This window comes from Cannabis sativa, chromosome X (assembly GCF_029168945.1).
Source record: "Cannabis sativa cultivar Pink pepper isolate KNU-18-1 chromosome X, ASM2916894v1, whole genome shotgun sequence".
Taxonomy (NCBI): Eukaryota; Viridiplantae; Streptophyta; class Magnoliopsida; order Rosales; family Cannabaceae; genus Cannabis; species Cannabis sativa.
In genome coordinates this window covers 79,357,301-79,428,600 of record NC_083610.1, presented here as the reverse complement: position 1 = coordinate 79,428,600, position 71,300 = coordinate 79,357,301, and the positions used below count along the sequence as shown (strand labels likewise).

At 33.8% G+C, this 71,300-nt stretch overlaps 6 protein-coding genes and 2 non-coding genes across 13 annotated transcripts; 6 read left to right on the top strand and 2 right to left on the bottom strand.

Moving 5' to 3' along the window:
* The first annotated feature begins 1,667 nt into the window (after positions 1-1,667).
* LOC115699073 (E3 ubiquitin-protein ligase At1g63170) lies at positions 1,668-5,788 on the top strand. Of its 5 annotated transcripts, none has more exons than XM_030626304.2 (6): positions 1,712-1,967; positions 2,235-2,364; positions 3,010-3,764; positions 4,584-4,709; positions 4,801-5,092; positions 5,248-5,788. In XM_030626304.2, the coding sequence occupies exons 3-6, from the start codon at positions 3,127-3,129 to the stop codon at positions 5,449-5,451; spliced, it is 1,260 nt and encodes a 419-aa protein (XP_030482164.1). In that variant the 5' UTR covers positions 1,712-1,967; positions 2,235-2,364; positions 3,010-3,126; the 3' UTR covers positions 5,452-5,788. The 5 variants fall into 5 exon arrangements, with proteins under 5 accessions (XP_030482175.1, XP_030482157.1, XP_030482164.1 ...); XM_030626289.2 differs by having other exon boundaries at positions 1,744-1,967; positions 3,005-3,764; XM_061106530.1 differs by having other exon boundaries at positions 1,744-1,967; positions 2,235-2,392; positions 3,005-3,764.
* A 1,264-nt stretch (positions 5,789-7,052) lies between these two features.
* On the top strand, positions 7,053-13,050 carry LOC115699059 (uncharacterized). The gene is made up of 5 exons (XM_030626269.2): positions 7,053-7,379; positions 7,899-10,008; positions 10,733-10,853; positions 11,605-11,664; positions 11,745-13,050. Exons 2-5 carry the CDS (start codon positions 7,958-7,960, stop codon positions 12,768-12,770), a joined length of 3,258 nt encoding a protein of 1,085 aa, XP_030482129.2. The 5' UTR covers positions 7,053-7,379; positions 7,899-7,957; the 3' UTR covers positions 12,771-13,050.
* A 7,997-nt stretch (positions 13,051-21,047) lies between these two features.
* Positions 21,048-24,336, top strand: LOC115699047 (psbP domain-containing protein 5, chloroplastic). The gene is made up of 11 exons (XM_030626259.2): positions 21,048-21,206; positions 21,333-21,475; positions 21,575-21,683; positions 22,049-22,098; positions 22,322-22,389; positions 22,476-22,574; positions 22,956-23,015; positions 23,117-23,176; positions 23,265-23,319; positions 23,542-23,591; positions 23,691-24,336. The coding sequence occupies exons 1-11, from the start codon at positions 21,136-21,138 to the stop codon at positions 23,787-23,789; spliced, it is 864 nt and encodes a 287-aa protein (XP_030482119.2). The 5' UTR covers positions 21,048-21,135; the 3' UTR covers positions 23,790-24,336.
* LOC115703281 (U1 spliceosomal RNA) lies at positions 24,176-24,336 on the top strand. The gene has a single exon (XR_004009058.1). It is a non-coding gene; the product is annotated as a U1 spliceosomal RNA (small nuclear RNA).
* Positions 24,337-26,492: 2,156 nt separating this feature from the next.
* LOC115699031 (syntaxin-32) lies at positions 26,493-30,068 on the bottom strand. 2 transcript variants are annotated; one of them, XM_030626240.2, is made up of 6 exons: positions 29,809-30,068; positions 29,379-29,669; positions 28,739-28,989; positions 28,422-28,597; positions 27,674-27,880; positions 26,493-26,952 (listed from the first exon to the last, which is right to left on the bottom strand). In XM_030626240.2, the coding sequence occupies exons 2-6, from the start codon at positions 29,623-29,625 to the stop codon at positions 26,793-26,795; spliced, it is 1,041 nt and encodes a 346-aa protein (XP_030482100.1). In that variant the 5' UTR covers positions 29,626-29,669; positions 29,809-30,068; the 3' UTR covers positions 26,493-26,792. The 2 variants fall into 2 exon arrangements, with proteins under 2 accessions (XP_030482100.1, XP_030482107.1); XM_030626247.2 differs by having other exon boundaries at positions 29,379-29,651; positions 29,809-30,044.
* Positions 30,069-40,804: 10,736 nt separating this feature from the next.
* LOC133032384 (uncharacterized) lies at positions 40,805-42,862 on the bottom strand. Its single transcript, XM_061106313.1, has one exon. It carries the CDS (start codon positions 42,860-42,862, stop codon positions 40,805-40,807), a length of 2,058 nt encoding a protein of 685 aa, XP_060962296.1.
* LOC115715438 (small nucleolar RNA R71) lies at positions 42,273-42,379 on the top strand. Its single transcript, XR_004011309.2, has one exon. It is a non-coding gene; the product is annotated as a small nucleolar RNA R71 (small nucleolar RNA).
* Positions 42,863-54,646: 11,784 nt separating the features above from the next.
* On the top strand, positions 54,647-61,372 carry LOC115699021 (uncharacterized). Its single transcript, XM_030626234.2, has 5 exons — positions 54,647-54,865; positions 55,054-57,593; positions 57,840-59,570; positions 59,895-60,147; positions 60,241-61,372. Exons 2-5 carry the CDS (start codon positions 55,137-55,139, stop codon positions 60,810-60,812), a joined length of 5,013 nt encoding a protein of 1,670 aa, XP_030482094.2. The 5' UTR covers positions 54,647-54,865; positions 55,054-55,136; the 3' UTR covers positions 60,813-61,372.
* The last annotated feature ends 9,928 nt before the right edge of the window (positions 61,373-71,300 follow it).

Genomic DNA, 71,300 nt, shown 5'->3' with positions numbered 1-71,300 from the left:
AATTACGTAATATTCTATATATGGTCAGATTTCTATATTCATTACCTGATTTGATTTCCTGAATTAATTGTCAAAATATTCTGACAATTAATGTGGCACAGATACTGATGGAGTATCTCACCTATAAATATAGGGTCTCGGTCCCCGAGCTCCTCACTCATTCTGTTCATAACAGTAAAATTCCATCTAATGAGAGTTGAGAGAGCGAGGAAGCCCGATTACCCACATCAATCGGTTTCTTTTGCAGATCAAGCTTATGTAGGACTAAAGCTCAAAGATTCAATGGCTGGAGGTATTTCGATCCTTAAGTTATATAGTGTATATATTTGTTTATTCCGCATTTTATATATATATACATATATTTCAGTTTATACATTTAGACGTCTAACAATACCTGCATAATTCCACAAATATAATATAAGTATTATTACTGTCAAATATTAAACTTATATATTTATCAACAACTGAAAAGACAAACTTAAATATTTATGTCGCAAATTACTCTTTTGCATTTAAAAATTACTAGCAAAATAAAAATAGGGATAATTACATAAGACACTATTTTTTTTTAAAAAAAATTATATTTTTACGTTTAAAGATTTTTTTTTTTACATTTTTACAATTTTCTATAAAAATAACACGAAAATAACAAAAAAACTACATAAAAATAACATGAAAATAATATATTAATAACAACAAAAAAGAACATATAGATAACATAAAATTAATAAGAGTATAATATAAAAAAAAACTGTATTTTATGTAAATAAAATTAAAAAAATTATAAAAATATTTAAAATTCTATAATTTTTTTATTTATTATTTTGATGTATTTATAAAATAATTCCATTAAAAATAATAGATTAGACCGCAATTCATACTACAACAAAATATTGAAATATGTCATTATACAAAATTTACTAGAGACGTACGTGTCTTTATAGAGAATGTACCTAAAAATAGTGTACTCTACTAGAGACGTCACCTAATTTTGTACTTTTCCTATATCAAATAAGCATTTCAAAATTCTTACATTTCTTTTCAAAAAAAAAAAAAAAAACTTTTATTCTTACATTTATACTTCGAGATTCTAATCCGTAAAAATCCAATTTATATTTCTAGAATAAGTTATTTAAAGTTTTTTTTTTTATTTTATAGCAAACTTTTATAATATATTATACATGATTTTTTTTAAGTAAATCATTAAAAATTTTATTTTTTTAAAATTTTAATATATTTTATTCTCAAATATATAATATTAATATATTCTTCTATAAAAAATTATTCAAATAAAAAATAATTAATAAAATATATTTACAATGAATAATAGAATATAAACATAGAGCATAAATAGTAAATTTAATATAATGTGTCTTTATTTTGATTATTTAAATATTTTTAAGTACTTTTATTTTAGAGCATCTAATGTGAGTGTTCTTACAAATTTTAAAAAAATAAAATTATTTATTCAAAAGTTAAAATAAATACTTATTAGATTACTTTTGAGAAATTTCTGTAGTAGATTGCTTAAAATATTATTTTGCCATTCTAAACTATTTGAATTTTTTTAAAAAATTTAAGTAGTGATAATAAGTACAAAGTAAGCATAAAAAAATTGAATAATAAGCTATTTCTTATGCGGAAATAGATAAAAAATTTACAGAAAAAAGATTTTAAGAATGTACTGCAGTGTACATTTTATATCCATCTCAAAAAAAAAAAAGTTTTTTTTATTCTAGCAAAAAAAATATATTGTTTTTTGTTTTGGTGTCGAATATAATTACAATAAATGTTTAACAAGTATTTTAAAAAGAAAATTGAAAGAAAGAAAAAAAGAAAAAGAAAAAGAAGGTTGAGGCCGAATATATTATTTCAAATTCAATCTCAGCCAAATCCTAGCATGCATCTTGTTGATCTTGAGGCCGTATGAACCAATTAACTCTGATCTGAATCAACGAACGGAATAGGTAATCTTTTCTTCGCCATTATTATTGTGTTTCTGTAGTCCTATCGAAAAACCCTAGCTAGCTTCTGCAACGACGGTAATGGCGTTCGTTATTCTTTTTTAGTTTGATTGTTTGTCCCTTCTTTTTTTGGTTAAAGAAGTAAAAAAAAAAAAAAAGGTTTTTCAACGCGGAGGGGCAAAATTGATATTTTCACAGAAACTTTAGAGAGCGGAAAAAAAAAGATTTTTCTAAGTCTAATATTGTGTGTATATATACATATATTCTCAGACCAAAGCTGTCAAGCAAACCCAGATACCGACTCCATCTCCATCTCCATCTCCATCTCCTTCTTCTTCTTCTTTCTCCTTTTTCAATGGTGACTTCGATTGCTTAAACCCTTCCTCTCCAACTCTATCTGGTATTTTTCTTATTTCTCCTTTCAATTTGTAAGAATTCTATCTGGAAATTCAACCTGTTCCTTTCTTTCTTTATTTTAATGTTTGCACGCGGATTCGATTTTTTTTTCTTCCGGAAATGATTAGGTTTTCAAGACTTGAAGAGCTGAATCTTTGGTAGAGTTTAGTGTGATATTTTCAGCATTCTTTGATACTTTTTTTTTTTTTTTTTTTGAATAAAGCGTTCTTTGATACTTGTATCTTGATGTTTAATTAATTTTTAATTTTTTGGCTTTTGATGATTTATTTGGAGGGCTGAATCATTATTTAAGCAGTTGGAAATTCTTTATCTTCACTTTACTTTATATTTATCTGTGTGCGAAGAAAACTGGGCATGCGTATATTTGTTGCTTAGTTAGTTGTCCAGAAAATCCAGAAGAAGAGGAGAGAAAACTCATTTTTGGGTCTTAAGGGTATCATCTTTAACAGTTACTTATTTATTTAATTTTTTTGTCGTTTTTAGGAAGTGCATAAAAAACTTGCAATTCCTCTTCTGTCAGTACGAATTTAGTTCTATTAGTTTCGTCATGTGTTCTTTTTATCAGTCCGCACCATTTCATTCTGAACTTATTTATTTTGTTTAATAAATTTGCTTCTGAACAGAACAGAGTGGAGTTTTGTTAAGGTTCTCATCTCCATGCTTGTGGTGAAACATGATTTATGTCCATCAGTACAACACACATGTCATTTAGCTTAACGGATCTCTATTGTGCTGGTTGATTTGGATGGACATTACCACACCGAGACTTGACCTTGAAATTCAAACAGACTCTTTGCTTTTGTTAATGGAGCAGCTGGAAAATATCAACGCCAACGAGCATGTTATTGATGTAGCTGGGAATGGTGAAGGGTCCCCATCTACCTCATCTCATGGACCTTCCAATGAATTAAATTTATCACAACAAGGAGACATAACTGCCAGTGCTGCACGAATTCTCGCCACTCTTGCTCCAATTTCTTCCTCAAATGGATCAAACTCTAGAAATCGGAGAGGGGATACTCACCGTCGTAGAAGTCCATTAAATTCTGGATTATGGATCTCAATTGAACTGGCTCTTACAGTTGGCCAAATTATTGCTTCTATAGTTGTTTTATGTTTGTCAAGGGATGAGCATCCGAGAACACCATTATTTGCATGGATTGTAGGTTATGCATCTGGATGTGTTGCTATCGTACCTCTTCTTTATTGGCGTTACCGACATAACAATCCGCCCTCTGAGCAAGATGCAGCTCAATCGCGTCAAAATTCTCAGATTACCGTATCTGCTATGCCATTTTCACTTTCAGTTGGTGGGTCACCTGAAGGAGAAGATCGTCGAGGTGGTGCTTCATCTCTCCGAAGCTCAGAAATAACGAGTGCAAGGTATGTGTTCATTTGTCTTTGGCACATCAGAGTTGTATAAGTTTGGAGGACTCATCACTTGTATTGTATGTTTTCTTAATCTTCACACTTAGGAAGGTTGCATGCGCAGTCATTGGCAAATAGTTCAGTTGCTGACACAAGATTGTTGTTTATTTGCTAAACTATTATTGTTCTTTAGCAATGAACTGAGGCCTAAAAGATCCTTTAAAATTTGGCTATGCAACTTCTTTTTTTTAAAAAAGATACAATTTTGCAGACACGATCCTGAATTGCATTAGACTATGCCCTTTTTCCTTGCATGTTTCTGGAGGCACTGGACTCCTTCCGAATAAGTATTCTTCATGGTCACTTGTTGAGTTTGTTGGCAATTTTTGAATTTTTAATTTTAGCTTAGTGGAAGCTCTTAAGATTTCAATCATGTCTAGAGAGGCTAAAGAGACATATTATAAGATTAATAAGTGGTGTTTAAAATTCTTCTGGTTTTGGCATTGTTGCCGCTGCTGTGTTTGGTCTGTATTTACAGCCCATTTTGTTTGAGCTTATGTGTTATTAAATTTATCTCAAGTGTTTTGAGGACCTTCAAATTTTTTTAAAGAATAAGGATTGGTTATGGTAATAGCTTTTCCATATTCATTTGGAAACTCAATGTTAAACCCATAGATATGTTGCCACCCCTTCCATCAGTAACGTCTGCAAACTTCTTGTTTAAATCAAAACCATCTTGACCAGTTAAAAGTCTAAACTAGTGTCACCTACCTCCATATATTTATTGTTGACATCGTGTGAAAATTACATGTGGATTCACTTGTTTCTCATCAGGATCAAGGCCCTTGTGGAATACTTCAAAATGGGATTGGACTGCTTCTTTGCGATTTGGTTTGTGGTCGGTAATGTTTGGATCTTTGGAGGACATTCTTCTGCCAATGTTGCTCCGAACATGTATAGGTATTGATTTCTCTCTGGCATTTCTTGAATCTAATCTTCAATTTCTACAGCTGTGGGAGTTAGTAGCTCATCAGGATATTTTACTTTGCAGGTTATGTATAGTATTCCTTACCTTTAGTTGTATTGGGTATGCCATGCCTTTCATTCTCTGTGCAACAATCTGTTGCTGTCTTCCTTGTATAATATCCGCCCTTGGGTTTAGAGAGGATTTGACACATAACCGAGGAGCCACTTCTGCATCAATTGATGCTCTACCAACATACAAGTTCAAGTTGAAGAAAAATAGAAGCGGAAATTATAGAGACAGTAACTCGGGTATTTCAGAAGGGGGAATCATTGCTGCAGGAACAGAGAAAGAGCGTGTGATTTCTGGAGAAGATGCGGTAAGTATAACTGGGTGTGCTGAGATCCTTCTACAATTTTGAAGTTGTTGGGATTAAAGACTGCAACGCAATTTTGATTTATTCTTAAACTTTACTGATTCTCCACAGAAGTGATATGAATTTCATTGTGTTTCATATATTTGTTACTTCTGCAGGTGTGCTGCATTTGCTTGGCTAAGTATGCGAACAATGATGAGCTGAGAGAGTTGCCGTGTTCCCATTTTTTCCACAAGGAGTGTTTGGATAAGTGGTTAAAGATCAATGCAACTTGCCCTCTTTGCAAGAATGCTGTTGGTGATGGCCCGTTTTGGTCATCGATCTCAGGAGGGAATGTAGGCCATGCAAACAGTGATAGCTAAGGAAGGGCAATGGCTTTGGGGCTATGTTGTCTAAGTAAGTAGTACTTTCAGGGAGGAATGCCAGGCAGAGTTCCATTAAAACAGGTTAAAGTTAGCTCATCTTGGTCTGAGTTTATCGATCTTAGTCTTATCATTTTCTCTGTTTTCCCCTCTTGGGGTGAGGCAATAGCTAGGGTAGGTAGTACTAGTAGGCAATTGCTTTTTAGTGGCATAAAATGGCATTGTATAGCTCTTTCTTCTTATTTTTTGTGTGTTTTTAGAAGCGTGAGTTGAAATGATATGTAGTATTTACACAATTCAGAAATGTAAAGAAATAAGATGTCTATCTTTTTTCTCATATAATTAGTATTACTTGATGTTCCTAGTCCAACATGGAATAATATTTTAAAAATGGAGTAACAGTACGTGGAGATATAAATTACACGTTTATGTGTTAATTCATTTTGATATGTATTTGTCTAAGTCATTTTTATCAAGATGGGATCTATGAATATATACGACGAAACTGTAATTTATGTACACAGAAATCATTATTCTTTGTTAAAAAAAATATATATATATAGGGATATGATTTTGTTCTGTTATTGTACTTTCACGGATTATCTGTGATGTATGACAGCTGTCAGATGAGGGAGTCATTTGATCTGACGGCTGAGATTGATTTAGAGGTAATTAGAGTTAAAAAGTAGAAACGTACTTTGACACTCATTTAATGTACTTGAGATTCATCTAATGTACCACGGAATACATTTCGTGAAAAAAATCATATCACAATATATATATATATTTGTATGATTTTGTTTTAAAATTTTTACATAAATTTATCCAATTATAACAATTATATAGTTTTTAGTTTTTACTTGTACAGCTCCTTTCCGTAGAGATAGAGAATCAAAAAAAGTATGCAAAGAAAGTGTAGAAATGGTTTGTATGAGAGAAAGAGAAGAGATGTTGTTGATAAATTAATGAGTCATGTTTCGATTTTCCGCTGGACACTTGTTACCAATCAGCAATGACGTGGCGCCAAAATAGTGATGTGGCGTGAGCCACAGGATGTGCACACAAAGGAAGACTAAAATTATTTTTTAGTGTGAATTTGGAATATAATTATATTTTTTGCTAACCAATCAAACAATGTAGTACAAATATATTACATATTAAATTTTAAAATAATATAATAATGTAGAAGAAAAATTAATTAATGAGTCATCTCAAAGCATAAATGCTTAGTAACTCAAAAATGTTCTCTTTAGTAACTAAAAAAAACTCAAAAACAGCTTAAATTTGAAAAAAAATTATGATATAAATATTTATGTTTAACTCCTAATGCAATTAATAATTTACTTAACAATTTACAATTAAATACCTAGAAAAGTTACAGAAATGTATTATTACATAATTTACTAAACAAATTTTATAATTTATTTTTACATTATCTACTAAAAAAAGAATCTACTAGAAATTCAGAATTTGTTTTCTATCAAAAAAAAAATCAGAATTAACTTTTTATGTATCTATTTGGTTATTTTTTTTCAAAAAAAAAAAAAGAAAATCAGTGAAGAGTGTTCGTAAAAAAAATCACTGAAGAATGTAGAACGGGAATCAACGGTCCAGATCATCTCATCAAGAAAAAAAACATAATAATTGAAGAGTATAGAACACGTGTGCACTTATCACTTCTTTCTTTCTTTCATTCTTCATTGTTTAGAAGAAGATTAGGTTTATATCTTCATCCACCCACCCTTTCTTCCAAATTCTTGATCTTTGTAATCCCCAAATCGATTTACTTTTCCAGTCCCAAACCCTAGCCTTTTCTGTGTCCTCTTACTTTACGACTCGTCTTCGGATCAGTTACCTCTGATCTCCGAACATAACAGCTACTCTCCACCACCGCTTCCCTTACTGGGTCGTTTCTACTGATTCTATTTGTAAGTATGCTTAGACTTAATGATTTTGATTTTGATTTGGGTTTATATTTTTTTTAGTTACGTGTTTTGCTATTTTGTTCTTTGAGCTGTTGCTTTCATATCTGATGTCTATGGGATTTAGGGTTTTGGTTTTTGATTGGTGATAAAAATTGTCTTTATACTTTTCGTGAAAGTGATTGGTCTTCTCTTAATGTGCTCATGGTTAGGGATGCATTTTTGCCTCTCTTTGATATAGGTTGACGAGTTCTGATTTGTTCTTATGTTTCTCAAATACTTTGTAATTTTTTTGCTTGTTTGCAATTTGAAAAACTTCGCTTAGGAGAACGATAGATCTGTTTAAGATTTGTTATTTCGAAGGGTCATGATAATATATTATTTTTTAAGTCATGAGAATTTCTTAGAAATGATAAGTTATGGGAGTTGAAACTTTTTATTTCTTCAATTTTATATATGTAAATATATTTATATCTTTTCTTACAATAACAAATTAAGAATCTAGTCAACAATCTTGTCTCACAGGCACAGCAGTTTACAGGACCAAGATCCAAGGTACTCAGCTGGAACCCATTACGAATAATATGGAGTCATCCGTCTCTGAAATGCAAATGGGACTTGTTGGCTCTGTAGGATATATATCAAGTCATCCTGTATCGCACCAACTAATTTCAGATAATCCCATACCCCAGAGATTAGAATCAATAGAAATGCAAATGGGAAAGAATGAAACCAGAGCTAATGAAACTCTGCAATCAGATCAATTTTTAACATCCAATAATCAAATAGGACATATGGGATCTATGCTGAATATGGATCAAATGTCTGCATCCTTTAAGCGCAAGGCACCTATGGAACCTATTTCCATTAACTCTTCATCAGAGCAGCTGTCACATAAGCGAATGGCACAACCCCAACATAGACCATGGTTGCAGCAGATGCCTGCACCGAATAAGAGAACTGTGCAATTGGAAACCATGCCAAATTCTCCAGGCTCACTTAATTCTCCGACTTTTAACAAGAAAATGGTAAAGATGGATTCTTTTTCCAATAAATCTGGTTCACAGCGAACACCGAGTCAAAAAGGTCAAAGTGCACGGGTACAACCACCATCAAAAGTTTCAATAGAATCGTCTGAATCTGTAAGATCCAAGATGAGAGAACAGTTAGCTGCTGCATTCTCTTTGGTTAATCAACAAGAGACCAAACCTTCACATAATCTAAATGATTGCTCGAGTCACGATCAACCTGGTGATCATGTTGACCCTGAAACTAAAGCATCTCATGAAATTATGTACGCTGGGAATAAATTGTCTGAGCAGAAAAATGAGGACGAGCAAGGTGACTCTCACAATATTCTGGCTAATGCAGAAAATGGTGATTCAGCACTAACCTCAATTGGTGATGGCAGCGAATTCCAATCGGGTAACCTTATGTCGTATAATGATGTGTCTTTTAGTGAGAATTTCTTTGTCAAAGATGAGCTCTTGCAGGGAAATGGGCTTTCCTGGGTATTGGAATCTGATATAGAGATGGTTGGGAGAAAGAAAATGCAAAACACTGAAAAAGAGGAGTCAAACCATGAAGAAGTGGCTGATAAGCTGGAACAAACATTTCAATCTCCCGAAAATTTGGCATTAAAAATTGAAGCAGAATTATTCAAATTATTTGGAGGCGTGAATAAAAAGTACAAAGAGAAGGGAAGGTCTCTTCTATTCAACTTAAAAGATCGCAATAACCCGGAGCTGAGAGAAAGAGTTATGAGAGGGGAAATATCGCCCGAGCGGCTCTGTTCAATGACTGCAGAGGAGCTTGCTTCCAAGGAGCTTTCTGAGTGGCGGATGGCGAAGGCAGAAGAGCTTGCACAAATGGTTGTTTTGCCAGATTCGGATGTTGATATTAGACGTTTAGTGAGAAAGACACACAAGGGTGAGTTTCAAGTTGAGGTTGAACAAGACGATAGCCTTCCTATGGATATTTCTGGTGGTTCAAGTTCAGTTGCTCAAAGTTGGCCAAAAGGGAAGGAGAAGGAAATCCCTACTTCAAAAGCTGATGGAGATAAAGGTGATCTGAATACTTTGAGCGATCGTAGTGCGTCATGCACATTTACTATTATTCCTTCTTGTGAAGCAAATGATTTAATTGAAGGGCTCATGGTTGATGATGGATTGAAAGATGCAGAGTTTCTTCCTCCAATTGTCTCGTTGGATGAGTTCATGGAATCCCTTGATTCAGAGCCACCATTCGACAATTTACCATTGGATGATTCAGAGAGGACACCTGTATCAGAGAAGGATGACTCTGAGGTTGGCTCTGGATCCAAGTCATTGGACCTAAGTCCCAAAGATGTTGTTGCTTCCTCTGAAAAATGCGACAATACAAACACAGATGATGTTTCGAAACCTATTGACAGTGAAGTTGATTTAAAATCTAGTGGTTATCGTGTCGATGCAGAGTCCAGAGAAAGTCTTGTTGATGCTAAATCCAAAGAATGTCATGTTAGTGTGAAATCTCGTGACAGTCTCGTGAAAACGGAAAAATCATTGTCACCCAAACCCAAGGGTGAGCATGTATGGGGAGGTTTGGTTCAGTTGAACATCTCAACAACAGCAACTGTTATTGCCCTCTTTAAAAGGTACATTTTCTTAATACACTAAATGTCAAAGTTATAATGTTTAAAATATTTTCTTGACGCTAATGATTGTCTTTAGATTTATGTTTTCACTTAGCAACGGCATACTTAACTTTTGAGCTTGCACTTTGTGACTGCATGTCGTGTCTTTTCAAAATACATATTAATTATTAGTATGTAGTCTTTATGGGCATCTTTCTCTTTTGTGGTGCTGTGATCGTCCCTCTCATTGTCTTTAACAGATATGAGGAAGCTGATACTATTTAGCCAGGTAGTTTATATCTACTTCCTACATTGACCACTTTGACTGGTGCCTCCTGTGTAACATGTAATTTTTACCATATGGCTCTTTGAATCTGCTTTAACACGACACCCACAGCCCCTCCCACCATGTTTAACATTGTTTTGAATTGAAGATTTTGTATAACGCCAGCACCCAACAGGTTCCATTGTTTAATGTAAATGAATTTGACTTGTATTTAATGACTGGTAAAAAAAAAAGAGATTATATGTCGAGGGTTTTGTGAATCATCTTCCGATATAAAACTAGGAGAGATTAGTAGATAAATTTTAATTCGACTTTGTTATGCATTGGACCGAACTTGTGGGAACAAAGTGAATGTGGCATAGTGATTACTATTGTTGGTGATTGATACGTGGTATAAACGTGAATCTTAATATTTTGTTTTTTTTCCCCTTCTTGCTGATCTGATCTTTGCTGTTGCAGTGGTGAGAAAACCTCTGCTACTGAGTGGCCTGGGTTTCTTGAAATCAAAGGGAGAGTAAGACTAGATGCATTTGAGAAGTTTCTTCAGGAGCTTCCACTATCCCGTAGTCGTGCTGTCATGGTATTGAAAGTTTATTTCTGTTGTACAATAAAATTTGAGTACCATTATGTCATTTTGTTGGTTAGAGTGAGTTTTTTTATCTCAGCTTTGATGTTCACTAACTTCTCTTTGATACCCAAAGCTTGTTTGCCGATGGTGGAAGTGATTCTTTTTGGACTTTGTCTAATGAGACATTCATTGAGCTTGGCAATATACAAATTTTATAATCAACCAATTCCAGTTCTAGCAGGATGTGTATACAGCGTTATTGTCTCAAGTGATTCCAAAGATTTAAAGTTAATTATATCATTGAATATGGCACTCAACAAGATTTTACATTTTCTTTTCTTTCACTTAAGTACTCTTTGGAGAACACTGTAAACGGTTTCTTGATTTTTATTCCTCGCAACTCATACATAATTTTTCTGGGAAACCTGAATAATGTAAACCACATTAAAAATCTGTACAACATTAAAAGGGCACTGTTAATTGTAACAAGGCTATAGTTTAAATCGTTTCAACCGTAGAAAGAAAAGAAAAGAAAAGAAAAAAAAAGTAGAAGAAAAGAAAGGGATTTAATTGTGAAGGGATTTAAGGATGTATGTATATTGAAAGTATATTTTGTATAAAATGAACTTTAGAAAAAACGAAGAAAATAAATTCGGGTTCCTGTCATAAATAATTAATTGTAATTTAAGCAAATACATTTAGAGTGTTTGTCTTGTGTTTTATTTTATACATATTGTAATTGATAGTATACCAATTTATGCAGGTCGTTCATTTCTTAGTCAAGGACCAGTCATCTGAAAATGAGATTGCAGCAGTTAAGGAGGTAACGTTTGATCTTCCAATGCTGAATTTTCTGCACTGTTCGTAATAAAAAAAATTAAGATGTTGTTTTAATCTTTACAGGTGGCAGATTCATATATTGTTGATGAGAGAGTGGGTTTTGCCGAGCCTGCTTCAGGAGTAGAACTTTATTTTTGTCCACCACATAATAAGACTGTTGAAAAGCTGGGCAAAATCGTCCAGAAGGAACACATTGAAGCACTTAATGCAATAGATAATGGCTTAATTGGTGTCATTGTATGGAGAAAATTAAGTACCACTTCTCCCAAATCATCGTCTCACCACAAACATACATCTAAAAAGCAACATGTCACATCTAGGAGACATCAAGATTCAAGTTTAAATTCCAATTTCACACACAAACAGGCCTTGTCTCGGGACGTAGCTACCCCTAACTCTAGGCGCTTACCTACGGACGACAACGACGACGACGAGGATGATGTTCCTCCTGGGTTTGGTCCTCCGACTGCCAGGGGTGATGAAGATGACCTTCCTGAATTCAATTTTTCTGGTGGTTCAAACCAACCACGGCCAAATATTTCTGCCCGTAATCCCTCTAGGGGGTTGGTGCCAGTGCCATATCATCCACTTAATACTTGTCCGGTTGAGCAAGTGAGAGAACTTATACACAAATATGGAAAAAACAGCGCCTCAGCGATTCCACCAGGAAATTGGAAGGAGAAAGGTGTAAGTGGGGTTAGCGTTCAGCACTGGAATGATGATGATGATGATATCCCAGAATGGCAGCCACAAGGACCAACCCAACAAGTGCAAAACTTTCAACAGCCAATGCTCCGACCTCACATTCCAAATCAGCCACATTTTGGGTTAGTGCCTCTGCAGCCTGCCCATCAAGCAATGCAGCCTCCAATGAATGGTTCAGAAAATATGGCTTTGTGGCAACAGCAGCAGCAGCCGCAGCAGCAAGGCACTTGGTGGGTTCCTCCATCTCCGGGCAGTGGCATACGGCCAAGTAATATAGGTTGTCAGCCTGATGTAGGGCAAATGTATGGGGCCACTGGGCGTGGGATAGTTAATCAACCAGGCATGGTCTGGCAACAAAATACCCCTAAAAGTAGAGGATTTTGATCACCACATGTAGAGTTCAAATGTTATTTTCTTCATTGAGTAGATGAAAATTTAAGAAAGTAGTGATTTTTTTCGCTTAGTTGTGAACATGTTTTCGCCATTGTAACAATGTCAAATCATACATCAATGCTATATGCTTTATAGCATTCTAGGCTAGGAACGTTTTAGAAAGCAATGTGTTGCTTTTCCTAGGGATATTCGATTGTTGTTGTTGGTTGTTATTTTCTTCAAATTTCCAAGACCAAAACTCATGAACTAAAATAACGGACACATTCTCTCATATACTTTTTTTCCTACCCCATTCTAAGCTCATATTTTGGCTAATTTATTTTACAAATAGTTTTGACTTTTTTATTGCAACTAATTATTGGAAAAGGGTCCGTGCCTAAGACGATATTTTATTCACTTTTTTTTACTTACATTTTTTTTTAAAAACAACGTTATTTTCATGTTGCAGATACGTAACATAATATAATATAACATCAATGTAAAATAACGTTTTTTTATAACAATCGTAAAACAATGTTCCGATTTTTGGAAAAAAATTTCCGTAAAAAAATTTAAAAACATTGTAGATCTCTAATAAAGTAAAAATAAATTATCATTTTGTATTTATGAAATGATCCTTATTTTTTTCCCTCACATATCATATTTTACGTCTCTTTTCAATAAAATAAATTGACTTCACTCTTATCATTTTACTTTCAGTACCTAATTAATTCACTTATCATTAATATCTCTATTCACTTTATTTTTTTCAATTCAATCTTTTTTAAATTTCTACTTTTACTCACTCACCTCGCTTTCACTTTCTCCATCTACCATTTTCTAGTTCTTCAACTTTTTCATGATCTAATATTTTCTATGTTATCCCTTAATTTAATTCTCTCTCATTTATTTGTTTTCTCTCATAAAACACAAACTAATACGAAGCTAATTATTACATTATGGGTTATTCTCTTATATTATTTGTGCCATTTGAATTCGCATGCCCAACACATTGAATTTAGATGTAATTCTAATAGAGTTATATGGCCTTTATTATTTATGTATAAGATTAATTTGTTCACTCTACACTACAACAAATACCTTTTTTTTTACTATATGAACGCGTCATCTTACGAAATATCTTTTTATCATGTCACGCGTTATGATCATAAAACACATCTTTTTATAATATCGTGTGTTACAAATAAAATCATAAAACATGATATCCTTTGATGATATCTCATTTCATAATAAAATTTTAGAACATATTGCGTAGCACATTTACTACGACATTTTGTGTTGCACATTTACTACGGCATGTTGTGCTTCACATTTTCCCCAGAAGTTATTACACAGCACATAATTAATTACACCTCTTAATCGTCTTATATTCAATATTCATATTGTTAAATTTTTTGTTTTCACAAAGGAAAATCAAACACCTGAAACCCAGATATATGATATTACACAAATCCTTTGTATACTAACTACACATACATATTGCAAAAAAAAACAAAAAGAAAACTATACATACACATACACGAAATTTTTTTCAAAAGAAAAAGAGAACGAGACAACAAAATATGTTGAGCAGTATGATAAAATGAGATGATTCGTTAAAATAAAACAATAAATCCAGGTGTGATTGAAGTTAACCAATATCAAGTTTCTTCTTATAGAAATCATAAAAATATAGTAGTTGTTTGGCTACATAACTCTTAAAGTCAGCTCTTAGAATAGAAAACAACTTTGACAAACTAATAGGAAGTGTTTGGCTAATTTTTTTTTAAAAAAAAAATACTTGAGTTTTAAAAAAAAAACTAAAATCAGAAAACATCAATATGTTATTTTTTATTTTCAAAATCAACTTTTATTTTTTGTCTAACATATTTGTTTTTTTATAGTTTCTCTCACATACTCAAGTCTAGGTCGGAGTTCGGGTCTGGGTTCCGAGTCTGGGTCAGGTCTAAGTCTGGAGTCCAAGTCAAGATCTGTGGTCTGAGTCCGGGTTCGGGGTTTAGGTCTCAGTTTGGGGTTCGGGTCCGGGTATGAGGCTTGAGTCCCAGGTAAGGATGCACATAAACTCCATGGGAACGGGGACCCGCCCCATTAGGGGTGGGGATTCCCCAACTTAGCGGGGATTAGGGCCGGGGACAGGGCTTAATTCATGTCCCGAGTTGGAGGCAGGACGGGATCGGGAAATGTACTATCCACCCCTGTATATCTCGATTATATAAAATTATATATATAGAACCTCTTCTTAAGAATAGTTTTTTTAAGAATAATTTTTAAATTATAATTAGTTATACATTTTGGGTAGAGACCTTTTAAGTTTTGTATATAGACAAATAGTAAATGAACCGAAATGAATGCATATTTTTTTCATTAATTATTTAAAATAATAAAAAATATAAGAAAATAAATAAATATTTATAAATTTATTAAAAAAATTAAAAAATAAAGAGATAATTAAAGAAAAAATAAATAGAAGAAAATGACATAATTGTTATAAAATAATATAAAATAAATGAGAAGAAAGAAGAAAAAGATGAAGAGAGAAAGAGAAAGTGAATGAGAATTTCTCAGTTGTTTATTCCAATTGGGTGAACTCCTATTTATACAAAAGTATTGACTAAAGAAATGAGAAACTAAATTAATATGTAGTAAAGAAAAATACAATCAAGCATTAATGGTAATAATTAATTTGGTGATTTGTACATCCATAAATAATATTTTATAATACTCCCCCTTGGATGTCCATAATAATTGCCTCAATAAAAACCTTGCTGAAAAACTTGGTCAAAAGAAAAAGAGTACAGTGTAAACTAACTCCCCCTCATTTAGGCATTCGCGGAGATCTTCTAATCGACGAATTTTGATCTAGTCTGCCGTCTTCTCAAATGTTGATGTTGGTGATAACTTTGTGAATAAGTTTGCAAGATTGACACTTAATTGAATTTGTTGAACACCAGTATGCATTTTCTTAAAACGTATAAAGAAGAATTTGGTGAAATGTGTTATAATTATATCTCCTTCAATGTACCCTCTTTTTAGTTGAGCGATGCAAGCAGTATTATCTTCATAAAGGACTGCTTGTGTTAATATTTTTTTATTGAGTGTAATCCATATGTTTCCTGAATATGCTATATCAATAATCTCACTACCACACATTCTCTACTTGCTTCATAAAATGCAAGTATATTAGCATGATTTGAACTTGCCTCATTAAAAACCTTGTCAGGAAAACTCAGTGGGACAAAACCTGAGCTAAAGAAAAAGAGTGCAATATATATCTTATATTGATAATTATTTACTAGTTGCCTCGTTAAAAATCTTACCAGGAAAATCCAGTGGGACAAAACCTGAGCTAAGAGAAAAAAAGTGCAACATGAATATGTCTCCCCCTCATGTACATATGATTCACAATCATTTTGGTGATAATATATCTCATAAGATTATTGTAATCACTTTTAAAATATCATCGTATATTACTATGATCATATATTCTCTATAACTCTTCCAGAGTATATGTTGACTTCTAAATTATAGATGAGGGGTTCCTGCAACATCAATATTTATCCAACTAATTGTATCATTCATGTGTGTACATAATTTTGTTCATACTAAAATTTAAAATTTCAAGTAGATATGAACATAACACATTAATGATAATATAAATTTTCGTTTGTGACAATGATGGCACTCCAAGACCATATATTTGTTCTATTCTTATTGTATGATCTTAATTTTCATATCAAATGATCATATATCTATAATTCTTGATGCATATGAAGTACTTTAGGACTTCTCTATTAATGAACAAACTTTATACATTTAATATATTTCTCGATATACAAAAGAAATAAAAGTTTGTTCTTCAATCATTTATAATATATTCAAAAACTCTTCAAGTGTCTATCACAATGTATAATTTACGAATTTATATTGCATAGACAATACGAGTTTTTCAAATAATAATTTACTTACATGTCATTATTTTATACAAAGATCTTTGTCATATAGTGCGTGCGACTTTGAATTTACATCACTTAAGACATGTATTCAATTCTTTTAGAATTTTTAAATAAGGCATATTTTGAATTCTCACTATATTAGGAGCTTCAAATAAATAACTTTTTTGTTGCAACACTTATGTGTGACGCTTATAAATTTTTATAAAATATATTCCAGGCTATAATCAAATCATGATTATATTTTCTCAATATTGAAGCCTTATTTCAATCATCTCATGTCTATGCAAACTTTGTACAATAATTCATTATGTACAAATACATATATGCAAATTTCTCATTAAAAATATTTATTTGTACACCCTACAAGTCTTAGTTCACTTTATGTGAGTAAACTTGCCTGGACTGCGACATAATATTTTGGCCAAAAATATAATGTATGTCGATGATTCTCGACAAATCTAATACCATGATTCTTGCTATCTCATGTTAGTTTATTGCATATGCAAACATTCAACTTCTATTGTCGACAAAAATTTCATTATATGATAATTTTCTCCCATATTGACATAACTTATAGAAATCTCTTTAAATTACATATTTTTGAAATATGTTTATCATTTATAGGTACCTATATAGAACCACTTCAGGGATTCAATTATGATCAAATATGTTATGTCTAACTTCTCTTGGGAGTCTCTTCTAGAGTACCGTTTTTATCACGGTTATCATTTTTAAATCATCAATACTTTATAACATTGGTATCTCCCTGAGTACCTCTAGATTTAACAACTTCAGGACGAAGTAAATGAACATTTATTAATAATTTCTACATTGTTCATTTACGCTTCAGGCGTTGTCAACTCAACTTTGAATAATATTAATTTGTAGTTGGTATATATCATTTTAACCTATATCGTTCTTATATATTTTGTGCAATGATCATTTTTTAAAAATTATCATGGATCCCAACTGCTTCTCTCCCCCTGATCCAGAAAATTTTTAAAATTGTGATATGTAATAATATTAATACACCTGTAGGGATTTCAATATATCACAATGAATCAATATTTGTTTAAACCCATATGTACGATATGACATTGAACTTCAGGTTCAATAAACTTCAGGTTCAAGTTCAATACTTATAAACTTAATGCATTTTTAAGAATGAGTCATACTTGTATAATTAGAAATACATAAATTTACAAAGTTTGTAAGTCTATGATCATATGATCTTATCACATCGATAAAAAATTATGCAATAAAAATCTAACAATGGCTCAAAAATATAATTTAAATATTCTCTTCAAAAGTAATTTAATATATATATATTTTCTAGATAAATAAATAAAATCATATATATTAAAATAAATTATATTAGCAAAATAATTATCAATAAAAATATAACTTTATCTTATAAACAAGTATAAAAGATAAATTAAATGAAATACTACATGTATATTTTTTAAAATTAAAAATATGAAAAATATTCTTTTACTTTTTCTATGTGCAAAATATATGCACATTCTTCTTTGAGCCTTATAAATTACTAATAAGAAGAATCTTCTGGTTCTTCAACAAAATTTAGTCAAATCTTTTGGCAATTTATTGCATATGATTGATTATGTCAATATAACTCAATTCATGAACTTCATGTTCACTATAATTTGTATTTCAATGAAACTTTCAAAAGGTAATGTAAAATCACTACAACATAATCATTACAAGTTTCATTTTTATATACACGAATAAAATAATTATATTATTTTTCAAAACATATACACTCTTCAGGAGTTACTTATATGTTTATCAAACTTTATATTTTTTCATCATCAATTCAATGATGTGTACATTTGAAAGGTACAAGACGTACTTCATCGTGCTGTTGTAATGGTCAAATAGATATAACCATAATATAACATTTATTTTTCCTCGTATCTTTTTAACAAGTTGTCTAATTTATTAATAGACTATTCATCAGTCTAATTATCATGACTTAATAGATTATATATTTAAATGTACAACCAGTACATATAATAAGTTATTTCTTATCACTTTCATAACTAGATGAAAGTTATACATCTAGGTACATACAAAGATATTTTACTACTCCAAGTAGCAATTGTATGTAAGACTTCTTCATAAAGTTTTTCAAATAATTATTTTGTGATTCTTTATCACTTTGATTATATTAGATTACTAACAAATATTATTAGTAAATTATATATTCACTTCTAGGAATATGCAAACTGAATTAAATAGTAAACACATATATATATACACGTATATATCTTTCACCAACAATAGTTTAAAACTATTGATTTTAAGAAATAATAAAATACGTATATATTAATTTATTTTTGGCATTACCAATATATGTAAAATCTATATTCTTTGAAATAGAATTTCATGTCTATTCATTTTCTTCAGGGAATGATATTTAAATATTCTAAATGTACAATAAATTTGTACAATTCACATTCTATTCAATAATCAAATATACTTTTATCTTGATTATTAGTGTGTTCGTACTACAGGTACGTAACTACTATTATTCAATTCCACACATGATATATAGATTTCATGCACTTTGATTGTGTGTGGTATTTCATCTTTTGATTGCTTTCAATTTTTTTTTGAAATATTTGAGTAGTAAACAATACTATTGATTATTTAAAATTATTGCATTCACTTCGGGGAATGACGTTGAACAAGTAAAATATTATTATAAATTTCTTAAAAATTTATTACTTGTTCATCCATAAAAATATAAAAAATTATTCAGCAATTTCTTTTACAATATTTCAAAAAATATATAAATATAGCAATGTATAATAACATGACTAATATATAGAATACGAACAATCTTTAAAAGTAATGGATTTCAATTCGTATCATTCTATACAAGGAATGATGAACAATAAATACACGTCTCATGTATTTAAATAATATTAGTCATGTTCATTATTATTCTTATATTTTGATGATTCAATGTAATTTTCTTAACATTCTTTTTGTGTATTCAAAACTCACTATAAAATTGCATCAATAATAATTATTTTTAATGATTCTTTAGTTGTATTCACATAAATACAATATTTTTTATTGACAAATATAAAATATTTACTTCATGAAATGTTTGTCAAAATTTATATCGATATTAGATTACTTTTCATTGTTCTCAAAGAATACAAGAACATATACATGAATATATATTCATATCTTTTATTATATATTTCAGTTAATTATATGATGAATATTATATTTGCATAATCTTCAGGATTTATGCAATATTTTATTGATGATACATAATCTTCAGAATATATGTATAATTTATATAGATATTCTCTATTATATCATAGATAAACAATAAAAGCTTATATATATGAATTCAATAATAAACATATAAGAATAAGAACATATAAATATACATCTATAATATGTAGATATATAAATAAAAAAAATTCTTAAAATTATTTCAGATAAGTATATATATAAATATATATTTAGTGTATTCAGGGGCGGACCCACATTGTAGCGAGGGGGGGCAGTCGCCCCCCCTGAAAAAAAAATCGAGAAAAAAATGTATATGTATTTTACTTAGTTACAACATATATTTGTATTAAAAGATGATACTTATAAACATAATAGTAACCTTGGTGTAATGGTTAAGGTAGTTGGTAAATAAGTTAGAGGGTAAAGGTTCAAATCCCACTAACTACATTTTATATTTTCTTTTTAAATTTATTTATGCCCCCCTCACTTTAAATTCTGGGTCCGCCACTGAGTGTATTGTGATTATAAACTAATATAAAATAGATTAGAAGAAAATGAACATAGAGAAAAAGTGAATAAGAATTTTTAAATTATTTATTCAAATGAGGTGAACCCTTATTTATACAAAAGTATTGACTAAAAGAATGAGAAACTAAATTAATATATGATAAAAGAAAATACAAGTGATAATTAATTTAATAATTTGGACATCATAAATAATATTTCATAATAATAATAATATTTTTAATTAATTATATTTATTTATTTAAATTATGATAAAGTATTTAAGAAAACAGTAATCTTTTTTTTTTTTTTGAGAATAATACAAATTATATTAAATCAAGAGTTAATACAACAAGCATTAAAAACAGTAATCCTTTTTCGTTGTGCATAAAAATTTGGAGTCACGTATAATTTCTGATACAATTTAATTTAATTTAACGAGTGATACAGGAGGTTAAGCACCTTAGATTTCCTGATGATGACGTGGCAGAATATTATTGGTGATGTTCATGAAAACAGAATCATGCAATCCATAGAGAATCTAAACTTATAATATATTTTCATGAAAAGCAGAGAGAGAGAGTTTGGATGAGGTAGTATACTACTGGAAGAAGAGAGCAGCAAACATGGTTCTTCTCTCCTTCTCTCACCTCACGCCTACTCATCATTGCTTTCACTCAAATCCTCTCTTCTTTAGGTTTTTCTTTTTCTTTATTCAATTTTATTTTAGTTTTTATTATTCGTTTTTGTGTTGTGTTGGGGTCTTATCCTATTTTTCCGAATTCTGAATTCTGAAATAATGAAACTTTGTTTGGTATGTAAGAAACCAGAGCAGGATTATGAGTATGATGCACCATAAGAATGGTGGGTCTGCTTCGGAACCCACTTCTCAAATTGGCTTTTGGAGACGGGACTTTCTTCTCTTTGGTCTTTCTTCTTCACTTTTCTCAGTTTTCCCATCTTCAGGTCAGCAGCTTTTCCAAACCCATTTACATTTTTGTTTTTGTTTTTTTTTTTTTTTTTAAATTTGCTTTATCATAACAATCAAGCTTGCTGTGGTTTCAGGTTCTTTTGCAGAAGAGGATTCGAAGATGGTTCCGTTTGTTGATGAATTAAATGCTTATTCGTATCTCTATCCAGTGGAATTGCCTTCCAAGAAACTCCTTTTCAAATGGTATGCTTTTTCTCAAGTTTATAAATTTTAAGATTTCTTAGGCATAAATGTTGGTTTCATTCAAATGAGGGATGATTTAGTATAGAACTTGTGTATGTTTACTGAAATTTGATTGGAATAACTAATACCACCACCTCTGAGCAAAGCTTTCCATTGTAATTACCACTTTCAATCTCTGAAGTTAAATTTTGTCAAAGCATTTGTTGTTTGTGTCTTTGTTCAAAATTCTATGATTTTCAATGTTGAACTGTCTTCAATTTTCAACTCTTTGCCAACAGGAAATGTTGTAGATGATTATTGTCTATCTCTATTAAAACTATTTATTCCACCTTAACTTGTAAAAACTTGTCTCTTTTCTTTTGAAGGGTGGAATCCAGAAAGCCAGAACGATACTCATCTGCAGCACCGCTATCTCGTAAGCACACTAATCCTATCCAGCTTTGCAGTAGGAATAATTCAAGTCTTTCAGAAGTTTGAAAGATTTCGTAGTTAACAAGTTTTGCATTCTGGTTATTCTATAAAAATATTTGTTGAATATACTAAAGATTCATTTCCTAACCTGTTTATTGTTTCTGGCAGTGATTACAGAAACTATCTATGCATAATACTCACTGGATACTGTTTTGCATTTGTTACAGCCGATGCACGCCTACGGATTGTGTCTGAGCGTGTTGACTTTATTGACAATCTGATCATTTCTGTATCGGTAACTTTCAATAAAACCATTCTACTAAGGTAATTTTGTTTGGTTATTTGTTCACCAGTTTATGATATCAGTTTAATTTCATTCAGATAGGTCCTCCAAATTTAGGGCTTCTAAAATCAAAAGACAAAAGTACATGGGCAGCTAAAGATGTTGCTGATTCTGTTTTGTCTGATAAGTCTGCGCTGGTAAATTTCTACCCTGTGTTTTTCTTGATCTTAAGTTGCGGTTTCACTAAGAGTCTTGATGAATATTGTACTATCTATCCTTTGTGCCAATGTAACATTTTGATATTTACTATCTAAGACAATTTCATAAATCTTACATGCACCAAATACTAAACTGAAACCGGAGGTTTTGGTCAAAGACTCTCAGGCCTGAAGTTTTGAGAAATCTAGTGTCTTTTGGGATCATGTACATCGTATACCATATGTGCAAAGCCAGCTATCTGTAGAGCCTAGGCCATAGTTCATATTTGGGCCTCTTGAATTACAGCTCTTCTAAAAATCTCAACAGCTAGATTTCAAATATTCATTGCTAGTTAAAATTGATGTGTGTGTGTGTTGCAGCGAGTCACCTCAAGTCAGCGGATGAGTGAAAGTTCAGTTCTCGATGCACATTCTAGTGAAGTGCGATTCCAAACCTTCCTTATTGGTCTATGTAGTTTTGACATTTACATGATAATCCAATCTTTTTTTGTGTGGTAAATGTGTGCATAAATGTTTCTCAGATTGATGGTCAGCCTTACTGGTTTTATGAGTATCTGGTTCGCAAGTCACCTACAAAAACAGTAAGCATATCCTTGTTTATCAGATTCAGTAAAAATATATCATTGCATACTGTTCTTTCTAGTTTCTTGACTCTTTACAACTACGCAGGCTCAAGAATCAAATATTTTCCGGCATTATGTTGCTTCAACAGCTGAACGAGATGGTAGGATTCTAATACGATCTGCTGTTTTTGACTGTGCAATACGGGAATCTTTAGATTCTTGTACATGCTTTTCATTTCTTAATTTATCAGTGAATACTACCAGTTTCATTTCAATCATTGTGTTTAAAAGTTTCTTAGGGTCATTGGCCTTATTAAAGTACTCTCCTGGATATTCAGCTAGTCTTATTCTTAGTAAGTGACCTTACAGAAACTTAAATGCAGGTTATTTGTACTCTCTGAATGCCTCCACCCTTAACAAGCAGTGGGACAAAGTAAATATCTCTCTCCCTCTCTAGTTCTGAATATATATATATATATATATACTTTCTGGTATTTCCAATATTGAGTGTGTGATCTTTTATGTGGTGCAGATGGGGCCTCTGTTGCAAAAAACTGTGGAGTCTTTTCGACTTCTTCCCGCAACTGAAGAATATGTCCCTCCATTCAAGGACCCCTGGAGATTTTGGTGATAGAGAATTAGAAGATCTTAATATATATATATATATATATTTATATATATATATTTGCCCTCTTGACACCAATATGTGAAATTAAAAGGGTTAAGAATCTTTGCTGTTTTCTTTGTACGAGTTTGATGACTTGAATAATATTCTGTAGAGACCTAGTTCTATTGAAGTTTTTTCCCACCTAACCAACCCAATTTTGGTGAAAATTTTCAGCAATGAATGAAGGAGACAAGCCTTATTAAACTAAGAATTCTAGTTTGTAAACACATTTGTGAACGGGTGGTGGGTGATAAATAGTTGGTATTTCTCCTTTTGTCCCACATCGAAAGCAAACAAATAGTTAAAAGTGGGGAAGGTGTATATAACTGGGTTTAGGGGTGTAAAGTAACATACTTACCTGGACGGGGTCTATGGGCGATCAAGAAGGTCCATGGCCTAGGCTGGTGACCTCCATTGCACTTAGGAGGGGTGTCAGCTTATGGTCTCCCCAAGTGGGAGAGCCAACGTCATAATTTGTGGTAGTTGGGGCCTGCGTTCGCGCGGCCCCTTTCCAATTATTAGTTTTAAAGATTTCTTTGGCCTTCATTCTTTTAGCTTTGATTTTTAAATAAAGCAAGCAATTTTACAATAATTTAACCCCAAAGAGTGGTAATAAGTAGTATTATTTTTTGTCTTATATCAAAAACATGATTCAATTAAGTTTTTCAAATATAAGCGTTAGAAAAAGAAGAAAAATGCATATAGGAGTGCTTAAGAGCAAAAGAGAGTGGGATTGAGTGAAAATAAGAATCATGAGCTTGGGAATTCTGAACCTAACAACTTAAAAGAGTATTTTATTAATCTTACATTATAAAATTAGATCCTTGTGTGATATGAAAGAGAATTATTTAGATATGTGTTTGATCACATAATAGTATGTACTTATTTTCCTTTATATTGTTCAAAATAATAAAAAATAGAGGAAGCATATAATTAATGATTTAAAAAGGATTTATTGTTTCATTATTAATTAATGATGAATAATCAGATTTGAAATTTAATTAGGAGTTAGAAAATATTAAAGCACATAAACCTTTAAACAATAATAAAGTGTATAAACTAAATGACAATAATAAAAATTAAGGTCTCATTTTGTAACACTTAGTTTTTAAATTTTTTAATCACAAAAATAAAAGTAAAATTATTATTTTTGAAAAATAAAAATGTGTTCTATAACTATTTTTGTTTTTCAATTTTAAAAACAAACAAAAAAGGTATTCTGTAAATTTCATTTTCATTTGTCGATTGGGTTCAACGCAAGGGTTCGGGTCAAGGTCCAGATCCATGTCCGGACCCAATTGAAAAGTAAAAATAATTTTATAAAACATAATTTGAATTTTATTATTATTTTTTTAATTTTAAAAATAAAAAACAGATTAAAAAATCGTTATTAAATGCATCCTAAATCTATCAAATCATGATTTCTTCCAACCCCAACAATACAGACATTAATAGTTGAAAAATGCTAAAAAAAAACATTCACTAAGAGCATTCTTATTGGGTTTCAGTGGTGCCCAACACTTTTCATAGTGGCACCTCACAATTAGTTAGCGATATTACCTAAAAGTTATTTTTCTTAAGTTATATGGGACCCGATACTTAATTACATTAATAGCAATATGATACCGAGGAAAGTGCTACACACCATTAGTGCCTTTTAGCGATTCTCATTCACTAAGACGTTCGACATGCATGGACCTTACTATATATGGTGGTCCAACTTCTGTCTTTTTTTCATTTTTTAGTTTCGCTAAATCAAAATATTAATTAAAGTACAGATAACAACAAACAATATTTTTTCGTGCTTTTTAAAATATGAGTCGTGTTGTTTCGTACTTATATTTTTAAAGGGATTTGGTACTGTCTGTAGGTCCGATATTTTTTCGTATCGTGCTTTAATCGGGCCGGTCTGTTTTTCTTAAACATGTCAGGACGTCTTCATATCTTGGCTCAAATTCATACTTTACTTTTTCACATATTTATAATTAATGTGTTAATTACTAAACTATATGTATTTTTCATAATTTTAATTATTTTTATATAATTTTCAACAATATTTTATACATAACCATATAAATAAATTACTAGAATTTAAATATTTCTTTATAAATACTCAAATTTTTAGGTCGCACTCTACAAATTAATTAATATATATAGTTTAATTATACAATTATAATATTCAGATTTAAAGATTATTATAATTTTAATTTATTTATAATTGACAAATACATATTTCTTATTATTATAATTAATTTATAAAAAATTATAATGTGTTATGTCGTATTTTTTGAGTAGTCTATTTGTGCTTACGTATCATGCCTTTCGAGCTTGTCGTAACGTATTGTGCTTAAACACATTTTTTGTGTCGTGCCAATTTATAATATCGTATTGTGTTGTATTCAAACCCATATTTTTTTGTGCCTTGTTGTACTCGTGCCTCCTGCGCTCGTAACAGTTTTGTGCCGTGTCGAAAAACTCAATTTGTATTTATAGCACTATGCATTTGTACAATTGTACCTCTCAAATTACAAAACCATAAATTTTTCCAAAAAATAATTATCTGAAAAAATGTTTTAACACATGATAAAGATGACATCATAGTATAACGAGACCACAATTTTAGTGCTTCAAGCAAATAATAATAATAATAATCATCTAGCCAAAAAATAAAAATAAAGTTTTAATATTAATATAAAATAAATTAAATTGTATGTAATATATACTCCAAGCCCAACAAATGAAAAGTTGTTGCAACATTGTGCTTAGTAGCTTTTACATGTATCAGTAGTACATACATACCATTAGACAAACTATTACTCATTGGTATGAACTTATATAACACATAATAATAAACAAAACGAGAGAACGATTTAGGATCAGAAATAACTTATCATCAGTCACAAACCACCACTAATTTTAAAAAAGATAAGTTATTTTCTTCCTTTTTCAATTGTGTGTTCCAAATGACTAGGCCACAAAAAATAGGAAAACCATGAGGAAAAAAATCAAAACAAAGAATATTTTGATCATCAGCCACCTATTAGATGATATGCTATTCAAATACTTGAGTAGTGCCCCTTGTGCTCCCTCTACGTTGGCCAATGAGTCATCCATGTTCTCATCGATCCTGAAAGAAAAAATATGCCAACCTCAATTTTTCAAATATACCCAACACAACCATATAAAAAAAATAGATCAAAATATTTCAGTATTTGTTATGCTTATTTGGATAACTAATCTACTTGTGCGGATGTCTCGATCCTTGATAACATTCTAGAGATATAGCAATATCAAACCAAGAAAAAGATAAGCAAATCAGTAGCATGAAAGAATTATCTTACAATAAGTTATAAGTCTAAATCATATATTCACACTATTTGGAAAGGCCAAAAGAAACTAAGCTTTTGATATCTATGAGTATATATACACACACATATTTTTGAAACTAGGATCCCCGCATAGCCCAATTATATTTGGGGACCAAGAAACTATAACAATTTTGCTATGTAGGTACCCATGAGGGACTCGAACCTCAGACTTTGTGGGAGCAATCCACATGCCTAACCATTTGAGCTACCCCTCTAGGGTATGAGTTTGTAGATATATTATACACACATGGGATGAATCACGATATGAACTACAGCATTTCACCCTAGTTCAAACTTCAAAGATAATGTCAAACAAGATTTACAAAACTAAAATAATATCTCTGCCCAGTTTTGATAACCCAAAGATGCAGTAAGAACAATCACGCAGGAAATAAAATAATAAAAGGATAATTATAGACTCGTGTTTTGTGTCAGTTTCATCCTAAGATTTAGTCCATATATATAGTTTGAGAGAGAAACCTGATGGCTATCTCTCCTTGCTGGGAAACCAGAGTTGCCAGTTGATTGAAGATATTGCTGAGCTCGTGAATGGTGGACTCTACATTTTGTAGTGCTTCAGCTCTGCTCTGCATGTAAGTGTCTTGCAAAGGAACAAGTTGCTGTTGTTGCTGTTGATGGTTCTGTTGCTGCTGCAGCAATGGCTGACCTTCTCCCTCTGCTTGTTTCCTGAATGTTTGGAAACCACAAATAAAGATAAATACAATGTCATTCATTAAACCAAATTATTGAGTGACATTAATTGTACAGGAAAGTTGATTCAATGATTAGACACAAGCATTCTGTAACGTGCAGGCCAAAATGTAAAAGCTCAGAAAAATACAGAAGAATAATTAAACACTGGAATACATTTTGATGAAAAAAAGAGAAAGATAAAGAAAGAGCATGAGAGTGAGCAGTAAGCAAGAATGTGGCCTCCATATTAGTTAGTGTTGTATGCAAGCTGTCCCATGGCACTACCTAATAATTACAAACAAGTTCAACAAGAACGAATATAATGGTAGGCAAAAGACTTATAGAAATCACAGTTTCAAATGCGGATTATATGTAAGAAATGGACCTATATCACATAATTCCACCTCCCATATTGTCAATTTGGTAATAACTAAAGCTATCTAGTGTCTTCAACTGTATCGGCTAAAATTAACTAAATAGCAAACTCATAAAATTGGTGCCACTCAAATAAACCAAATTCCACGTGAGCTCTTACCCAGGGAGCAACTGTGAAGAAGATGATGATCCGTTAGCCCATGGAGGAGGAGGGGCATTGGAAGTACTAGCAGCTGACCTGGAAGCTAGAGGACGTTGGCGAACAAAAGGATTTGCAGAATCCTTTGATGTTGTAGAGGAAAACAATTGTCTTCGATTTTCATGAACCTTCAAATTCTTCAAGAACGCAAAAAAGTATCATGAGTCCAGTATAAAAATCGGATCCAAATATGTGAAAGCAAAGATAATAAAACACTCTCAAACAAGATAACCAGCCTAATTATTGGACGAGAAAAGAAACATAACATTCAGCCTTACCTCTGTTCTCATAGTGAGAACTTCTTTAAACTCTTTTGTGGCGCTCATCAAACGATTCTTCAGATCATCTACTACTGTGGTGGAATGACTGGTAGTGTCGCTAGACATATTACCAGTCTCATTTCTAGAATTGCTGAGGAGCTGAAGGTCTACAACTGCAGAATTCAGAGCAGTAATATCCTGCTTGATTACAGCTGTCAGTTCCTGAATTTCCATTGTGGGATCATCAAATACTGAAGTCCTCTTCGCCACTACAATTACGAAAAAAAACAGAAAATAAATTACTAATATATCAGAAAGAAAATAAAAAACCAAATACGACTACAATTATCAAAGTGACATTGGGATAACACAGTGTTCATAAGTGTTAAAGCTTAACGGTAATGTCAGCATCAGTGAGGATATGTTTTGAGCATACAATCTTGTAAATGTGTAACATCCTTTAGCAATGAATCGCAAAAAGAAACTCTACAAAAAACTCTTTCATGCCCCTTTTCACACTTGCTCGCTAGAACCAACTTATAATTTACTGATGGCTCAATCTATTGATAATAATCTGGATCGTTATACATTAACTAAGTTGTTCAGTAGGATATAAAACACCAAAGATATAAATATATATATTGGTTCGATGTCTTACACTTGGCCAGCTTTGCAAGTTTCTGCGAAGTCTGATGTATCCCATATCCGATCTTGGAAGCTCTCCGATTAAACTCAGACTGAATTGCAATCGCAGATCGCTGTTCTTCAGATTTCGAACGGCTGCTTGGCCCACTCGCACTGGGAGCCGACAAAGAAGACGATATTGATTTCTTTAACCTATCCGCTACGCTCTGAAATTCATGCGTCCGATCCCGAAACGACGATTGAGAAGCTTTCATATGCATTTTGCAGAACCCTGAACTTCAAAATTCTACAATATCATAACAACCTGAAATCGATTAAAAAAGAAAAAAAAAATCCTCAAAAATCCTACTACAGTCTACGAATTCAAAATCCGTGACCAATGCAAGCCAATCAAAGATTTGAGCAAAAAAAACGAGACTTGAAGAACAGAAGATCCAAATTACCAGGCAGGAAGAAAACGAGATCTGAAACCCTAGAAGTGGGAATTGAACTTGGTGTTGGAATCAGCAGCGAAATTGCAGAGGTGTGAAAGGGAATCCCCAAAGGTAATCGTGATAACAATGTAATTGTAGCTACGAAGAACGATAACAAAATGGTGTCTCACGCGGAATATTGAAGAGTGGGATTTGCTATGCAACAAAGTTTCATTAAGACTTAGTTTACTTTTTCTTTTTATTTTACAACTACACTCTCTTAACATTTTATAATTATTACAGAAATATAATCCTAATAAAAATATAATAATAATAGTATTATTATTATTATTATTATTATTTTATTGCTATCATATTTTTTAGAACAATTTAGGCAAAATCTGTTTATGTTTTAAATTTTATACACTTAATCTTTTTATTTTTTTATGGTAAAAATATTTTATATTTTAGTTTTTATACACTTAATTCCCTTATTATTTTTTTTTTTGGCTAAACCCTTTTATGTTTTAATTTTTATACACTTAACCTTCTTATTTTTTTTAGTAGCAAAATCCCTTTATATTTATTTTTCTTTGCAAATTTGACATCCCAGTTAAATATTACCGTTAAATATCAACTAGATGACCACAGTATACACCTGTGTATATGTAACAGTAAAACCTCAAAGTCGATACAGTAATAATCCAGTTAGTATTTAACGGTAATATCTAATTAAAACTTTAAATTTACAAAGAAAAGTAAATTTAAGGGGGTTTTGCCACCAATATAAAAGATAAAAAGGTTAAGTGTATAAAAATTAAAACATAAGAGGGTTTTACCACAAAAAAAATAAGAGAGTTAAGGGTATAAAAACTAAAATATAAAGGAGTTTTGCCAAAAAAAAAATAAAAAGATTAAGTGTATAAAAATTAAAATATAAAGGAGTTTCGCCGCAAATTACTTTATTTTTTACTATTAATTGTTATTATTATTTTTTTTTTTTTTGAGATGGACATTAATTGTTGTCAACTAACTCATATTTCCTTTTTTCCAAAAGATATGCAACTTCATTAGACTAAGTCATCCAAAATCAAGGTTGCAAAGACTAGTAAGAATAGTCATCTCCACTATAGACACAATTAGCATAATAGATAGAAGCTCGCCCAAGAGTCATGAGCCACTTTATTCGTATACTATTTAACAAAATGTAAAGACACATTTACTAAGTTAAGAAATTAAAACTTTATAGTCCTGAACAACATTACTATACATATTGAACTATGAATATCCCAGACTAAACTGAGACAATCAAACTCCACCTCTATTGATATCTACTCTTTTTCTTTTAATCAACTCAGCAACGTTGAAAGGTCGATGAGATGCTTAAAAGGAAATTATTGGCCACACTGCCTTTGTTTGGGATAAGTTCATCTTGGAACTCGTTCGTGGGGATCCAATCCAATTCATGCCATATTGGAAGGATATAGAGTGCATATACATGGTCATCTTCTTGGACCGACAGAAACATTAGGTGGATCTAGAGGCGAATCTTGAGTTGTGGAAGGTGTTTGTTTTCAATTCGAGTATTAGAACTCTGACTACTGACCAATTGAAGACGATGATGGACACTTGGTGCAAGATATTCTCCAAATTGGTGGACCAGTCTGGTTTATTTGACACCCATTACATGGTGATGGTGTTGGAAATATTTTACCAGGATCTAGATTTACTACCAAGTATGTTTCATTAACATCCTAATATGAATTCTAAAACAATGAAATAAACAGATATAAAGTTTAAGAAACCTTACATTGGGTTCTGCGGAATATAATGACTCCTTCCGTTCAGATCTCTAGCCCTTGATTCCTTTCTGTAGCAGAGCATAATCAAGATCTGAACTTGGATCTCTTTCTCTCATTCCTTGATGCTGATTCTCCTACAGTCTTACACACTATAATTGAGATACCACTTGATGTGTGTGGGCACTACTCTATCACTCAAGGAATTTTGAAATTGAAGAGAGGAAAAGAGAGAGAGGGGCGGCATAGGCTTTTTCTGAAAGAAACAATGTGTAAGTCATAAGTTTCCTGAAGTCAATACTTTCTATTTATAGAATGCCATCTAAGTTTAGGTTATAATTGTATGACATTAAAATAATTGAAAAATAAATGGTAAATGGCTTGCATAGTGGGCGGCCATATAAGGAAATTGGGTCTCACTTTGCAACTTTCCCATTTTGTTATTTTTCATTCCCATTTTCTCAAAAATGCCAATTTTCCAATTTAACCATTGAAATGTCAATTCTAATTATTTAATAACTTAAAAATAATTATTAAATAATATTGTCATTTAATATATTTATTAATTTAGACATATAAAGTCTCTTAATTAATAAATAAACTTAGAATCTCTTTTCTTTACAATTTCGCCCTTACTTAGTGAAAATTCATAAACTAGACATAGTCTAACTTTAGAATTATAATTGATTAATCGAAATCAATTAACTGAGTCTTACAAGCAGTATGGTCTCAACTAGTATGGGGACCATGGGCCTATATTTTCGAGCTTCCAATAAGTCGAACCAAATTTACCAAGTAAATTCCCTAACTTATTAATTCCTTATTGAATCCACACTTAGAACTTGGAATTGCACTCTCAGTCATATAGAACGCTCTATATGTTCCACGATATAGATACGTCATTAGTTATCCATTGTTATAATCCTAATTTGATCAATGACCCTCTAATAGATGATCTACATTGAATAGGCACTAAGTTACCGTTACACCTTCAATGTATTTTATCCTTAAAACACTTAGCTCCATATAAATGATATTTCAAGGAAGTGAAATGAGATCTCCACCATTTATCTGTGTTTAGCCAAGCTCGAAGGATATCATCGTTTCACTTCTGAATTCCTATAGAAGTTATAGACTCCATATTTATGTTAGCGCTCCCACTCAATTATACTATCATGTTCCCAAAATGTACGTATCACCCTGACCCAAAAGTAGGCTTAACTAACAAATCAAAGAACATGTATAGTACTCTTGAGATCGAACCTAATCATATCAGGATTAAGATCATTTGATCTAGGATCAACGGGTGATATTGAATTGAATAGATATTACGGTAAATTTTAATATATCTAATCAAAGTTCAATATCGGTCCCTTCCGATGTATACTCCATACATCCGATACTGGTAAACTTTGCCAATGCCCTGGAAAGGACATAACACTTTTCCAAGGTGTAAGAATACCTATCGCTGATTATCATGTCAGTCTAAATCCAGCGAACTGACAAATCAGGGATAAACTTTCGAACATATAATTAAGATTATATTCCACTGTGCTAACAACACTATAATCTTTACAAATTCATATGTTCTGGACTTAAATAGAATTCATACATTATATATATAATCATGAAATAAATCATGTGAACCATGCAACATAAAATGTTATTTCTGATCTTTATTACAGTAGAACCTCTATTTAAGAATACTCTATTCAAGAATAACCTCTAATTTGTTATAAAAAAATCAAGTCCCGATTTGGGCCAGTTATAAATAAGAATAACCTCTAAATTGTAATTAGTTATACATTTTTTAAGTCTCGTATTAACAAAGTATACCTCTATATAAGAATAATTATATCTTAATAAAATATATACATGTATTTTGTAAATTTATTTATGTAAAATTAATTATTTTATTTTAAATTATAATACATGTATAAAATTATATTTACTCTAAAATATTTCTATTATGATATAGTATTAATGATTATTTATTGTTATTATTGTTACATTGATATTTTTTGGTTTTTTAATTTTTTTTTTCTAATGTAACTCTATTTAGTTATAACCTCCCAATTAGAATATAATTTACTTGGTCCCAAGTGTATTCTTGAATAGAGGTTCTACTGTAATAAGTAAATCTGATTATATTGAAATGAGTTTTATTTAGGGCACAAAACCCAACAGATAGTCCCTCAAATGAAAACCTCAAAACGTTGGATTGGAATCTCATGGACAATAAAGTTGTACCACAGACAAAAGTGAGGTAATTTAAGTGTATTTTTGAGAATACGTTTACTAATTAAATTAAAAAAAAAATATATTAATATGATTTACTAAATTTTAAGTTTAACTACTTATGCGGTGGCGATTGCGGAATGTACGTCATAGAACATATCGAGCATAAGCTATTGGATCTACCATTCGTTGGAGTAGATGATGATCATGTGCCGCTCTTCCGACAGAGATGGGGTATAGATTTATTCTATCAGAACTTGCCATGAACTTTGGGTGTTTCTTTTTATTATATTTGTTGAACAATCTTTACTTGGCTTTTCTTTTTGAACAATCTACTTATCACTAAAATCACTCCATTTTTAATAAAAAAAATTTGTATAACCCGATAGGTCCAATATATGGCCCGATACAAGGTCCGATACTCTTTCTAACTTTTAAATTGTAGTATGGGCTCGATAGGCCTGATGCATTGCTCGACATAGAGCTCGATAGTCTTTCAAAATTTTGAAATTTTAGTTGGGCCCGATATGCTCGATATATGGCCCTGTTTAACGCCCAAATGTGACTTCCACTAGCGGTGGTTGTAGTATAGATCAGGCAGTCGATTCCACAGGGAGGTGATTATGGACAAAAGCGTTAGTAGAAAAATAAAAACAAAAGGTTAATAATAAGTGATAATAGTAACCAATGATTTTGTGATTTTTAATTTGATAATAAATATTAAAAGAAAGCAAATAAATGTATAATCAATAGTAAAAGAGAGAAAGGCTTCAAGAATCATCCATATGCTTGTTTAGCTATTTTGTACCTTTGATTCACAAAGTTGACACAAATCATATAACATTAAAGTTCATTATATTTTGAGTATACAAGTTCTTGAAAATAAAAGAAATAATTTAATCTCATGTAGAACCTAGAAATGACATTATACATCAAGCAATAATGCAATAAAAGATTAAACATAAAACTAAACATAAATATTATTTTTACTAAATGGAAACACATAGAAAGAGCATGACTAATCCTATATATCTTTAGTAAAAATAATGACAAAGAAAATAGAAATAGAGATGGTGGTGATAGTGAAGGAAATGAACATTAATTTTACTTTTCTTAATTTGTAATCACATAGGAAGAGCATGACTAAACCTATATGTTTAGTAAAAGTAAATAAAAATGAACATAAAAGATAGAACAAGATAAATACTACTATTACTACAATCACTAAATAAAAATATATAGAAAGAGCATGACTAAGTCTATATATATATTTAGTATATAATAGCATATATAGTAGTATAGATAGATGAAGAACAAGAAAATAAAAGTGAAATAAAAACTTGCATTACTCAAATAAATATTACATGTGAATCAAAAATACAAAATAACCTCACTTTGCATATGAAATCATCCCTAACCTTCCAAGGAAGATTAGGCCATTATGCTAATCATTCTCATAAAATTTCTAAAGAGAAAAGATGAGAAGAAAAGTTGAGAGACTTTTGCTATAGTTTTTCTACACTAAAAATTACACACCAAAAATTACTAAAATGAGCTCCTATTTATAGAGCCATAAAAGGACTAAAAATAAATAAATAAAAATTTGGGATTATAAAATAAATATTAAGATTAAATTTGACATTTCAAATCAAAAATAAAATTAATATTATTTTTGTTATCATTGTGATTTTGACTTCTACTCTTTGGATGAAGGTTGAGTGTGGAAGACGAAAATAGGGTTGATGATGACCTAGACTTATCATCATTGCATCACATGCTTTGGAAGAGACAAAATTGATGATGAGCTTCATGGGCTAGGCTTAACCTTTTTGGGTTGGGTTGCTTTGGACTTCAACAAAAATGCCATTTTTTTCTTCATTTCTTTTCAACTTTGCTCCTTCCTCTTTCTTTCAACAAAAATACACTTTAATTCCTACAAGAAAGACATAAATTGAATCAAAATCAAATATTTTCATTTATAAAATATATTACAATAATTTCATGAAAATATCAATTAAAACTCAATTTATTTTATCATTTAAAATAAATAAAAGTGTATTTTTAACCACTAATCACAACCCCCAACTAGCTTATTGCTAGTCCCTAGCAATTCAAGCGGAGAAAAAGAATAATCGAGTTGAATAAACAAGTCAAATCACGCAAAAATATCCAAGCATTTTCAAAATATTAGTAGAGAGTTAAAGATTGCTATCAGTGTTATTTCAGTTGTAACAACAGAGTTGTGTGTGTATGCACCAAACTGTATTTATTTTATTTCAAGTCTTAACACAAATAGTATCGAAAAATCTCAAAAGTGTAAAGGTCTCAACTCCCATTTTTTTCACGGGTATTGAAAGTATTTATATTGGAAGGGTGACACTCTTTGGAGTTGGAAATGTAACAATTAACGCACAAATGAGAGAGGATAAACTTTTTAGGACAAGCAATTTGAACAAATATTGATCACAAGATAGACATATCAAACCAATAGAATTCAAATGACAAACAACCTTTGGGATTTACATGAAAAACTCACAAAATAAAGAGCCAACTAACTAACTAATAAATAAAGGAATATAATAACAATTTTTTTTTTCTTTAGAGAGACATGTGATGCTTCTCTTTTTTTTTTTTAATTAAAATAAACTAACATGATTTTTTTTTTTAGATATGGAAAGAATGGAGGAAAATAGAAATAAAATGATATTACTTTTGTTATTTTTATTTATTTTTTATTTTTTTCTTCTCAAAAAAAAAAGATGGAGACTACTTGAAAATCAAAATAAAATGATGTTGCTCTTGTTCTTTTTTTTTTTCATTATATATATTTTTTTGATGATTTTTTTTTTTTTTGATTTGATGATTTTTTTTTTTTTTTTACTTTTTTTTTTCTTCTTCTCCTTTTTTTTTTTTTGACAAGAGACAACATATAAAAATAAAGATATAAAGAAATACAATAAAGTTACAAAGAAATAAACACAAAGGCTCTTTTGACAATAAATTAATCCCTCTAGTAAATGTCATGTTTGAAATTTCAAAAGTTTAACTTTACCAACTCAAATGATCAATGAAAGTTTAAAAAGTTATTTTCTCAACTCTCACAACTCACCAAAAATGAAAAACTTTACACTCAAAATTTTTCTTAACTATATGTGTTTACAACCATTTTACCACATGTTTAAAAAGTGCACAAAAGAACTCTGAAAATCACAACTTGGTAACAAAATATAGCAAATATTGACTCAAACTGTAATTTTACTATCATGCTTGGATAATTTTGAAAAAAATTGACTTAAAAAATTCAACAAGACAATTACAATTCTCTAAATGAACGCTCACCAGAGCTCACCACCCCCAACTCAAAATTAGACAGTGTCCTCAATGTCACAAAAAATATGAAATGAAAAAGATAGGGAAAAGAGTACACCTGATCGACGATAATATGCACGTGGTGAGAGTGGAGATAACCTGATAACAGTAACCCAAAACAAACATAGAAAATACAAAAATACAAAAACACAAAACAAAAATAAAAATAAAATAAAATACTATAATATATAGATAGGGAAAATAAACAGTCAGAGTGTATAATCTAGGTCCTCAAGAAGGACCTCTTCAACAAGGCTCACACTCTCAATGTAATGTTTCAGTCTCTGGCCATTGACTCTAAAATTCTCCCATCGGTTGGGTCCTTGACTTCAACAGAACCGTTGGGGAATACTTGTTTCACCACATATGGACCAGTCCACCTCGATCTCAACTTACCGGGGTGGAGATGCAAACGAGAATCGTACAAATGTACTTTTTGATTCGGCTCAAAATGTTTTCTTAGGATCTGTTTATCATGAGCAACTTTCAACTTTGCTTTGTAGATCCTAGAATTATCGTAAGCATCATTTCTCAACTCCTCAATTTCAGACAATTGAAGTTTTCGGTTCATACCTGCCGCACGTAGATCGAAGTTCAAGGCCTTAATAGCCCAATAAGCTTTGTGCTCAAGTTCGACAGGTAAATGACATGCTTTCCCATAGACAAGCTGATAAGGAGACATCCCAAGAGGGGACTTGTAAGCAGTGCGATATGCCCAAAGTGCATCTTGAAGACGTGTTGACCAATCTTTGCGGTCGGGATTTACCGTCTTTTCAAGAATGTTTTTGATCTCCCTATTAGCTAGCTCAGCTTGACCATTGGTTTGTGGATGATAGGCATTTGCAACTTTGTGAAGTACACCGTACTTTCGCATAAGAGCCTCAAAAGATCGGTTGCAAAAATGAGTGCCTTGATCACTAATGATAGCGCGAGGGGTACCAAACCTCGATAACACATTTTCTTTTAAGAATTTCACAACAGTCACGTTATCATTATTTCGACAAGGTATCGCCTTGACCCATTTTGAAACATAATCCACAGCAAGAAGGATGTAAAGGTAACCAAAAGAAGGTGGAAATGGTCCCATAAAGTCTATCCCCCAACAATCAAATACTTCGATGACAAGAATTGGGTTCAAGGGCATCACGTGCCGACGGGACAAGGAGCCTAACTTTTGGCACCTTACACAAGAGCGACAAAAATCATTGGTGTCTTTGAACAAAGTGGGCCAGTAAAGACCGCATTGTAAGATTTTTGCAGCGGTTTTCTTCACAGAAAAGTGACCACCACAAGCATCATTGTGGCAAAAATTTAGCACACTAGACACCTCATCATCGGGAATGCATTTTCGCATAATCTGGTCGGGACAATACTTGAATAAGTATGGATCATCCCAAAAGAAATTTCGCACCTCGACCAAGAATTTGCGTTTGTCTTGTGAACTCCACTCAGAAGGGAGCTCACCAGTTACTAAGTAGTTAACAATGTGCGCATACCACGCTAACTTAGTAACAACGAATAATTGTTCATCAGGGAAATCATCATGAATAGGTGGGCCATCAGCGGGATCACTAAATTCAAGTCGGGACAAGTGATCCGCGACTACATTTTCAACACATTTCTTGTCTTTGATTGTTATGTCAAATTCTTGCAAGAGAAGGATCCACCTTATTAAGCGTGCCTTAGCATCCTTTTTGGAAAGGAGGTACTTAAGGGCGGAGTGATCGGTGAAGATCGTAATAGGTGATCCAATCAGGTAAGCTCGAAATTTGTCAAGAGCAAAGACAACGACAAGCAACTCTTTTTCAGTTGTGGAATAGTTCATTTGAGCACTATTAAGAGTTCTACTTGCATAATAGACAACAAAAAGTTTCCCCTCCCTTCGTTGTCCAAGAACAGCTCCAACAACAAAATTATTGGCATCACACATGATTTCAAAAGGAAGACTCCAATCGGGTGATTGAATAATGGGAGCAGAAGTGAGTAAATTCACAAGTGTTTAGAAGGACTCCTCACACTTTGGGGTCCACTCAAAAGTAGCATCTTTGGCTAGGAGGTTGCATAATGGACGAGAAATCATTAAAAAATTCTTTATGAACCTCCTATAAAAACCAGCATGGCCAAGAAATGACCGAATTTCTTTGACAGTCTTAGGGGTAGGAAGTTTAGAGATGATGTCAATTTTAGATTGATCAACCTCAATCCCTTTTTCAGAAATAATGTGGCCTAAGACAATTCCAGAAGATACCATAAAATGACACTTTTCCCAATTAAGCACAAGACCTTTCTCGATGCAACGTTTCAAAACAGCCTCAAGATTGAGAAGGCATGCGTCAAAAGATTTTCCAAAGACGATTAAGTCATCCATATAAACTTCCATGGTGTTTTCAATCATGTCACTAAAAATGCTCATCATGCATCTTTGGAAAGTAGCTGGTGCATTACACAGTCCAAATGGCATACGCCGGAAAGCATATGTTCCAAAAGGGCAAGTGAAAGTTGTCTTCTCTTGGTCCTCTAATGCAATCTCAATCTGATAGTAACCTAAATAACCATCGAGAAAGCAATAGAAAGGATGACCAGCTACGCGCTCAAGAATTTGATCAATGAATGGGAGCGGAAAATGATCTTTACGGGAGGCGGCATTCAATTTTCGATAATCAATGCACATGCGCCAACCCGTCACAGTTTTGGTGGGAACAAGGGCCCCTTTGTCATTTTGGACAACAGTAACACCTGATTTCTTAGGTACTACCTGAACTGGACTGACCCATTTGCTGTCGGCCACCGGGTAAATGATAGCAGCATCAAGAAGTTTTAACACTTCATTTTTCACCACTTCTTTCATTGGTGGGTTCAGTCTTCTTTGAGGGTCCCTTCGTGGGATAGCTTCTTCTTTTAGATTAATTCGATTGGTGCAAATTCGAGGGCTAATACCTTTGATATCAGCAAACGTCCAACCTATCGCAAGTTTGTATTTTCGCAGTAGCTCGAGTAACTGCAATTCTTGAGAAAGTTGAAGGTCGGACGAGATGATAACTGGAAAGGTTTGGCCATCTCCCAGAAAAACATGTTTCAAACCCTTTGGAAGTTGGTTCAGTTGAACATTGAGAGGTTCTTCGGCAGAAGCTTTTAGCGTTTCCCTCTCACGAGGTAATGCTTCAAAATGTGGCTTCCAAAATTTCTTCCCTCTGTTTTGTGTGTCCAATTGATCAACGGTAGCAAGAGCGGACTCAACAAAACTGGGATTTTCATTTTCAAGGCGAGAGAGGAGTTCATCAAGATTAACGAAATTTCTTTGCAATTGAATCTCTTCAGAAACAAGATTGTCAATCATGAATGTTTGATGACATTCTTCATCCTCTTGAAGTTGTTTCCCAATGTGAAAAATGTTGACCTCAAGTGTCATATTTCCAAATGATATTTTCATTAGACCATTACGACAATTGATCAAAGCATTTGCAGTGGCAAGGAATGGTCTTCCAAGGATGATGGGAATTTTGGATTCCATGTTGACAACAGATTGAGTATCTAGAACAAGGAAGTCCACGGGATAATAGAATTTCTCAATTTGAACAAGAAAATCCTCAACGATACCCCGAGGCTTTTTGATAGACCGGTCAGCAAGCTGCAGCACAACAGATGTTGGCTTCATTTCTCCAAGACCAAGTTGCGAGTACACAGAGTAAGGCATGAGATTCACACTCGCGCCAAGGTCGAGGCTTTTTGATAGACCGGTCAGCAAGCTGCAGCACAACAGATGTTGGCTTCATTTCTCCAAGACCAAGTTGCGAGTACACAGAGTAAGGCATGAGATTCACACTCGCGCCAAGGTCAAGCAAAGCTTGGCTGACTTCATGAGTCCCAATTTGGCATGAAATGGTGGGACAACCAGGATCTTTGTATTTTGGCGGTGTCTTTTGTTCGATCACCGCACTCACTTGTTCAGTCAAGAAAGCAGTCTTCTTGACATGGTGCTTTCTCTTAGCAGTGCACAAGTCCTTGATGATTTTGGCATAAGCTGGCACTTGTTTTATGATATGAAGCAAATGAAGATTAATCTTCACTTGTGTCAAGTGCTCAAGGAGTTCGGCTCGGTTTTCAGGAATTTTCCCAACAGGTCTAAGAGCCTGGGGAAATGGTACTTTTGCTTGAGCATTTATCGGTGCACTGTCAGGGGTAACTTTTGAATTTGAAGTAGTGGTTTTGATGGATGGATCTTCCAAAGCTTTACCACTTCTTGTTGTGATGGCGTTAACCCCTTTAACGATGGGATCATTAGAGGTGGAGGTTTCAGCCATATGTTGCCCTTGTGCATTGAATTGAGGTTGGGAAGGAAGTCTGCCTTTCTCAGAAATAGCTAAGGATGTGTTCAATTTTGAAAATTGACTTTTTATTTCTTGGACATCTTCCTTTAATTGGCGATTGATTTTGGTTTGTTCCTCAATGAATGCATGAATGGTATTTTCAAGGGAGTTTCCTTGTTGTTGAGCATGGTATTGAGGTGCATGATATGCCTTTGGAGGTTGAGCTTGATTCTCATTTCTCCATTGTCCTCCAGATGTTTGACCTTGGTTGGAATTATCTCTCCAACTGAAATTCGGGTGGTTTCTCCAACCAGGGTTGTACGCATGGGAGAATGGCTTGTTATATTGCCCTAAGGCATTGCATTGCTCCTCATGAACCCCCTTCATTTCCTTGTAAACTAAGCAGTCCTTAGCTAAATGGTCATTTTCTCCACAAACGAAACAAGGTTCGAGTGGTCTGGATTGTGCTTGGGCAACCATGCACCCTTTTTGGCCATCTTTAGTCGTAAGGATTTCAATTTGCTTTTTTAAAGATTCGACTTGGGCCTTTAAGCTGTCCTCTTCCCGAAGTTGGTAAATCCCAGCTGGTCTATTTCTGTTGGTGCTTTCAGCAGCACTTGGACCAGTCCATGTGTGAGATTTTTCAGCAAGCTCAATGAGAAACTCAAGAGCTTCTTCGGTTTCCTTTTGAAGGAACTCACCGTTGCACATCATTTCTACGAACTGGCGCTCACGACTTGTGAGGCCTTCATAGAAGTAGCTGACGATGCGCCAACTCTCGTACCCGTGGTGTGGACACTGACTTAAGAGATCTTTAAATCTCTCCCAGACTTGATAGAACGTTTCATTGTCTTTTTGGGAAAATGTTGAGATTTGTCTTTTCAAACTGTTGGTCTTATGGACAGGGAAATATTTAACAAAAAATGTTTTGGTCATTTCTTCCCATGTTCCGATAGACCTAGATCTCAAAGAATACAACCAACTTTTAGCTTTATCCTTCAAGGAGAAGGGAAAAAACTTTAAGCGTGCAGCATCATTGATGGTTGCTCGGTCATAAAAAGTGTCAACAACTTCCTCAAATTCCCTAATATGCACATATGGATTTTCATTTTCTATTCCATGAAAAGTTGGCAAAAGTTGAATAATGCCGGGTTTGACACCAAGACTTGGCATATTAGGTGGAAATATGAAGCATGATGGTATGGAAGTTTGGGTGGGGTGAAGGTAATCATTAAGTGTTCTCTGTTGTATTTCATTATTATTATTCATTGCGAAAGGATTACCGATTATCGTGTGAATGGGAGAAGGAGTAGTGGATGGATTGGACGAAGTTTCACTAGAAGTGGTTTCGTCAGAAGAAGAGTTACTCATCCACTCTTGTTTGCTTTTTTTTTTTTCAAATATATTTAATTTTTTTTGTTCAACTTGTTCCGAGGTTACTTTGGAGGTTTTTAGAATGGTCCTTCACAACTTACTAGAACTCCCCGGGGTTACCAGGTAAGTGTGAAGGGTTCACTAACCTTTTCGACCAAAGACCTTTCTAAGCAAAAATGAGTTGCTTATTTTTGATAAAACAAGGTTGTTTTTGTTATAGTAAATAGCACAAAAATGTAATATTACAATGATTAACACAAAAATGTTCCCAGGCCAATTGGAAAGGTTGTCAAGGTACCGCTTCGTCCCAACCTTGCCTAGACGACCGAGAGGTTCCCAGGTAAGGTGGAGGGTACACTAACACAAACCTTATTTAAAAACCAATCTTTCTAGACAGAACAATCTTGGTTTGTGTCATATACAATATTACACCGTTGTCCCAAATACTAAGCGTTTTATGAAAGAATTGTTAGAGCTTACTTTTTTTTTTTTTTACAATTTTTTTTAGAGGGCTTAAATGCTAAGAGTAGTAAGAATAAGACAAATAAAACACTAATGAAGAAAGAAAACAATAACTAAATATAGATAATCATGCTAAACAAAAATTAAGTAAAAAATAAAGGGAATAGACTTTTTTTTTTGTCAAGAAAAAAAAAATTATACTTTTAAAACTAAATACAACAAGATGTTAACTATTTTTTTTTTCAAGAAATCATTTCTGATAAGGAAGATCGGATAAAACCGCAACCTTAGAGCATACTTTGAATTCTTGGTAATTTTTTTTTTTTTACAAATATTTACACAACATAAGACAATATTCACAAGAAAATAAAATGTAACAAAAAAAAAAAGTTACTAACCTCTTGATTGTAGATTTCACTAGCTTTCGAAAAATTACTTCCCCGGCAACGGCGCCAAAATTTGTTTAACGCCCAAATGTGACTTCCACTAGCGGTGGTTGTAGTATAGATCGGGCGGTCGATTCCACAAGGAGGTGATTATGGACAAAAGCGTTAGTAGAAAAATAAAAACAAAAGGTTAATAATAAGTGATAATAGTAACCAATGATTTTGTGATTTTTAATTTGATAATAAATATTAAAAGAAAGCAAATAAATGTGTAAACAAAGTATTTTAAATTATAATACATGTATAAAATTATATTAACAAAGTATACCTCTATATAAGAATAATTATATCTTAATAAAATATATACATGTATTTTGTAAATTTATTTATGTAAAATTAATTATTTTATTTTAAATTATAATACATGTATAAAATTATATTTACTCTAAAATATTTCTATTATGATATAGTATTAATGATTATTTATTGTTATTATTGTTACATTGATATTTTTTGGTTTTTTAATTTTTTTTTTCTAATGTAACTCTATTTAGTTATATCCTCCCAATTAGAATATAATTTACTTGGTCCCAAGTGTATTCTTGAATAGAGGTTCTACTGTAATAAGTAAATCTGATTATATTGAAATGAGTTTTATTTAGGGCACAAAACCCAACAGATGGTCCCTCAAATGAAAACCTCTAAAAGCCAAGTCAAAACGTTGGATTGGAATCTCATGGACAATAAAGTTGTACCACAGACAAAAGCGAGGTAATTTAAGTGTATTTTTGAGAATATGTTTACTAATTAAATTAAAAAAATTATTAATATGATTTACTAAATTTTAAGTTTAACTACTTATGCGGTGGCGATTGCGGAATGTACGTCATAGAACATATCGAGCATAAGCTATTGGATCTACCATTCGTTGGAGTAGATGATGATCATGTGCCGCTCTTCCGACAGAGATGGGGTATAGATTTATTCTATCAGAACTTGCCATGAACTTTGGGTGTTTCTTTTTATTATATTTGTTGAACAATCTTTACTTGGCTTTTCTTTTTGAACAATCTACTTATCACTAAAATCACTCCATTTTTAATAAAAAAAATTTGTATAACCCGATAGGTCCAATATATGGCCCGATACAAGGTCCGATACTCTTTTTAACTTTTAAATTGTAGTATGGGCTCGATAGGCCTGATGCATTGCTCGACATAAGAGCTCGATAGTCTTTCAAAATTTTGAAATTTTAGTTGGGCCCGATATGCTCGATATATGGCCCTGTTTAACGCCCAAATGTGACTTCCACTAGCGGTGGTTGTAGTATAGATCGGGCAGTCGATTCCACAGGGAGGTGATTATGGACAAAAGCGTTAGTAGAAAAATAAAAACAAAAGGTTAATAATAAGTGATAATAGTAACCAATGATTTTGTGATTTTTAATTTGATAATAAATATTAAAAGAAAGCAAATAAATGTATAATCAATAGTAAAAGAGAGAAAGGCTTCAAGAATCATCCATATGCTTGTTTAGCTATTTTGTACCTTTGATTCACAAAGTTGACACAAATCATATAACATTAAAGTTCATTATATTTTGAGTATACAAGTTCTTGAAAATAAAAGAAATAATTTAATCTCATGTAGAACCTAGAAATGACATTATACATCAAACAATAATGCAATAAAAGATTAAACATAAAACTAAACATAAATATTATTTTTACTAAATGGAAACACATAGAAAGAGCATGACTAATCCTATATATCTTTAGTAAAAATAATGACAAAGAAAATAGAAATAGAGATGGTGGTGATAGTGAAGGAAATGAACATTAATTTTACTTTTTTTAATTTTTAATCACATAGGAAGAGCATGACTAAACCTATATGTTTAGTAAAAGTAAATAAAAATGAACATAAAATATAGAACAAGATAAATACTACTATTACTACAATCACTAAATAAAAATATATAGAAAGAGCATGACTAAGTCTATATATATTTAGTATATAATAGCATATATAGTAGTATAGATGGATGAAGAACAAGAAAATAAAAATGAAATAAAAACTTGCATTACTCAAATAAATATTACATGTGAATCAAAGATACAAAATAACCTCACTTTGCATATGAAATCATCCCTAACCTTCCAAGGAAGATTAGGCCATTATGCTAATCATTCTCATAAAATTTCTAAAGAGAAAAGATGAGAAGAAAAGTTGAGAGAATTTTGCTATAGTTTTTCTACACTAAAAATTACACACCAAAAATTACTAAAATGAGCTCCTATTTATAGAGCCATAAAATGACTAAAAATAAATAAATAAAAATTTGGGATTATAAAATAAATATTAAGATTAAATTTGACATTTCAAATCAAAAATAAAATTAATATTATTTTTGTTATCATTGTGATTTTGACTTCTACTCTTTGGATGAAGGTTGAGTGTGGAAGACGAAAATAGGGTTGATGATGACCTAGACTTATCATCATTGCATCACATGCTTTGGAAGAGACAAAATTGATGATGAGCTTCATGGGCTAGGCTTAACCTTTTTGGGTTGGGTTGCTTTGGACTTCAACAAAAATGTCATTTTTTTCTTCATTTCTTTTCAACTTTGCTCCTTATCAAAATCAAATATTTTCATTTATAAAATATATTACAATAATTTCATGAAAATATCAATTAAAACTCAATTTATTTTATCATTTAAAATAAATAAAAGTGTATTTTTAACCACTAATCAGGCCCAATACAGTGTCCAATGCTATTTCCAAATTATAAAATGCAGTATGAGCCTGATGGGTCCGATGTAGTACCCAATTTAGAGCCCTATAGTCTTGAGAAATTTATAGTTTTAGTCTAGGTCCGATATATGGTCCGATAGGTCCTCAAAGGATGTCCAGAAATCAAATCGGACCAACATCGGGTGCATTTGACCTACATCGGGCTAGTGATATTTTACATACAAAAATTTACAGGAGCTATATGAAAACCTGTTTATGCCACAAATGATAATGTTTAACAAAGTCCAATAATAATTCAACAAGAATACATAATAGTACAACACATAATAATATGACTAAATTTAACATTCATTTTTAACATCAGTAGCTGCAAGACTTTCTATTGTGCCCTTGCCACCACACTTGCTACATATTCATTTTATCACAATCCTTTCACCATTACAAGCAGTTCAGTTTGACTTAATTCTTCAAACCTTGAGTCGCCCTACTGGTTTCTTCTCAACAAGCACTCCAACTGTCATGTTCTTTATGTCATCAGGCAACTTCGAATCATCCTCGTCATAAACTGGCATAATTGTGCCTTCATATGTGCTCCTCCAATATTTTGTTGTGTAATATGGTGAGCATAGTGTGTACATGCTAATACGTTATTGTTGAGCTGCAGTACATGCATGAGGACAAGGAAACTTCATGATTTGGAACAAGCCGCAAGTGCAAGTTTGTTCTTACAAGTCCACTATGACACCAATCTCAATTGATCCTCCAGGGTGGACATTCAATGTGTAAGGTTCACATGTGTCAACGTTCAAATACCGAGATTTCTCAAATCGCAATGCCAAGTCCTCCTCCATTTTTAGTGCTAGGGTCTTCGTCCACTAGTCATCTTTTTCTTTTTGCGTAGCAAACTACTGTTGGACTTTAGACCTCAGGAATGCTACACAAGCAGTGATCAAAAACTCTCTTGCATCCTTAGTTGTGTTGTTGAAGCTCTCAGCACAGTTACTCGTCATGACATTGTAACATACCCCTGGAAAGTACGATCGAATCTATTTCTCAAATCCAATTTCCTTATGATATAATGCAACCACAACATTCATTGTCTAAATCTTTTCAAATTATCTTTGAAACTCTATTTTTGAATATGTGTAGGCACATGTGTACATATAATTCGTGAAGACGCCAGTCTTGAACTTGTGGTTGACGCTCATAGTAATATGGTGGTAGCATGCACCGTGGTGTATATTAAGGAACACGAGCTCTAAAGCATGAACAATGCTTTGATGCCTATCTGATATGAAGGCTAAGTTCTTAACATCACCAACCGCTTCTTTCAATTTTCTCATAAAATAGGTCTAAGAGTTTTGGTTTTTACTATCAACTACCGCGAAAGCTATCGAAAAAATGTGGCTGCCTGCATCTAGTGCCACTGCACACAATATTTGCCCACCACACCTAGTCTTTAAGAAAGACCCCTAAACGCATACAACAAGCCGACCAAACCTAAACCCACGCCTACAAGGACCCAGCGAGAAGAAACAATACTTGAAGCGACCACGCTCTACCACAAAATCCGTTATGGTACTTGGATTTCTCAACTTTAGCATGTGCAAGTAACCAGGTAATTTTGAGTATGAATCTTCAAGTGTATGTCGAACTAGGTGTAGTGCCTTCTCTCTACACCTCCAAGCCTTTTCATAACTCATTTGGATCCCAAAATCCTTGTGCATATATTTCCTTATATCAGTGGCCAAATGATCTGAGCCGTCAGTTGCGAATTTATCATTAATTAGGTGGGCAACTATCAAAGGTGATACTTCACAGTTATCTTTCCTTGAAATTAAGGGAACATTTATGTACATTTTGAAATTTAGTCACCTCAAACATGTTAGAAAGTACGTTCTTCTTCACTCTTAATCTCCACCTACAATTTGTATCCTTACATGTAACGTACCAAACAACAGTACCAGACTTCCTTACGAAGTAGTCGAATCCTTTCTTCATTGCATACAAGCCAACAACCATCTTTAAATGATCTTTGTCTCTAAAACCTCTCCTAGATGTAACTCTCCACCTGGTGTGCCACCCATAGGTATGATACTCGATGTCTTCTTTTATAAATATTTTCTCCTTGAATTTACCGTAACTTGTCAAAGAAGAAAATGGATTGCTAAATCTAGTATCATTGGTCCCTCTAACATCATTAGGACCTCTACCGTCAGTAGTTCCTCCAACTTCACTAGTTCTTCTACCATCACTAGGACTTCTAGCATCAATGGTTCCCCTAGCGCCATCTAGAAGACTACTCTAGTACCAGGTATTTGGCGATTTTTTCTATGGGGCATTCTTTTCTGTGTCGGTTGCCTAGGGGGTATTTGGTACGATAGTGGAGTCAAGTTCAAAGCTACAACAATAGGGACCTCTGTATTTTGGTTGTCTCTTACATCATCATTGCCTTCAGCATACTATTTAGGGTCTGAACCATCATAAAATCATCATGAAAGGGCATTTGTGCTATAATGTCAGTTGTCGGCATCATAGTCTATAATTTAGGTAACACATCGACCACTAACACCTCTGGATTTGTTTATGGGATAAAACTCCCAACCTTTCTACGAGTATCCTTAACAGTACTTGGTGTGGGACTAGGATCGATACAAACATTCTTCTTCTTCTAAAGTCACAAACAATGGAACAAATTCATCTGGTTTTTTTTTTTGGCAAGCATAGACAAAAATAACCTTACACGCTTATCATTTCTAATAATTTCAGGGCGATACATTAAGCTTTTGATGTACTTGTAATTCACTTTCAATTTTACGTCATACTGCACTTTGTCAACATTGAGTTCTTCTTACAAAAGATCAACTAAATGTGAGTAGCTTACGTTCGTATCAATCTCAAATGTCAAATTTTTGGCTCAGTTAAAAACCAATCTCTACCCTGAAGCTCCCAAACACCATTATACATAACAAACGTAAAAATAGTTGAACCAGTCACAAAAATAAAAAAAAAAAACACCATTACAAATTTAAAACAAAAATCTAACAGAAAAGTGATAAAAAGGTCCTTAAAAAGCCATAAATCTATAAAGCATCGGACCCAGTCGGACACCATCGAGCCTATAATCGAACCCATCAATCCCAGATTTAGGTCCAAGCAAACCATTAGACCCATCAGGCCTATATTTAGACCCATCAGTCCTAGATTTAGGTCCTAGACTAACATCGATCATGTATCGGGCCTATCGGGCCCATCAACCCTACCGTTAGGTCTAAGTTGACCATCGAACTAGCATTAGGCATAATTGGGCCAGTCGGGTCATCATCCCTGACCTTAGATCTAAGTAACCCATCAGACTAGCATCAGGCTCCTATCGGGCCCCATCAGACTAGACAAAAAAAATGCAGAAATAACTAGAACAAACCAGACAGCAACCATTTCAACACAAAACAACAAAAAAATAACAACAACCCATAAATCAATCATGAAAATAACATTCTAAACTAAACATAAGAACCAAAAAAAAAAAAAATTACTTACCCATTGATTGTTGCTAAAAGTTGTTGGGTGCCTTAAAAATGGAGTCTCACACCAAAATCCCTAAATTCTAGTTCTTAGTAGCTTGGAGAGGTTAATTTTTTTTTGATGAATAAGAGTCATTCTATTGCTCAACCAAAACTTTTACAATTTACATCCTCTTTTTTCAATCCACTTTCCTCATGTCTCTTAGTGTTCTACACTAACTAATTACATTTACAATTCAATTCAGCAACTCAGTATTACAATGCTACACTCGGTACATCAATCTGTTACAATTAGTTTCCTAATATCCATTGTTTATCCTCTTCATTGATCTTGGTTGACAATCCCAGAATCCTCAATGTGCAAACCTGTTGTATTCTCTGTATAATAACCTTTGTATGCCATAATTTTTGATGCCAAAACACATCATTTCTGGCTTTCCAGATGTGATATACCAGCACAGCCATAATTGTTCTCAAAATGTTCCTCCTAGCAGTCGGTATTGCCTTGCTTTTGCTGATATACTTTGCTATCTGCTGCATATTGGTTGTTGTCAATCTCCATTGCAGCCAGGAAATTATCCCCTTTAAGCATCTTTGGCTATACTCACACTCAAAGAATAAGTGATTACTTGATTCTTCTTCTTGTCCACAAAGTAAGCATGTCAAATCAATGTTTGTGTTGTATTTACCTATCCTCTCTTTGGTGTTTAATCTTCCCCAGAACACAAGCCATAGATAAACTTGTGCTTGGGAATGATTAACCTGTTCCAAACAATCTTGGACCAAGAGAGTCGTTCCCTGTTGTCAAAAAGAAGTTGATAGGTATGTTGAATTTTATATCTCTGCTGTACAAAACCAGCAGCATATGTCCTTTGCTTCAACTTATTCTTCACACCTACAATTTTCCTCCAATACCAGCAACAATCTAAAGGTGGTTCATAATCCCACCAACTACCATCTTTCAAATACACATTATGAATCCATTTAACAAATAAACAATCTTTCTTACTTGCAATGTCCCAAACATACCTTCCCATGGCTGCTATATTCTAATTTTTGATGTTTCTAAACCCGAGACCTCCTTCAGTTTTTGTTTGACAAATATTATCCAAAGCAGCCAATCCTGGACTTGAGCTCTCTTGTGTGTCTTTCCATAAAAAAGATATGCAAACAGCTTCAATATCTTTCAGCAACTTCTTTGGTAAGATCAAAATTTGAGCCCAATAAGTATGGATAGCCAAAAGTACAGAGTTTATCAACGTTGCTCTCCCCATGTATGACAAGTTCCTAGAACTCCACATTCTTATTCTTCCTGTCATTTTTTCTAGAAGCTCTTGGCATTCCACTCTAGATAGCCTTTTAGAACAAATCGGTATCCCCAAATATCTAAAAGCCAGTGTGCTTCTAGAGAAATTTGATGCTTCTAGAATCCTTAGTACCTCCAACTCTGGCATCCCTGAATAATACACCGAAGTCTTCTGAACATTAGGCTCCAAACCAGAAGTTGAGGAGAAAAGTTTCAGGCCTTTGAGCATGAGCATTGCTGAAATAAAGTCCCCATGGCAAAACACCAACAAGTCATCTGCAAAACAGAGGTGATTCAGTTTGAGGGATGAACACCTGTCATGAAATTTGAATCCTTGCCATTCCCCAATCTTCTTAAATATTCGAGACAAATACTCCATGCCAAGAACAAAAAGAAGAAGGGGCATGGGGTCTCCTTGCCTTAACCCTCTCTTTGCTTCAAAAAATCCACACATGGAACCATTAAGGAGAAGAGAAAACTTTGGAGTCTTAATACAATTCATAATTAATTGTATGAACTGCATAGGAAACTCAAAGGCAGTTAACATCTCCTCCAAGAAGTCCCAATCAATGGTGTCATATGCCTTCCTTAGATCTATCTTGATCATGCAACTAGGCTTACAATTCTTCCTTCCATATAATCTGACCAAGTCTTGGCAAACCAAGATGTTATGTGCTATATATCTCCCATGAACAAAGCCACCTTGATTTTCTACAATAAGAGCAGGAAGAATTTTCCTAAGCCTATTGCAAATAACCTTGGTAGCTACCTTATATAGTACATTACAGCAAGAGATAGGACTGAAGTCAACTACACTTTTAGGACAAACTGATTTGGGAATGAGTGTGATGGTAGTGGCATTTATTTCTTTGAGAATCTTCCCAGAATTCAAAAAGGATAACACAACTTCCTCAATGTCCTTACCAACAATTTGCCATTGGAGAGGTTAATTGTATACTAAAAATAAAATTTTAGTTTGAATTGTTAGAGAAGATGAGAGAAAATGAGGTTTGAGAGAAAGAGAGGGACGGTTGGGAGGAATTGAGTGAGTATAAGGGGCATTTTACTCAACATAATTGTATACCTATTTTTTCAATATTGATACACATAAGTTTAATTTTCCCCTAATGTATGCATAATTAGTCAAATTTCCCTACTGAATTGGGTGATCGCAATATCCTTAACTAAAGACATGCTGTAATACAAATTCAAGATTCGTAAAGTAAATATGGGATTTCATTACCCCTATGTAGTTTTTAGTTGTATAACTAAAATTATTTAATGAAACTTTAATTTGGATATTTTATCGTACTTATGTGTACCTTAATTTTATCTGAGAAAATTATCGTAAAAGGACCAGAATAAACATAAGATTTAGAGTTTGTTCGCTTAAGTATATTGTCACATGAAATTATATAATGAATATATATATATCGTAATACATGAAAGATAATACTCACCATATAATGAGGACCTATTGCCATGATTCATATATTTGTTATTTAGCTTGGATAATCGTTGGACTTGAGTGGCACATTAATATAATATCGATTAAGTGAGAGAATATAAGAATATTTTCTAATGTTGGAATTATTAATTATATTAATTTTAATTGATTTAACTAAAAGTCAGTATTTAGTTTAATTGATAAATATTCGAAATGTGGTCAACATTATTTAATTACTAATTTAATTTATTTTAGTTGTCCAGATTATATTTCCTCATTAATTGTCAAAATATTCTGACAATTAATTGTGGCAGAGACTTTAATAGGAGGTCTCACCTACATAAATACAGGGTCTCGGTGAAAAATAATAAATCTATATAAAGATAGTAGATCGAGCTTGGAATCCCGATTACCCACGCTAATCAGTTTCCTTTGCAGATCAAAGCTTGTGTGAGATTGAAGCTCAAAGATTTAATGACTGAAGGTATTTCGATCCCTTGTTCATAATGCATATATATTTGATTAATTCCGCACTTCATACACAATTTATATATGATTCAAGTTTTACATAAAATTTGTAACATTGATTTTATATGTGTTGAATAGCATTAGACATATTCCAGTTTTTATGATTTACAAATTATTTGAAAAATTAGAAACTTAATTTGCATTTTTTTGGACTGTTCCGGGGCACTGAGTGTCAAATAAATTTTTGTACAAATATTTACACAGGTTATAATTTTTGAGTTTATTCAAAATATAGTCGTTATGCTGTCGATTTTTTTTTAAAATAAAAGAGAATGTGTTCTTTTGTTATTTTTATTATATGTCTGCTTTTAATTATACTGATAAGAACCATATTGATCATGATTTGTGCATATTATTGTTTCACGAGCTAGTCTCTATGTCATCATAGGTAGATCAGGTGTGCACTCACCTATATGTAAATGACTTAAAATCTGTACAGAAAGTGAATTAAATTTGAGCCCTGATATTATGATAGTTATCAGGTGCGACTACCTAATTTTTAGATGTCGTTTTTTATAATTAGTATTGAAAGCTAAAAAATATTTAAGAACATGATTCGTTACATGTCAAAATTCAAGGGCAAAAATCTTAACGTACGCTTAGTTCCCAGTCCACTATAAAACCGAAAAAGAGTGATTCTCCTTTCTCTTTTGATAGTTTTGTTGTATACGCTACCAAATTCAAAAGTGCCACGTGGTCATTCAAGAAAGCGATGTGTATTCTCACATAGTGGAGAATCAAGATCTCTTGTTAAAAATTGGTATTTATATTGTGTGTTAAACTTATCAAAGTTTGATATTTTAATTAATTTTTTATTTATAAAAAAAATTTAATCTCTAATAAAGTTAACAAAAATAGTTAACATATTTACTATAAATTAAATTAGTTTTTTTTTGATAGGAATATAAATTAAATTAATTGATGTGTCAAATTTTAATAAGTTTAATAGAATATGCCACCTCAATTTTTAATAAAAGATCTTCATTCCACAGTAGAGAGAGTAGGTCTAGTCTTCTCATTTTATACCTTTATTTTTTTTGGCGGGTCAAGTAAAGTAAAACTATTTTTTTTGTCTTCATAAATTCCAAAATGTATTAAATCCATATCACGTTAATTAGCTAGCACGTATTGCCCAAAGTAACCTTATAATCCAATTCCGCCACGTGTCTAATAGTTAATCTTGACCGTCCACGTATGCTTCATTTGCCATGAAGCTGTTTCCTTTCTAACTACCTTTTAAAGTGATCGAACCACCAGAATACAACCTCCACCTCAATTATCAAATCCTACGGAGAAAAATGCGACACGTGTATTTTGAAATATTTTTGTAGTTACGTTTTTTTTTTTTTTTAGTTATTTTCGATCTAAACCCTCCACTCGTGCAATCAAACGAAACCCTAGGTCTTGTCCGGGTCTCTCACGGTAAAAAAATTGGGAATAGAAATTAACGAAAATCAATTTTGAAATTCGAATAATCGAATTAGGGTTTCAAATCAGGAGGTCCAGATTCATATCCTAATTCATGCCCACTATACGTGATCTTTACGATTCGCTTGAGGAGTCGATGGGCTCTGTCATTTTTGCTGAGGTACGAGTTTGATTAGTCTATGCTTTTAAAGAATTTATTTTTGTTTATTGAATTTGTGCGGGAATGATCTGAATGAGTGGGGGTAAAGGGCGTGATCCACAGCTTCGTTGTTTTTTTTCTTCCTTGGATTTATTTGTTTATTTATTTTTGGTGATTTTTAATTTTATAGTATGAATTTGGTGGTACAGATCTGAAAATGTGCAGAGGCTTGTACGATGGAATGTGAAAATTTCTGGGCTTTGATTCGGGGTTTTGGATTGAGGGGTTGTTGATGGAAAGTAGAATAGAAACCTCACATGGCACCGATGTCCCCAAAAAATCGAGATCTTTGGATCTTAAGAGTTTGTATAGAGCTAGAGCTTCGAAAGAAGTTGAAAACAAGAAATTGAAGAGAAAGGTAGCTGGAAATGAGGTTGATGAGAATAGGGACAAGAAGAAGAAAAATAGTAAAAAAGAGGTGTCTCTCAGTAGTTTGAAGAGTATTAGCAGTAATGGCAAGAGGTTAGATAGTGTTATTCATAGCAGGTTGAGCTCTGATTTGCATGATTCGAAGAACTTGAAGTTGGAGAGAGGTCAGAACTTGAACGGTAGTATTGGGTTTAATAGCATTTCATCTCTTGGTAATGGCATTCAAGTCCCTAGGCGCAAACGGGGTTTTGTGGGGCGGAAGAAATTTGAAGGTGGTCAGGAGTCGAAGCGAGAAGGCCAGTCTGCTAGTAAAGTGGACCTTGTTGTTCAGAAGAGTAATTCAAGTGGGGAGGATTCTGGAAGTCAGGCTGAGTCCTGGAAGAAGGTCAAACGGAAAATTGGTTTTGATGAGTTCAAGGAAAACCGAAGTAGCGAGTCGAACTCAACTAGGCATGTAGAGGAAGTAGATGAGCGTGTGAGTCATTCTGTTGTAAATAATGGCGATTTGTCTCTAAAAAAATCACAGAGGAAACGACGTGGAAATAAAAAATTTGTACCAGACAGTGAAGATGTTGTGAAAAAAGCAGAACCCTTGAGTGACAAACCTTCTACGACACACAATACTACCCGAGAAGATGAGGAGAATCTTGAAGAAAATGCAGCAATGATGCTTTCTTCACGGTTTGATCCAAACTGCACTGGGTTTTCATCAAGCAACAAGGCAACTGCACTGGCATCTGTGGATGAGTTGTCATTTCTGTTATCTTCCGATCATGATTATGTTAGAAGTAGATCTAAGTCTCTGTCTGGCTCTGAATCTCCATCAAATGATACTGCTGGCAGAGTATTGAGGCCAAGGAAACAGCACAAAGAGAAAGGAAATTCAAGAAAAAGACGACATTTTTATGAATTTTTTTTCAGGGACTTGGATGCTTATTGGGTATTGAACCGGAGAATCAAGGTTTTTTGGCCTTTGGACCAGAGTTGGTATTACGGTCTTGTAAATGACTACGACGAAGAAAGGAAACTTCATCATGTTAAATATGATGACCGTGATGAGGAATGGATTAACCTTCAAAACGAGAGATTCAAACTCTTGCTACTTCCTAGTGAAGTTCCTGGTAAGGTTCAGCGAGGAAAATCATCGGGCAAAGATAAAAGTTCTGATCAGAAAAAAAGAAGCTTGAAGCCCAAAAAAGATAAGGGGAAGAGGGATTTACCCACGCAAGATGATAGCTGTATAGGCAGTAGTTATATGGACTCGGAGCCCATTATTTCTTGGCTGGCTCGATCCACACGGCGGGTGAAATCTCCTTTTCGTGCTTTTAAGAAACAGAAGACATCTGATTCATCAACTATGAAGCCACTGCTGGCTCGATTGTCTAAAGATTCTGTCTCTATTCATGGTTCTGTAGGAAGTGGTAATATGAGAAGGGATAAAAGAAATTTGCCTAGATGTTCAAAGTTAACCAATGGATATGCTGGTGATGCAGTGGGGGATTCTGCCTCAGAAAGCATTACTTGCCCCAAAGACAGCAAAATGCCTATTGTTTATTTTAGGAGGCGGTTTCGCAAGACTGGTGTAGAACTGTCCCGCAGATGTGAGAAGAATCATTTCTGTAGAAGTGCATTTGTTCCTGTTAGTCCCTCTGCTCCCTTTGTTGATGAAATTGGGGATTTTGAAAAGCAGGATGTATTTGTTGGAAGATTGGACCAAGGTGGGCCATTGTGGTCTGCTGACGAGGCTGGTGTGCTTAAATTATTGCTTCCAGAGATTGAGTTAGGGAAGTTCAAGTTCGATATAGACTTTCCATTGGTACATATTTTGTATCACTCCTTAGGAGTGGATAACTTTTGGTTGTTTAATGCTACAATGCTGCTTCATTATGGTGCAGTGGTGATCACATGGCCACAGGTTCATTTGGAGATGCTTTTTGTAGACAATGTAGTTGGATTAAGGTATCTATTGTTTAAAGGCTGTTTAAAGCAAGCTTTGGCCTTTGTTTTTCTGGTATTGGGTACATTTCGCCAACCTACCGAACACGAGAAATTTGCTGAGTTGCAATTGCCAGTAACAACAATCAGGTTCAAGCTAACATGTTGTCAGCGTCTTCAAAAGCAGCTTGTGTTCGCATTTTACAACTATGTTGAGTTGGAAAATTCAAAGTGGACGTTTCTGGACTGGAAACTCAAGAGGCATTGTTTACTCAATAAGCAACTACCTCGGTCCGAATGCACTTACACTAATATTCAGATGCTTCAGAGTAGAGCAAACCATTCTTCTCATTCTCAAGTATGGAGGCAGCCTACTTTAACCAAGGTAAGGTATCTTCTGATAGGTTTCAATCTTAATATAAACTTAGGAGGTGGTAATAGGGTTTTGTATTTTCAAGTCTCTTCTGTAGCTGTTTTACCTTTATCTGATTAACATATTTGCAGTTGGATAGTACTACAATCATTTTTTTATACAAGGAAGTTAACATTTATTTGATGTGGTCTTGTAGTTTGTTATTGTAAATTATATATGTAAGTGACATTGACTTTTGTAAATTTTGTAACTGATTAGGGCACACAGAAGAGGTGTAGGCAGGGAATAAGTTTCATGGGTCCCTCCAGGGAGTCTGCTTTTATAAACATCCGTCCTAATTCTGATGAGATGTACAAAAAGCTTCCTCCTCTTGCTCTTTCTTTTACCGCTGCCCCTACCTTCTTTCTTAGTTTGCATCGCACGCTGCTTATTGAGCATTCTCTGGCTTGGTTGAGCTTCCAGGAGCATGATTCAGTAGAACATCTAGAAAATTCTGGAAGCATGTTGATGGATGACAGCTCTAGTATGGAGGAATGCTCAAATAAAGGTTCAGAATTCACTCTTGAGGATAATATGAATAATCTTTCGACGGAGGCTGCTTCTGATGGTTGCTTCTCCTCTGCTAGGCAGGAGTTAAGCACCGGTCCTTCAGTTTGTAGTAATGGAGGTAGGTTAAAATCCTCCCAGCTTTACCACAATGACGATGATAGTGTGGCTGGGACTGTGGCAACCATTCAGCCACATGCATGGCAAAACCGCCATCCAGTGCCAGACCAGTGTGCTCTATCTTCAAGGACTACAGTTGGCAAAGATACGTCTGAGATTGGGTGTCATTCTTTTTTGAATGGTCTCAGTGTTGAAATCCCACCATTTAACCGGTTGGAGAAGTCTCATATTGGGGAGTTACATGGTGCTCAGCAGTCTTCAGAGCTTCCTTGGAGTGCAAATGGTAGCATCTTTCCCAGCCCTAACCCCACTGCTCCTAGAAGCACGTGGCATCGAAATAAGCACAATGCATCATTTGGATATCCCTCACATGGCTGGTCTGACGGGAAGGCAGGCGCAGTCTATAATGGTTTTAGCAATGGACCTAGGAAGCCACGAACCCAGGTGTCATATTCATTGCCGTTTGGAGGTTCTGAATTCAGTCCAAAGCAAAAAAGTATACAAAAAAATCTTCCCTCTAAACGAATTAGGAAAGCTAATGATAAGAGGTCAACAGATGTTTCCAAAGGATCACAGAGAAATTTGGAGTTGTTATCTTGTGATGTAAATATTTTAATTACTGTTGGTGACAGAGGTTGGAGGGAATCTGGGGCACTGGTTGTGCTGGAGCTTTTAAATCATAATGAGTGGAAGCTTGCTGTTAAGGTGTCAGGTATAACAAAGTACTCCTACAAGGCACATCAGTTTTTGCAGCCTGGGTCAACAAACCGTTACACACATGCTATGATGTGGAAGGGAGGAAAGGACTGGACTTTGGAGTTTCAGGATAGAAGCCAATGGGCTCTTTTCAAAGAGATGCACGAAGAATGTTACAATCGGAACATTCGAGCTGCTTCGATGAAAAACATTCCTATTCCTGGTGTTCATTTGATTGAGGAAGGAGACGAAAATGGAACAGAAATAGCATTTCCTCGCAATTCTAAATACTTTAGACAGGTTGAAACAGATGTTGAGATGGCTTTGAATCCATCTCGTGTTTTATATGACATGGATAGTGATGATGAGCAGTGGATTCTGAACACACGAAAAAATTCTTCAGAATTTGATGACGACAGTTCAGGAAAGATATCTGAAGAGATGTTTGAGAAAATTATGGACATGTTTGAGAAGGCTGCATATTCTCAACAGCGGGACCTGTTGACATCAGATGAAATAGAAGAGCTCACGGCTGGAGTTGGGCCCATGGATGTAATTAAAGTCATTTACGAGCATTGGCAGCTGAAAAGGAAGAAGAATGGAATGCCTTTAATTAGGCATCTTCAGGTACTTTTTCATCTATACTGTCATCACTTTCAAGGAGTCATAAACTAATAAATGTGCATGAATATTCTCTGAAGCTTGAAAAGTATGCGTATTTATAATTGAATGGTTTATTTTGATGAAAAAACATTGATGGTTTATGTGGTTGGCTGTTGGATTGGAGTACTTTAAACAGCGAGTACTGGCAATTAAGAAGTAAAGTAAAAAGTATAAAGTTCTGAACAATGATCAGTTCTATAGCTTGTAGTTCCAACTCTTATTTAAACTTACTGCTGACTCTGTTTATGGATGCTTTTCCTTTGTTAATGTACTTGTCTTGTTATTCAGCCGCCCTTGTGGGAAAGGTACCAACAAGAAGTGAGAGAATGGGAATTAGCAATGACCAAACTTCATAGCAGCTATCCAAATGGATGCCAGGAGAGATTTGAACTAATTGAGAAGCCACCCATGTTTGCTTTCTGTATGAAACCACGGGGTTTGGAAGTTCCAGATAAGGGATCAAAACAAAGGTCACACAAGAAGCTCTCAGTTGCCGGGCAAAGCAATGCCACATTTGATCAGGATGGTTACCATGCCTTTGGTAAGCCCCTTATCCTCTGTGTATCACATTACTATTCAAATTTATTCTCGGTTTGCTTGCATTGCATTACTCTTACATTCTATGCTTCTGCAGGAAGGAGATTGAATGAATTTTCTTTTGGGGATGAGAAGTTTGTATATCCAGGGCATAATTATGACTCTTTAGATGATTCCCCATTGCCTCAGATGTCATCTCCTAGGATTTTTTTGCCACGGGATGCAGTTAGCATGTCAATGAGTAACATTGGGCTTGACAGAAATCATTTTCATAGATTTCACAAGAGAAGGTCAAAGAAGTTCAGGAATATAGTTTCGCCTAACGACAGCCAGGCGATGGCTTTATATGATCGTAGAATGTTAGAAAAAAGACATGAGCATCATCAGTGGAATATTGGTTCTTCTGAGTGGCAGAGTCCACAGCATTTCCACCTAGAGAGATCTCAGAGGCATATCATTGAGAAATTTGATGGTCCAGATCTTGATGAGTTCAGGTTGCGTGATGCTTCTTGCGCTGCTGAACATGCTATTAACATTGCGAAGCTTAAGAGAGAAAGAGCTCAGAGAATGGTTTACAGAGCAGATGTAGCAATTCACAAGGCTGTGGCTGCTCTTATGACTGCTGAAGCGATGGAAGAATGTTCTGAGAACTCAGACGACGATGGGTAGTACTGAAGTATTGGAGAGAGAATTTCCCAATTTCACTAACATGCTGTTCTGCAGCTTGGGAGACTTCCTAATATGTGTAAATTTGTCATAGGCATTGTTTTCTCACTGGAAAAGAAAGCCAGGTTTTACTTCGTCAACAATGGTGAGACTTTTCGTCATTGTCAGTAGGACTTCGCCACAAGCATCTAACATGAGAGCTATTCGTCGTCCTTGGTGAGAACGAAGGAGAAACTTGGACGCAGCCAGCAACTTACCCTGTTCCTGTGAGCCCTTTTTGCCAACTTGAGCACATCCCTTGGTTCAGTACAAATTGTTGAACTGAAACTGCGGGGCTAAGGGAAATTTGTGAGATATTGGTTAAGCATCATCACTTTGTACAGAAATTCTTTTTACCTTTTTTGTTCACTACCCCATTTAGCCTCATCATTTTCATTTGTCCCCCTCACCTCTTTTTTTTTTTTTGGTTATTTCAAGTGTTCGATATCAAAGCAGTAGTTGTCGAAAATAATACAACACACCACTTGAATATGGATTAATACTATCTACTACTTTAGCGTTAATGGGAATATATATATACACATACACATAAACGCACGAAAATAAATGTTGAAGACTTTTTATATCGCTATTGCATTAGACACTTTCTAATGCTTTCTGTCTATTTCTAGTAAGGGTGGTAAAACATGTCACTAATGCTTTCTGTCAATTTCTAGTAAGGGTGGTAAAACATGTCAGTATATTTTGCGCTAGGCATGTCGACGCACGCTAAACTTCTTACTCCTAATTTGATCCATAAAAAAAAATTGTGCTGTGTTCATGTCGTAGAGTTGTAGAAAAAGAGATTAAGATTTAGAAAATTTAAACATAAGCTTGTATATTTTAAAAATATTTCAAATTTCTTTTAAAAATTTGACTTAGAATTACTCAACATGAATTAATAAATATATATATTGCCACAAAAAAAATGGGTGATTCTACAATGCACCCCCTTAAAAGAGATGTATTCATGCACCCTTAACTTATTTCGGCATTCAGAAAAAAAATTTAATCTAATTTTTTTTCATATTCATGTACGTTATGGCTATTTAAGATATCTTACAAAATTTTGAGAAATTCAGAATAATTTACAATATAGAAAACAATGTTCAAACAGTCGATTTTACACGCGTATAAAATAAAATTATCACGCGTGCAATACAATGTTTGAATATAGTTTTCGGCGTGTTAAACTTTTCCAAATTTCTTAAAATTTTGCAGGATGTCATAAATAACTATAACGTACATGACCATGAGAAAAAATTTGACTGAAAAATTATTTCGGATGCTAAAACAGATAGGGGTGCATCAATATATCCATTTTAAGGGTGTGCATTGTAGAATTTTCCAAAAATATATATTTATGTAATTTATATTATTAATAATTATATTTAAATTTTTCAGAGAACGTTTTAAACACGTCAAGTTCATATTAAGTAGATTGTGTTGTATTTGACCTGTTTTTTTTTTATTTCACGCTAGATGTGTTGGCCTACTTTCGACTTGTACCTAATTTTTTCGACTTCTACCAATAAAATTTGTGTTGTGTTCATGTTGTGCGATCATGTCGAAATTCATATTGCCACTCTTAGTTTCTAGAAGAATATTGCACATCAATCTTTATGTAGAGAAGAGTTATCTGGTGATATCACCTTAGTCGTCCATGTATAAGCACTAGATCACGTCAAATGAAGTACTAGGCACTACTAGTACCAAAAATTGCCAATAACTAACAATACCAATTACCAAGTACATCAAAAGATGTTTATATTCTATTGCGCAAGTATACGTAAATATTACCAAGTAGTAATGATGACAAATACAAGCATCGTTCTCTCTGAGGATTGTTAGTAAATACCAAAATAAATTTTTTATTTTTATTTGGCTAATAAAAATTGGATTTCAAAATTAATAAAAACAAGAAAAACAAAATTAATTGAAACTAACAAACTTAAGAAATAAATAATAAAAATTAATTCAATAAATGTTAAACAATGGCTTTTTTGTTTATTTTTTTTAAAGAAGATTCATTATGGTTACATGATCACGTAGAAAAAATTTGCACTATCTCACGTAGAGAAGACTACAAACGACAAACCACGTTAATTACAAAGTAGAGCAAAACCTCAAAGCTCACTAAGGAGAATAAAGTTACAAAGCTCACAAAACAACCTAACGCTAACACTATTAATGACATAGGGTGCCAAACACCATTATTACAAAGAAAATAAAACACACAAAACAATATAGAAAAAATTAAAGGACCACGCCACCAAGTCGCTCCAAAGTCAAATACCAAGAGGAAAGGAGCTCCAGGATCAGCTCATATCATGCTGAAAAAATGGGTAAAGGAGGCAGTACTAAACTCTCAACAAGAAACGCCCATTATCGGCCTCCCAAAAGGGTTCAAAACGGTCAAGAAGCCAAGATAGGGACACACTTCCCTTAGGTAAAACCTGAGTCCCTCCCTCTACATCTACAAACCTTTGGGAGCTCAAAAAGGAGCTCTAGTGTACCTGAGCCGGACGCTTGAAATGAACACTGGGAGCCAACACCAAGAAAAAAAACCTAATCCACCAAAACCTAATCCACATAGGAGATCGGTAATGCTTTCTTAAACCCTTCCTTAACATAATCACCCCAGGCATGACTTGTCATCCAGAGGGCGACAAGGGGTTGTCGTCAGCATCAAACCCTCCGTCAATTACAGGAGGGCTAGCCGTGACGTTAATTTATACCTCTTCTTTGAAGGACTCCTGCACCTCCGACTCATTTTGCTCAGCCATGAGTTGGTCAATGTGCGAGTCTCTGGCCGGTACGGTCTTTGTTGTTTGTTTTGTGTTCGCCAGGTTTAACTTGGGCGAGGGCAGTGGTTTTGAGGTATGCCTTGCTACTATAACTATTAAGTCTGCCTAGGCGGAGTCTCTCCTCAATAAAGTTAGATGACCAACAAGAAAAGTGTTAAGGGTGTCTGGTCGGACTCTATAAGTCCACCAAGACGGAAGAAATTTCCTCTAACCTCTATGCAACTCCTAGATATGGTGACTGTATCCTTCTCCACCGATCTGGTCAGGATAGTGGTGATGTTGGAATTGAGGTTCTGAGGAGTCGCTTGAGACTTTCCACTTGAAAGAATTTGAGAAAAGTGATTATTCACTTGAAGATGAGGACGAATCTATCGTACGAAGTTTTTGGGTGATCTTCAAAAAGTTATTGGAGCAAGTCGTTGTCTACTCAGTTATCACCTCCCTAGAATTTAGCTGAGTTCGCCTACAAAAGAAGAAGGACAAAGAGGTGAGTCACCAAACATTTTCGGAATGCCTCTTCGAGAAAAACATTCCAATACTCTGACTAGGGAAAGGAAAGAGATCTAATTTAGAGAAACCCATCTTGGGAAAAAGGATTCTAGTGTTTTGGAGACTTAAAATAGATAGGAAACCCTAAAAATTATGAGAAATAACCTAAGAGAATGTGATGAAGGAATTACACGTGTACTGCTTTAATGTGGATCAAATCGACCCTGCCAGTCAGCATCTGTGTTTGTTTTAATCAAAAATTTGAGAATTTAAATTCTTATAGCAATTGAGTGGGAGCGCTAATCATAGATATGGAATCTATAGCTTCTATCTGGACATAGAAGTGAAATGATGATTTCCTTCGAGCTTGGCTAAACAGATAAATGGTTGAGTACTCATTTCAGTGATTATGTTAGTTCACTGAAATATTATTTATAGGTGGCTAAGTATTTTAAGGATAAAATACATTGAAGGGTGTAACTGTAAATTAATCCCTATGCAATGTAAATCATCTATAGAGGATTATTGATTATTGGGATTATAACAATGGATAATTAATAGCATATCTATATCGTGGAACATATAGAGCGTTCTATATAACTGAGAGTGCAATTCCAAGTTCTATGGTGGATGCAATGAGGAATTAATAAGTTAGTGGATTTACTTGGTAAATTCTAGATCTGCTTATTGGAAGCTCGGATATATAGGCCCATGGTCCCCATACTAGTTGAGACAATACTGCTTGTAAGACTCAGTTAATTGATTTTAATTAATCAATTATAATTCTAAAATTAGACTATGTCTAGTTTGTGAATTTTCACTAAGCTAGGGCTTAATTGTGAAGAAAAGAGATTTTAGGATTTATTTATTAATTAAGACACTTTATTAAGTCTAATTAATAAATATATTAAATGACAATTTTATTTAATAATTAATTTTAATTATTAAATAATTAGATTTGACATTTAAGTGGTTAAATAGGAAAAATGGTATTTTTGAGAAAATAAGATGAATAATTGGAGAAATGGCAAAATTGCAAAGTGGGGCTCAATATCCATGGCCGCCCACTTAAAGAGCAATTTACCATTTTATTTTTTCATTATTTTAATGCCAAATAAATCTAACCTAACCCTAAGTGGTTTCCTATAAATAGGTAGTGATGCCTCAAAGAAAAAGATGCAAACACTTCCCTTCAGTAAAATTTTGAGCCATCTTCTCTCTACCTATTTTCGAAATTCTCTCTCTCTTTCTCTCTTCAAAATCGAAACCCTAGAGTAATTAGAGTAAGTGCCCACACACATCAAGTGGTACTCAATCATAGTGTGTAAGGCTGTGAAGAATCCAAATTCAAGAGAAGGAGAATCGGGCTCAGATCTTGGTGATACTCTGCTACAGAAAGGATACAAGGGTTAGAGATCTGAGCGGAAGGAGCCATTATAATTCCGCTGCACCCACTGTAAGGTTTCTGAAACTTTATATGTGTTTATTTCATATCGTTTTAGAAGTTCATGTTTAGGATGTTAAAAAATAGTTGTTAGTAAATCTAGATCCTGGTAAAATATATTCCAACACTTACTACTTCCCTGGTTGGTTGAGGCTTCTCATCGAAGAACAGTCTGATCAAGTTGAAAAGGACCAATCTCTCAAAGAACATCTCTCTTCTTGCTTTGTATATTTTTAAATGGCTAAAGATTGCAAATGGGTATTTTTGATCCTATTTATAGGATTACCAAGGGATATAATGGCAATCAATTTCAAAATATTCTATTTCTCCCCAAAAAGCAAAAAGGTAATCATTGTAGGGGTTGTGTAATTGTCAGTGCACGATCCCTAAGATGCGGTTTCCAAGAAAAGACAACTAATGCGAAGATTTTAAAGGATAAAGAAGGATTCACATGCTTCGGGTAGAAGTGATATCATATCCGTGCAGGCACGTGGGTACAAACACGTGTCACCTAGCCGTGCAACGTGTAAGGCCTAGAAAGTCCCCGTACGATCAGAAGTTTCCATGCAGACTTGGGGGCAAATGTTATCCCAAAATTCATACTAATGACGTGGCACTAGCAGGCTGATACGTGGTATGGAAATTTCCCATGAGCGGAGTATAACACCAATTTGTGACGACTAGGCCAGTTGATGCCAATAGAATCGAACAAGCCCAAGACCTCACCTCGCCCCGAACTATGTAAGCCATGTAATTGTAAAGTGAATGACTGAACAGAAGAATTCAATGAAGATCTTCAAAGATACTTTCCTTAATCAATTCCACAATAATAGGCTAATTAATATCCATATTTTCATGGGATTTGATTTGACAGATGAAAAAAATCATGAGATTCACATTTAAACCCTTCCTTATTTATCTCATATTTTTGGTGACTTATGTATTTATTCTTCCCTATAAATAGTGAGGTCAATTCGCTATTTAGATTTACGCACTTACAATAGAGAAAACACTCTAAAAATATTTGTAACCTTTTTGAGAGATATTAAGAAACTCACTTAGACGGATCTTGTCATCTTAATATTATTTCATAAGTAATACAATAAAATGGGATTAGGCTGTTACTGCTGAAATGGGTCGAACCTCTATAAATTTCGTGTGTTGTTTATATTATTAAAGTGTTATTCATTATTCTATTATTATATTACTGTTTGTGTCGTTTATATTATTAAAGTGTTATTTATTATTCTATTATTATATTGCTGTTTTATTGACTCCACGTCGTTGACTAGAAATGAGGTCAATAATGATTTAGATTAGATTCATTTTTTTAATAAAACCCATTTCTGCTTTCTACACTGATTTGGACTTATAAAACTAATATTAACCGCAAACCACACCGCACTTATGTGCTGTGTAAAATAATGTGGTTAACCATAGTTAAATTACTAATTTATATATTAAAGAAAAAAGAAAAAAATTCCAATAAACATACTCTTAAAAGTTTTTCACCCGTTCCTAATAACACATAGAGAAATAAGAATAAAAAGTAGGAATCTTCATATGATCATCATCAATGAAAAATAGTAATAAATAATTGTTCCTCTCCAAATCATGTTTTCCAGGATATTGATTTATTGCTTAAATTACGTTCTATTGTGTTGATCGAGGTTTTCGGCAACCAATAAAATAATAATAATTTAGAGAGCTGCAAGAAATTAAGAAGGAGAATTTTTACGTGGTTGGGGCGTTAATGAGCCTTAGTCCACGAGTCTGCGTATTTATGATAGTATTTAATACAGAGAATGTTCTTGGTGAGTATTTACTCTTCTAGTTCTTATGAAACCCAGAATTCTCAACCCCTCTTTAATGAGCTTTGGGGGGTATTTATAGTGTTTTTGTGGGGTGATCCCTAGAATTAAGGTACATGCATTTCTGTAACTATCAGTAAAGTCACACATTCCCAATGAATTTATCATAGGTAATGCATGGTCTAATCCCTAGGCTCTGTAGGGATTTTATGAGGGTAGTCTTTAATCCCTTTTGACTGATGTGATTCCTCACAGAATAGCCGTCACTAGACTTTATTGGTCATAGCCTAGTGGGTACAGATTGGGAGTTGTGCCGTCAGACTTTACTGCGTATGACAGTTTCAATACGCCTCCTCCCATGCGGCATTAAATGCGAGATGACTCTTCAGATGAAACGTGACACCTCCCGGAGATGCTATGTTGCCATCTTGCTCTCCGAGAGCATACGAGACTTACATGCCTTCTCCGGGAGGCATGTCTAAGGTAATCCTTTGCATGAAGAAGACTTAGCTGTTTTATTCAAATGCTAAACACTTTCCATCCACATGTCATCGTCCGGTTGGTCCACGTATTTTGGGCAAAATCAGGGGCAACATTTACCCCCAAGCCTTGTTTACTTATGGAGTGAACAAGGCTTGCTTAGATGCCTCTGGTTGCCTCCTCGGTTTCCTGGCACGTGCTTTGGGTGCGTGATGGTGTATTTAATGACCATCAATATTGCAGTTATTCACTTTTTGCAGGCGTCGATTCGTTTCTTATCCATTTATTGATACGACACATTAATGGGTGTCAGACGGGTACTCAAGCGTTTTCACCGCCTTGATGACGATTCAATCCAACTGTTGGATCCAGGGAATTCGAATCGATTGCCTTCCCAGCCGTTTGATGGTGGCTGATCACAGCTGTCTCACACATGCTTTGGCCTATAAAAGCCAACCTTCTTACTTCATTTGGTTACTTTCAGCATGTCACCAAATTTTCTCAAGTTTTTCAGAGAGAACAGAAACCTTTAAACACCATAGATTTCTTACTCCTTTTCCTTCGTCGCTGCCAATCAACTTTTTACCAGCGATCAACACCAACGCCCAGTTCCCAAGCTTTATGTAAGTTCTTCGCATCTTGTACTTTAGTTCATTGTTTGTTTACATAACATGCTTTACTGTTCATCTGCTTTTTCTGGGTTGGATGTTGACTTTCTAGGAATTCCTGTTTTGAGTTTCTGTACAACGCGTTAGATTCCTCTTTCTTTTCTGTTGAATTGTTTCTTTTCATCGTGTTTTTGTCGAGGACCCATCTTTGTCTCACGTAATGACACTCAAAGGTTTAGAGTAGACTTCGTCTTCTCGATTTTGACCCCTTTTTCCTTTTCTTTTTGCTTATTCGTAATGTCACTACCTGTAAAGCCCGCTTAGTTAATTTGGAAATTAGCAGTTGTTTATGTTTAATTATGAAATTATTTATAGCTATTTAAATAATTTATTACTGTTATTTATGGAATTCAGAAATGCATGATTATGTCATCAGTAGTTTGTATATTTCGCATTTCCGGTGTCCGGTATTTTGGAACTCGGCGTTTGGCTCAGTAGAAATCACAACTTAGTATGTTAGTATTTTGGGGACGGGTTTTAGGCATTGGGAATGTCGGGAATGGCCGGGAATTTAGAATGTCCCAAAAATACCCCCTTTAGTATGATTTTCATGGTTTTATGGTGGAGGGGCAAAATGGTCTTTTTGCCCCATTAGTGTTTTGTCTACTAGTGAGTTTATTAATTGAAATTAAATGTTTAATTATTTATTAATTGGCTGAAATGAATGTTATATGTGTATTTGATTTCATTTCTTCATTTTACAAAAAATCTCAAAGTTAGAAAAAAATAGAAAACTCTCTCTTTTTCCTCTCCACTTTCGGCTGGGTATTTGGGGTGCAAAAGCTGGGTTTTTCTTCAATTTTCAAAGCTTGATTCAACCTTAATTTGTGAGCTCTTGATTGTGGTAGGTGATTCTAACTCTTTCTCTTTATTTTCTTGAATAAAAATGGTGAAAATGTGAGTAAATGCATGCTTGCTTGAGGTGTTGTTGCTGCTGTGTTTGTAATATGATTTCTGAGGTTTAAATCTTGTTCAATTGAGTAGAATAGAGCTGGTTATGATGCATGCTAGTTGTGTTGTTCAAAGTTTTGATTTTTAGCTCAAAAATATGGTTTTCAAAGAGAAATGTCTATGTTCTGTTGCTGTGATATTGTTGATGTTTTTGATTGTTTTCAGAGGCTTAGTTAAGCTTGTTTAAGTAAGTTTAGATGGATTTGATTGCATGCTAGCTAGGTTTGCTCAAGTTTGAGTTTAGAACTCAAAGCTTGAGCTCTAATGGTGATTTTTGAATTCGTGCAATCTGGGTGGTTTTGTTGCCTTAGAAATGTTCTAGGGGAGGTATAGAGCAGTGCGGAAGGTTCCATGTGATTTGGGGTTGAATTGTGCAAGTTATGAATTTTTATTGTTCTTGCTGCGAGGAACGGAATTCGGTTGTGCATCAATTCGGATGGGTGTTCGAATTTTCCCGAACCGGAATTCGGTTGGGCAGCGTCCTAGGTTGGGGAATTTTTCCGAACCCTAGTTTTCCTCGTTTTTAGGTTTTTAGGGGTATTGCCATGCTTTTTATCGATAGGGAAACTTTTAGTTTCAAGTTTTAGTCCGGGAAGTGATTTAGCGTGTCACTTATAGCGTTGTGATTTTTATGGTTTAGGAGCCGATGTCCGCCACTCGGCTTCGGTTCCGGTCGGGTTGGCGGCACACCCGAAATCGGAATCCGTGTAAGATTAGTATAACGGTATGCATATGTAGATTACATGTTTAGCGTGCATGTAGGAAGCTGCTAGATTACATTAGTCATGTATTTAGGCTTCGAACCATCCAACCCCGTCACGTCGGTACGTGCCGGAGTATGACCGACGGCGGAGTATGACGGTTCGACCGATCAGTGACATTTGGTTGGTGGTTCGGTGCTATTGACCTATCCCGTCGGTACAGTGGAGTATGACCGGCGGCGGAGTATGACCGGTTCGACCGATCAGGAGGATACTTGTCAATAGTACCGTCCCCTGAACGTTCAAAACTCAGTACCATGTTGGACATGGCAGTAGTGGCTCAGTACCATGTTGGACATGGCAGTAGCGGGACTCAGTATCGTGTTGGACACGGCAGTTAGTTATGTATGTTATTATTATGCTTTTCTTACTGAGTCTGTCGACTCACAGTTTATGTTCATGTGTAGGTAAAGGCAAGGCTGTTGCTGATGGACCGTGAGCGAGCATATGAGATTGTACATGTCGGGGCGGTTAGGCCTGGAGCGTACGATCCTCGGGACAGCAAGGCTGAGATTTTTGTAACTGTCGTTAGACGACTTTTATTTTGATGTAATAGTTAAACAGTGAAACTTTTTGTAACTATTTTTATAATCGGGATCCCGAGTCTTTTATAATATGTTTTACAAGTTTAATCAAAAAGCAAAATTTTAATTAATCACGTTTTTCCATAAACCTCGTTGATTAGCAACGAGCTGCACAGTACGTTTAAAAATCACGTAATACGCCTAAGATAGTTAGGGTGTTACACTACCTGTGGGATTCTTGCACCCGACCCTTGTCAAGGAAAACCTTTTGAGGCTTTCTTTTTTGGCAAGTGTCCGGAGGGGGCCTCTTTCCAGCGGTTAGGGGACCCCCATTCCCTTTTTTTTTTGAATTAGGGTTTGGTTTGGGGCCTGACTGCTGGATTTTTTCAATCTTTTTCAGAACCAAAATGTCTGCGTCCGGTTCTAAATCTTCAAGGAAGGGAGAGAAACGCTTGGCCACACTAGAGGAAGTCATGAAGGGTCCAGTGGCCCAAGAAGGGCACAAGTCTCGTGCCAA

What these genes read in the sequence shown, in the direction of transcription:
- LOC133032384 (XM_061106313.1), bottom strand. Translation starts at nt 42,862, where the DNA reads ATGAGTAACTCTTCTTCTGACGAAACCACTTCTAGTGAAACTTCGTCC.
- LOC115699073 (XM_030626315.2), top strand. Translation starts at nt 3,127, where the DNA reads ATGGACATTACCACACCGAGACTTGACCTTGAAATTCAAACAGACTCT. An exon ending in TCAGAAATAACGAGTGCAAG is followed by an intron (nt 3,765 to 4,583) that starts GTATGTGTTCAT and finishes GTTTCTCATCAG; the next exon opens with GATCAAGGCCCTTGTGGAAT. An exon ending in TGATTTCTGGAGAAGATGCG is followed by an intron (nt 5,093 to 5,247) that starts GTAAGTATAACT and finishes TTACTTCTGCAG; the next exon opens with GTGTGCTGCATTTGCTTGGC.
- LOC115699021 (XM_030626234.2), top strand. Translation starts at nt 55,137, where the DNA reads ATGGAAAGTAGAATAGAAACCTCACATGGCACCGATGTCCCCAAAAAA. An exon ending in CTTTAATTAGGCATCTTCAG is followed by an intron (nt 59,571 to 59,894) that starts GTACTTTTTCAT and finishes CTTGTTATTCAG; the next exon opens with CCGCCCTTGTGGGAAAGGTA. An exon ending in GGATGGTTACCATGCCTTTG is followed by an intron (nt 60,148 to 60,240) that starts GTAAGCCCCTTA and finishes ATGCTTCTGCAG; the next exon opens with GAAGGAGATTGAATGAATTT.
- LOC115699047 (XM_030626259.2), top strand. Translation starts at nt 21,136, where the DNA reads ATGGTTCTTCTCTCCTTCTCTCACCTCACGCCTACTCATCATTGCTTT. An exon ending in AAGAAACTCCTTTTCAAATG is followed by an intron (nt 21,684 to 22,048) that starts GTATGCTTTTTC and finishes TTTCTTTTGAAG; the next exon opens with GGTGGAATCCAGAAAGCCAG. An exon ending in TTCAACAGCTGAACGAGATG is followed by an intron (nt 23,320 to 23,541) that starts GTAGGATTCTAA and finishes ACTTAAATGCAG; the next exon opens with GTTATTTGTACTCTCTGAAT.
- LOC115699031 (XM_030626240.2), bottom strand. Translation starts at nt 29,625, where the DNA reads ATGCATATGAAAGCTTCTCAATCGTCGTTTCGGGATCGGACGCATGAA. An exon ending in ACTTGCAAAGCTGGCCAAGT is followed by an intron (nt 28,990 to 29,378) that starts GTAAGACATCGA and finishes TCGTAATTGTAG; the next exon opens with TGGCGAAGAGGACTTCAGTA. An exon ending in TCTTCACAGTTGCTCCCTGG is followed by an intron (nt 27,881 to 28,421) that starts GTAAGAGCTCAC and finishes CCAAACATTCAG; the next exon opens with GAAACAAGCAGAGGGAGAAG.
- LOC115699059 (XM_030626269.2), top strand. Translation starts at nt 7,958, where the DNA reads ATGGAGTCATCCGTCTCTGAAATGCAAATGGGACTTGTTGGCTCTGTA. An exon ending in CCCGTAGTCGTGCTGTCATG is followed by an intron (nt 10,854 to 11,604) that starts GTATTGAAAGTT and finishes CAATTTATGCAG; the next exon opens with GTCGTTCATTTCTTAGTCAA. An exon ending in AGATTGCAGCAGTTAAGGAG is followed by an intron (nt 11,665 to 11,744) that starts GTAACGTTTGAT and finishes TAATCTTTACAG; the next exon opens with GTGGCAGATTCATATATTGT.